The sequence below is a fragment of the Neolamprologus brichardi genome, chromosome 3, assembly GCF_056152115.1.
Source record: "Neolamprologus brichardi isolate AB-2024 chromosome 3, ASM5615211v1, whole genome shotgun sequence".
NCBI classification, from domain to species: Eukaryota; Metazoa; Chordata; class Actinopteri; order Cichliformes; family Cichlidae; genus Neolamprologus; species Neolamprologus brichardi.
This window is the reverse complement of record NC_142106.1, coordinates 18,343,665-18,415,753: the sequence shown is the minus strand read 5'-3', so window position 1 is coordinate 18,415,753 and position 72,089 is coordinate 18,343,665. Positions and strand designations below refer to the sequence as shown.

Below are 72,089 nucleotides of genomic sequence, written 5' to 3'. Positions count from 1 at the left end.
AGAGAAAGAAGAGGAACGAGTGTGTTTCCCTTTTCCCGGATTCCTGGAGGCCCCGTCTCCTCACATCTTGTATATGGCACTATCCCAGCTCTACCTGTAAATACACCTGGCAAAATACTGTGAATAAATTCTGTTGTGTGAATTCAAGCTTTGTAGTCCTGTGTGTTGGTCCTCAGGAGCAAAACCGTAACAAGAACACTCCAAGCTATGTGAGACAAAAGGGGAGATGGCTACACAAGATAAGACACAAATAATGAGCTGTTTGGCCATCAGACTAGACACTTTGTTTGGGGAACACCAGACATTGAAAATCACCACAAACACACAGTATCTACCATGAAGCATGGTGGCAGCAGTGCATGCTCTGGCGATGCTTCTTAAGAGCCAGCTCTTGAAAGCTTGCAAAGGGTAGAGGGTAACGGGAATGCAGATAACATCGCTAAAGGATAATCTGCAGTCACAAGGATGGCTGAACAGGTGCACAAGACCGTATACCATGCATATAGTTTCTAATGTTGCCTGTGCAGCGACACTTGGACCGTGACAGGCATTTACTCTAAGAGAGCTGGACAGGGCCGTAGAAGGTCCTAACCCAATCAGAAGGGCCAGTATCCGCTCCTTTGTGCAAGACTATAAATAGATCATTGTAAGCAACTACTCCCATATTATTCGTTCAAGAAGCACAACACGTTTAGTGCTTCAATGCTTAAGTGAACTGTCACAATAGACCTTCTTGTGTCAGTTTATGTGTTGTTAACCTTGAGCTGAAATTAATTTGAATGTTATGTTTAGGTTTCAGAAAGGCCCAAGGCTGCATTAACATTGGTGTATTTTCAGTGTTTGTTAGTGGTTTAATGTGCTAATGGAAGTGCAGTGTGTAAAAGCAGAGTGTTATCATTTTGGCAGCTACCAACACTAAATTTATTTGAGAAGCGGACCCAGCTGTTTTCTGTCTTCTGATGTGCGGCGGTTGTGGTTGACCTACATTTATTTTCCATAAATGCAGGTCAGCTGCCAGTAACTCCCACTTTGAATCTGCACAGAAACAATACCCAACCCTACAAGTTTACAGATATCTAAAAAAATTGAATGTAAGCTTTTTTAGTGTATAGTGGTAGTGTAAAGTTGAATTATTGGTTTAAGAATAGTTCCTCTCTGACACTGAAGTTTTTGTCATGGCTCCTTTAGACACAAATTGTGATTGTTTGGGCATGAGGAACCAAAACTAAAACTTGGGTCTTTTTTGTTTGTGTTTTAAGAATGGAAATTTTTTTGACTCTCTAAGTGGTTTCTGTCCTGTATGCACTTCCTGAAAACCTGGTTTTCTGTGAATGGTTTTTATATAGCACTTCTAATCCTCCGGAGAACTCAAAGCTCTCTATACAACATACCACATTCACCCATTCACACAAGCACTGTCTTCAATGCTTTGAAGTGCTTTCTAACTATACATTCACACACATTCATACTCCGATGGATGCATTGGAGAGCAACTTGGGGTTAGTATCTTGCCCAAGGATATTTGGCATGCAGACTAGCGGAAGCCAGGGATCAAACCTTCCGATGACCCGCTCTACCTCCTGAGCTACAGCCACCCCAACGTGCTGTCATTGTCCTCGCAAAACAATACTGGAAATATGCCTTTTGACCTGATGTTATGACACTTTAATGTGATCCTTTAAGCATGCATGTAATGTGCATCATGATTACAATAAAATGATTGCATTTAGAGATGTAATTAACTCTATTATCAAGATCACCTTATTGATTCTCTTATTCTCCATGGGTTCACATCTCTAAGTAGCATATCAAGACATTGTATTCATGCAAATTAGTTGAATGCTGTATGGTCAACTGTCCGTGCATATTGGAGGCATTTCCCTTGAACACAAAGCCACCAGTACAAAGCAAAAAGGAAAACCAGCAGAAAGAAAGTTAAAAGCAATCACCACAGTGATTCTACTTTAGAAATATGAACAGGTAGAAATGGAGACTGCAGCCTGACTGCTCATCACTGCTTGCGGAAGTTCAGAGTCGGGTTGGTGGGTTGGGATGGTTATGCAATTATTTAAATCACCCTGGGGTATTGTCTAGCTTACCATTAGCTTTCTGTCTGTGCAGGTACTTGCAAAGTTTAGTTAGTAGTTATCCAGTTGTTTTTGTCCTTGGTGCATTTTGCATTTTACCATTGTGCTCTTGTCCTTTTGTGCAATAATATTAAAAGTAATGCCCATATCTACGCTATAGACTGTGCTGCTATTTTTCTTCTCCAGCTAGCAGTCTGAAATCAGCTGATTGTAGCTCAAGTGCAAGTGGAACCAATAAGTGGGATTGATAGGCAATCAACTAACAAGTTCAAGGAATTGAACTAGTGGAAACTGGTTCTCAATTTGTGTCCCATGCTATATTAGACATCTTCTGTATTTACTACTATGTTGGATCTCTGGTTATGTGAAAGCTTAGTTATAACCAGTGCTATCTGGTTAATCTGTTGTGCTTTAATTTACTAAACTATAATGACTGACATTGATTTAAATGATTACAATATAAGATAAGACAAGATAAGATAAGATAAGATAAGATAAGATAAGATAAGATAAGATAAGATAAGATAAGATAAGACTTTATTGAGCCCATGACGAAAATTCTTTGCGTTACCTCAGCTCAGGTACAGATATCAGAAGAAAAAAATACAAATAAGTACAAACAAATAAAAATAAGTAAGATAATACACTATATACAACGGTAGCATACACAGTATGTGATTATGGATATGGTTGTGGAAATATGCAAGACATAAACTATATAGCTTAGCATATTCTACCACTACTATTCCTATATATAGACATGTACACACACACATGTACACACTAAATACACATATGTATACATATACATACATATATACCTGCACACGTCCATACACATAGAAGGTTCATTACGCATGAAGTGGTGACCGTGGATGTTCACAGTGTCCAGTGACTTATGACATCGTGATTGAGGAGTTATAGAGTCTAACTGCTATTGGGATATATGATCTGTTAAAGCGCTCCTTCTTGCAGCAAGGGTGTTTCAGTCTCTGGCTAAAGGAGTTGCTCAGCACACTCATATGGGAATAGTTTAAATCCTGCTGTTTACCTAATGTCAGCATTTGTTAAAAAAGGAAAGTATTTGGTTAACTTCTTTATAACTGTGTATATTCTAAGTGAAGGAGACTTGAAAATGACTAGCATGGCTCTAGTATCAAGGGTGCTCATTATACTTCAGATGTTACAAGGACTTAAAAAATGCAAAAAGGACTCAAAGAGCCAAATTTTGACACCATTTTGAAACTGTGTACCTTGAGGACGTACGACTTTAAGGTGGTTCATAGCATGAAAAATTAATTGTGGTTTCATCATGTTTGCTAAAGTTGCAAAATTCACTCGTCCTGCAACAATAGCAATAATGGAAAATAAGCAATTTCTAGAAGAATCTAAACTTTTATTTCCCCAAGAAGATTTCACAAAATAAGTGATTAAAATGAAGTGTTAGGGACTTTATTAGTGGTACACATGTAATAGTTTTTTAACATTTTAGGTGGTATATTAGAATTCCCAAATGAAGATTAGGATCTCGGATCTGCTTTTCGTGCCCTGTACTAGTTGTCAACTTTCAATGGCTAGCCTCTGGTGCACTTGGCTGCCCATTGCCTCAAGCTCTTTGGGGCTCTTACTCTCTGGCTGGATGACCTAAAAAAAGAAAAAGAAAAACTCCCTGAAAACCCTTTAGTTGAACCAAAATTTTGCATTGTAGTGACAGGGACTAGAAAGAGCGCACCTCTTTTAACTCTCTGTGATTATACACACACTCTACATTCAATCATTAGTTATTATTAATCTTTGTCAGTGTGTCTTTTCCTTCCCCTCTCTCCCCTCAACCCTAATCTGTATACCTCGGTCATGGGAGATGATTATTCCTTCACCCTGTTTGCAAGTTCTCGACTATTCTACAGTCTTTATTCTAAAATATAAAGCCTTTATTTATCTACAGATATATAGAGACATATAGATCATTCTGGCTAATGTTATAGCAGCCTTCATTTCAAAATGTGTGTTAACAATATGCGTTGCTTAGAAACATATGCGTCAAATGTCCTTTTACACCAATTTTGGTGTTTCACTGCATAGGTATATATTTTTTATTTTCATTTCACACAAGCCAAACATATGACCAAAAAATGACATGGGGTAATAAATCCATTATAGTACACTATAGTTTTGATTGGGGCCCAATGAATGTAAAAACAAACAATTACCAGATTTTTTTTTACCTTATTTTTGTTTTTAAGAAAAATAAGATCCACATATGAGGATATTCGTTTAAAATTTTGATAGAACAGTAGCAATATAATGTCCTTGTAAGTGGATATCAGGCCCTTGTAGAGCAAAATTGAGTATTTTGGTCTAAATAACCCAAAGTGTGATGTCCACATATGTGGACGCTAAGTCCTAGGAGGTTAAATGTGGATGTTGGCAAACCATTAATATTTACAATTTATACTAGGAGGCAGAGCCTTCGGCTTTCAGGCCAGTTACGTCTGGATCAGGTGACCCTGAATTCCCCCTTAGTTATGCTGCCATAGGCTTGGGCTGTTGGGAGATTCCAGTATTCCAATATAAGTGCGAGAAGCGTTTCATCACTCATCCAAGTGACTTCTTCAGTCTAAGCTGACTGCAGGTGTGTGTGTGTGGAACCAGTAAAGCTGGAATATATACATACCTTTGTTCTCCTTTATTTTTACAACCTCATAAACCAAATCTGGCCATGAAGAGAAAAAACATAACAATCTGTTAGCATTGTGATTGTTTTCTTTTGCATTTGCATCTGGATAATGTTTTGTGATCAATATTAATTAAAACACTGCAGAAGTAATTTTTTTGTGTGCTTTTTACCTTCCTCCTTCCTTTGCTTTTTGACTTTAGTACAAGTTACATTCTGTGGCTCAGCTATACTTCCTGTGACTAAAAGAGAAAAACAATTTAAGATGTAAAAATGAAAATGTTAAACTGAGCAGAAATTGTTTTGTGTGTGTGTGTGTGTCTGTGTCTGTGTTTATGCTGTTGTTTTGTCTTGCCATACCTTTCTTCTTTTCTTGAGTATTGACAACAGCATATGTTGCTATTTGTGGATCAAGTGAACAGTTATGTCCTGAAAGTATATCACATAGAATGAAATGCAACTATCCTCTCGTATTTAATCAGATGTGGCACATGCAATTTTGTTTTATATTTGACAGAGGCAACTATCAAACTACAAGAGGTGGTAGATTTTATAGGCTTCCAGTCAATTTATGTAATTTTTCCCTCAAGTTGATTTTCACTCATTAGCTATATTCTAATGTAAAATGTATTATCGAAACCCTGATTAATTTGACATTTATAAATTTTTCTTTGTAAGATGATACATTGATAAAGTTATCTGAACCCTAGAACAGCTGCTATACTGAACTCTGGGGTATTCTCAGTTAAAAACAAAGGCTTGACAGATTTGTTTTCATAGATTTTTTTGATAAATCTTTACCTCTGCTAGTGGTTACTTCAGTTTGGATGTCTGCACTTGTGTGTTTTCTATAGTATATTACTCCCAGTGCCAACAGCAGCAGGGACACAAGGGAAAAGGTGATGACTCTCCACAGCAAGGTTTGAGGATTCGAATGGTGATTCAGGGACTGATGACCAGATTCATAAGGTTCTGAAAAAAGTGGAGAAATACTTTCTCTACTATACATAAAACATTCACTTAATCTTTAGCACAAGTCAGTGGTTTGGGGTAACATTATTAATAGATGTCTCACCCATGACAGTCAGCCAGCTCTCAGATGATTCTCCAACTCCAGAGATGTGACATTTGTAAAGACCTTCATCAGATGTGGAAACATTCTTGATGGTAATAAATCCTTTATAGCCAGTCTTAAATAAAAGTCCATTTTTATAGAACTCGGCCACAAGGCCAGTTGTATTTTTCTTTTTACAATACAGTGTCACATTTTCTCCCTTATTAGTAGGCGGGACAGGACTCTCCAAGATCACCATACCAGCTAAAAAAAATATGTAATTTAAATGAATGCTTTGTGTTACTGTGAGAAATATGGGAGCAAAAGTGATAACCAAACTGTACATTTAGCTTAAATGTTTTATTTAATTTAATTATCATGAAAATAACACATCTGTTCTGCATCATGGATTAAATATCAGGAAAACTATAATACTGCTGTGACTGTATAATGGAAATGAGTTTAGTTACAGGCATCACTTTAACTGTTTTATATCTGATGATTATCAAGCGTGTGATACAGATTCCATCCTTGCCTGTGTAATGTGGGTTTGTTGGCTGATCTTAAAAAGGAACAATGTAGGAGGTTGGTTTAGCTCCTAAACAAAATTGGCCATGACTTGGCATTCTAAGGCATTCCAACCTTATAGTTGCATGAGTTGTGCCATGCAGGCTTAAACCATCTTGCTAGATTCTAAGATTTCTAAATTTCCCATTAGAACATGTCTAAAATTGCCATTTCAAACCCACAAAGGTAATTAAATTATTTGTTTGACAGTGGCTCTAAAATATTCATTCTTTTTTGTTTGTCTGTTTTGCTCAGTTCTACTTTGTAGAAGTAGTAAAGAGTGCTTTGCCAAAGCAATTTTTTTAATTACACTAAAGCATACTAGCATACTTGATCAAAAATATTAATTACATTTTCTGTTTTCAACAGACCTGTCACAGAGATGTTAATCATGTTGCTTTTGTGTCCCTCTTTATCTTCACACCAGTATGCTCCACTGTCTGCAGCAAATGCAGGATTAACAGTGCCAGAGCCTCTTGATGTCATCCAGTTGGGTGCGTTTCTTGAAATGTCAATTTCCTTCACAGTCCTCAACACGGTGATATCAGTTGAGATGTCAGTTTTGCAACTTAAATGAATGGACTCATATTCAAAAAATTGAAGTCTTTTTGGAACAATATGAGGAAAAGCTGCATCTGACACAGAAAAGCAACATATTAAGTCCAATGTTAGATAAAAAAGGACAAACCTACATTTTGACATTATTGGAAGGTCCATTACTTTTATTTTTTACTTTCGAAATGAGGTGATCTAAAAAAAAATTGCAAATAAAATATATTTTGTATATTTGTGCACATGTGAGCAATACTTCAACAATGAGAGCATTTGAAGAATATTACCCTGAGCTATACACACAACCAGATAAAGCAGATGAGCATAAGATTCAGAATTTATTATCCAGCTTAGATCTACCATTTATAGGTAAGCAGCAGAATAAAAAACTCGTCAGAGAAATATCAGCAGAAGAAATTAACATTGGAATCTCAAAACTTTAAAAGACTTTTAAAGCCCCAGGATGTGATGGATTCCCACCAGAGTGGTATAGGCAGATGAGGGAACCATTGGTGGGGGGGCGCTCCCACCATCGTGGCGGGAGGCGTATATCTCTGTCATTCCAAAAACAAGGAAGGATAACACTGACCCCAAAGGTTATAGATCTATTAGCGTTTATGGAAATCCTTGTCATTTAGATTACCTTGAAAATTACAGCCAGAATAGCTTTTGTTAACCCAACTTGATCTCGAATGATCTCAAATTAAATGTTTTGTGAAGACGGCATGCTTGTAAAGAATGGACATTTCATTGAGGAACAAAGACATTTAGTAAATGACTGTGGCTTACCTTCCTTTTCAGAACAATAGCTATGCTGAGCTATAGCAGTCAACACCACCTGCACATCAATTACTGGGGAGACAAAGAAAGACTGGTTTCAGATACTCTGCTTCATAAATTATGCTTTTTTTTTTAGCAACACTGCTCCAATATTTGTTTTCTTAACTTATTATCTAACTCATCCCAGATGATTCTGTATTTTATTAAATAGTATCATTCAGTAGAAGTACGTAGTAGTAGTACGTAAGGTTTCCAAGTTAAAAAAAATAATGTTATGGCAATTACTTTGTTCTTTTTTTTCCTCTTGAATATACTGTAAATATGTGTGCGTGGACGTGTATTTCATATACCAAATGAACTACTCACTTAGTCTGATGCAGAAAGCCATGACCTCCATGTTGTGTTGCTGCGGTTTGTCTTTGTCAGTGTGTCAAAGCAGTCAGATATCACTGAGAACTTCCTCTTCCTGTCAGCCTATTTTAGTGATGCAATACCAAGTTTTAATTGGTCCAAAAAATGTCTGTCTAAAACACAGTCATACTATATGTCTTCAGCAAAATGGTTACAATCCCAAATGTTAAAGTAGTAAAAGTTCAAAAGTAAGTTTTACTATCTGCATACTTGTAAATATGCCAGTTAGTGGATCACCTGCACTACCTCATGAGCTATGGGAAGTGCAGTCATTCAAGAAACCAGTTTGGGATGATTTGAGCTTTGTGACATGATTTGCTACCATGGTGGAAGCAGTCATCAGAAGATGGGTACATGGTGGCCATAAAGGGACAGTAACAATGTAGCTTTGATGTCTAGGTTTAGGTTTGTCTATGTTTGATGTTTTGTCTTATGTTTTCAGAGTGGTTTTTTTGCATACCTTTATGGTAACAAGTTGTTAAATTACTTTTATCTTCCTATTATTTTGAAGTTATCTGACTATTCTCTGGCAACCAACAAAGGCCATTTTCAGCCACAAAACTGCCTCAGACAGACTACCCTGTCTGGGTCCAAAAACCCATTCTAATGCTTAATTCACTTCAGCAGGGGTCCTAATCATGTCTAGCTGTCTAAATGTATTTTATTGTTGGCATGTGATTTGTTTTTATTAAATATTTCTGTTGAAAAGGTGACCCTTACTTATCTGTACTGTAGATGTATAACGGGCTGATCAAGTCTGATCAAGTTTTTTTTTTTGTATTTTTCTTACAGAGTTTAGAAGAGGCTGTGATGACCCACTCCATCCTGCCTTCCTTTTAAGGTGTTTGTGTGGCATGTCTTGTTTAAAGGTATTGAAGGGGTGGAGTGGCTGATTCCTAATTAGTGACAATTGCAACACCATGGCCCAGTGTTGCTACAGTTACAGTTAAAGTACACTATAAAAGCCTTCAGAGCTCGGTCGCTGGGTGGCACTTTCCCCTTTTGGATTTTGGTTTTCTTTGGTTTGGCTTTGTGGCACAGTATGTGGTATGTAGAAGTGTGGTATAATATTTTTGTGGAGTCTCCCTCAGTAAGGATAGCAGCATTGTCTGTTTGGACTCGTAGGTTTGTCTTTTTAGTTTTTTGATTTTGTGTAGTGTGGGGTAAGAGCATTTTGCTCGTGGACAAGTCTAGAGCTATTAGATGAGTAACTAGCTTGCTGGGGGCCTAATCGGGTTACTGGGTTGAGGGATTAAAGAGCCCATTGCTAATCTGCATGAAGACTAAGTCTGTGAAGGTTCTCAGTCATCCAAGTCATCATAGTCTAAGGAGCTTGGAAAGAAAAAAGCGTCTGGACTTCTTTAAGTTGCTTGAAGATGTTTCAACTCTCTTCTCTTCACCTCGTCCTCAAGCAACTTAAAGAAGTCCAGATGCTTTTTTCTTTCCAAGCTCCTTAGACCATGAAGACTAAGGTTTATGGCATTGGCAAGGTGGCATAGACAGGTAAGTACAGGGTGGATTTCCAGTTATTGAGGGATATTTTTCTTTTTATTGACGTGGGACAATGCTGTTTTTTGACTTTGTGTTTTTTCCTCCTGTACCTTAAAGAGTTAGGGTGGGAATAGAGGAATTTGTTCCTGTGTCATGTGACAATTTCCTGGATCATTGCAATAAAAACAGCTTTTGAGAGTTGCAGACAAGTATCAACTTGTTTTGAGTGGTCTTGGTGATTCATGAAGTATTATTAAATAAAAACAGAAAAACTGTCAATAAGTTACACGTGGTTGAAAAAGGAGTGTTAGTGGCTGGGCAAAAGGGAGTGATTAATACTGCCACCTGGTGTTTAACCTAGAACCTTTACTTCTAAACAGCAGAAAGAGCTAATTTTTTTGCAACTATCACATGAAAAGGAAAAACAAAAGTTGCAGCTAGAGAGACAGAAGATGGAAGTGGATAACACAACATGGAGTCTGATAAGTGGGTGGAATATGAGAGGTTGCACAGGGTGCAGGCAAAAAATAGATTTGCAGAAAACTTGTTTAACTTTGTTTAGAGATGGTAAGCCTTAAGGGGATGTCTTGCTTGAGGAACGAGGTTCATGTTTGTCATCAAAGATTCCTGACATTGTGAGTAATTTGATAAATGAGAAGGACCCAGGTGTCTTTTTCTCCTTATTTGAATGGCAAAAGCACATCTTTTGCAGTATGTCTTATGTGGGAACGTGCAGGAGGCATATGCATCATTAGGAAGTTAAGGTTTAAGTTATAAGTCTGTTAAGGAGGCTGTGTTAAAGGTATATGTGTTTGTCCTCTAAGCACATCATTTCAGGTTATTTTAGGAGAAAAGACAATAGAAACTCAATGTACATTGTCTTAAATCTTTTAAGCAGTGAAAGGTTCAAGTTAAAAATTGCTGCCATGTCTCTTTCTTCACTCAGGAGACCCCAAATTCTCAAAGAGCCCCACATTCAGGCAACAAATTATTTTTATTGAGTGCAATAGAAAACAGAATTTTAACATGTTGGTCAGAAAGTTGGAGGAAAGCCACGGCTTGCCTGATTTGGCTTGTGTCCATCCTGCAGTTCATATTACACCCTGTATGGTGCAAACTTCTCACTGTAATATGAAGACAACTCTTCCCACTTCACTATGGCAACCAACTCTTGTCATCTGGTCAGGTCTGTAGAATTAGAGAAGGTGGCGAGAGCTCTCCCTAACATTTTTTTCCCCTTAAAGTATCTGTACATTCTTGTGCCATCACCAGTCCAGGGAATCTCCAGGCTTCTTCGAACATCTAAAATCAGTGTGTATCAATACTTTATTCTATACAGTTCTACACAATACATATGTGTGCAATTAACCCGTTAAAACCGGTAGGAGCGGCTCTGTTTTGCGTAACTATTTTTAAATCCCGGTAGCTCTGCAACCACGTGAGCTAGCGCAATATTTTTTTTTGCATATGAAACCTGAGGAGTTGTACTTACATCTTATGCCATCAGCTTGTCCTAAGTCACAGTTTCCTTCCACATATAGCTTTGCAAAAACTGCATAAAAAGCGCTTGCAGCAACAAAAACATAATATTCCAGAAACAGGCTTTGCCGATCCGATCAGCTGTTTGTAACACTTCCTACATTGGATTAGACGGCAGCGCAAACTATCGCATGTCCGCCATGACCTTCCCGAAACCGGAAGTGACGTCATTTTCGCGGAAATGTAGTTTTTTACGGCCTCAATGAGCCTATACTGGTGTTTTTAAGTTATGTTTGACTTTATGACTTTCTGTATCGTTTCTGGGATGCTTAGGACTCATATTGCACTGCTGGAAATAGTTTATTTTGATGCATATGCTGCTTTTTTGCAAATTTGCACTATAATATTTATTTTCGTTTTTCCTGCAGTGTATAAAAATTGGTGTATTTCAAAAATAAAACTATGAAGGCACTCAAAATAAATTTCCTGTGGTGGGAAACTATTTTGTGCAACTTTTTTGTATTTACAGTTTTGAGGGATAAGCCTCTTAAATTTCTCTAACTAGAAATATATGTTAAAAAAACAAAAACGATTTTCAATTTTTTTGTAGTTTATTGCACTTTTTTGCAATTTATGTAATCACTATGCACTTAATTCCTACATATTATTAAAATGTAGGCTGTAATGGTTGTATTGATGTATAGCAACTTGAAATGCTCCCAAAAATGGCTCTACAGCATGTAAAAATATAATATAAGCTCTGGCGGACTTGGTTCTATGGTAGGTCTTAAAGGGTTAAAGATAAGATATTAATCTGTGATATTAGATAAAACATGAATGTGTGATTAAAAGAATGAGGCTTTTAGTTAAGTAATATACCTACATTTTAAGTTATTTAGTTATTTTAGAAGTTTAACCCTTTTACGCCTAACATAGAAGAAATTTTTCCAATGCTTATTTTTTACATTTTTACATGCTATAGTGCCATTTTTAAAGTAGTTCAACTTGCTATACATTAATAGAACCATTATATCCCAAATTTGAACGTGTATTGAGTCCATTGTAACTGTAGAAATTGCTAAAAAAGTGCAGTAAACCGCAAAAAAATGTTTTTGCTATTCACATATTTTTCTTGATACAGAAATGTCAAATCTACATCCCTCAAAATTTTAGGGATGTCCTGGTTGCAAACCACAGAAAGTTTTGAGTGTTTTCATGACTTGACTTCAGAGATACACTCTTTTTTTGTATCAAAAACAAAAGTAAATAAAACGCATATTGGTCACAATTTGATAATATGAAAACAAAAAGACATTATCGAAATACATTTTTTATGATGACGGTGCAATAAAACTTGGACACAGTTATATATAAAGTTAAATATTACTGTTCAGTAGCCATGGTGAGTGTAATAGGCCCCTGTGACAGTTCCTGTTCACAATACCACACAGAGGCACTTGCCTTACATACCTCACACATAAAGGCTGTGTCCTAGTTCAGGGTCTGCAGCCTTTAAGGCCACATTTTAAGGCCAATTACATCACAGCGATGCGATGAAGGCTGTCCCAATTCGAAGGCTGCTCCAAATGGTCGCGTCCTCGAAGATCGGAAGTGTGAAGCTTGTGAAATGGAATGTTCTAGCTTCCATCGCGTTGCCCAGGTTGCCTAGCAACCATGATACTAACTGCTGGAAATGTTTCATACAGTAAATGTGGCCAACAAATGCATCCTTCATTTCCCTGAAGTTGAAGAATGGGTCCAGTGTATCCTTCGTGGCCCAACATATCCCAGAATTCAGAGCGCAGCGGTGGGTGTGGATAATTTTGCCAAAACAAACGGCGGATACCTGAAGCGGGGCGGCCGAAGAGTAAACTTATAAAAGTAAGTACTGAATATTATGTCACTTATTTATGTGCAAATGTTTAATAACGAAGAACATTAAAACATTACTGTTGGCCACATGTCGTCAAAGTTATGTGACATTAGTGATGCTTGTACTTCCCACATAGCAAAATTGGTATGGCCTGGATCTTGCCCACACAATGTGCTTACACATGGCCCACATACCGCAAAGAATGACGGCCCTTTGGTGGCCCAGACCTGGTTTGCCAGAGGTGGCCCACACATGGGCCAGCACAAGGCCAGTTGTATACACATTGGTGGTCCTGTGCTGGCCCATGTGTGGATTACCTGTGGCAAACCTGATCTGGGCCACGAAAGGGCCGTCATTCTTTGCGGTATGTGGGCCATCTGTAAGTGGTATGGAGCCATGGGCCAGTTTTAGACACACTGCAGGCCCTGTGCTGGCCCAGTACAGTTTCAGCGCTGGCCCCAGATATCAGCCTAATGTGTACCTTAATCAAGCCATGTAATAACAACATGTGCCACAACATGCAAAACAGTGCAAAAGTAACATGACAAAACTCTGTTCAGACAGTGAATGGACTGATTTTTATATAGTGCTTTCCTAGTCTCCCGGATTACTCAAAATGCTCTATGCAACACGCCACATTCACCAAACCACACACTTTCTCTTAACTGAGTGCTTCCTAACTACATTAATACATATTTACACTCGCAACATGCAAACTGGAGGAACCAGGGATTGAACCACTAACCTTCCGATCAGTAGGTGACCTGCTCTACTGCCAAAGATGACTAAACTGTTACTAGGTTTTGGATAAAGTGTACACTCACAAACCTGTCAAACCTGCATTTGAAATGTCATAGCAGTATAGTATTGCAACATAACATTTGGGTCTTCTAACTAAAATAGGAAAATAGGAACATATATAGTGCCATCATTGCCAGACCTGGCCCACATCTGGTTAACATACACCAGTCAATCAGAAGTGCCAGCTTGATGCCGGATCGGGGCCAGACCTGTTTTCTATGGGCCTGGGCCACATAAACCAAACCACAATCGAGCCAGATATGGCATGCCATCACATAGAAAGTGCCATCTATGCCAGGCCTGGCCCATATCTGGATGACATATGTCTTATCATGCCAGACGTCCGCCAGCAGTGCCGGCTTGATACCAGATCCGGGCCAGACCAGCTTGCTATGTGGGTATATGCTCTCAATCTGAGCTATTGCAAGGAACTGAAATATACTTTTGAAGTTTTTCAGAAGCTATTCCTTGACCTCGATGGACTGAGAGCCAGTGCAAAAGTAGTAGTGCAAAAGTCTCAAGAACCGTATTTTCTAAAGCTGTCACTTGATTGTGTTGGTTTGTATTTGGAAGTCCACTGGAAGAAAAATTATAGTTTTTACAAAAAATAGAAGACAGTAAATATTTTTTTTCTATCTAGTTGTTTTTAATATTACATTCAACAAATTATGTCTTGACAGTTGTACTACCCTTACAACTGTCCTTAACGCCTATCCAGTATTTAATCCTCAAAGAGATGTACTGATAAATGAACCAGCATACTGACTCTGTTTCAAAAAATGTTAACTGTTTTGAATCCTATATGTGTAACACTGATCTTAAAGGTGTTTACAGAATTGTGTAAAAAAAAATATGCAAGACCTTGGGAAGTTTGGTGGGCATTGAAAGTTAACATTTACTGAACACTTGCTTGGAAGTAGTACTTTAACAAAATGTTTTCTAAATGAATTTAACATTTTGCCATTTGGACACATTTTTTCTGTGTTTTTAAATACATAAAGGCCAATTGTGTAACTTTGCTGTGTGGTATAAATGATTTATCAAAGGCCAATTTGTTTATTTGTTTGTTTGTTTATTTGTTTGTTTGTTTGTTTGTTTGTTTGTTTGGGGGGCAATCTAAATTTCTGTTTATTTTCACTGCTTAAATATAAAGTGTTGAAATGCCTACAGTTTAAAAAAAAAGTTCATTTTTAAAAGCTATTGCAATAACAACAACAACAAAAAAGCTAAAATGATGATAATAATGAAGACACAAGTCATATTAAGACATAAGACTTAATAAGTTACCAACTTTGTGTTAATTATTTTTGTTGAGCTTAAACAGTTGTTTTCAGAGTGTAGACATTATAGTTCTTAATGTTTCCCAACACCGAATTTATAAGTTCTGTCTTCATCTTCATGTCTGTATTCATGTCTACCTTGTGGAAAACCTTCCCTGAAGAGCTGAAGAGAGTCATGTTGGAGGAAGATGTCGGCAGAAGTTTATGGTGCCTCAGTAAAGTCTTCATTTATGTTTGGAGAGGAAGCACCTGATTCTGAATTTTTGGACATTGTTTCCCTAATAGATTATTATTTTTAATTATAGGCTTGAAGAAATTACACTCTAAAAAGTAATTCATCAGGCCTTTTCCCACCACTTGATCAAATCCATTGTTGCAAGATAAAAATTCAAATTTACAAACTTTATTTTTTGGGTTGTGTTGAATTAATAATTTTGGTAATTACATCAAATTAATTTTGTATGTAATATGAAATTTAATCCCAAAATAATGTGTTAAAAAAATTCAAGTTGCAATTACTTAAAGAAATTGAATAGATAACTTATTTTTTCTCTATTGTAACTTCTGATTTTAAGTTCCCTCCCCTACCCACTTAACGTGCCTGGGCAAATTCACATATTAAGACTGTGCTTGCATGGCAGACTTGCAAGGTTATGTAAAAGAACTTTCAAGGTAAGTAACATTTAATTTACAAATAACAGTTCTACTAAAGCAAAGCATTTGTGCTAGTCACATTGGTGGATTTGTGTATTTGTGTATTTTGTACTGCCACATGTAGCTAATGCTAGCCATTCTAAACTTTAGCATTCTGGCATAGGCTATGTGAATCTACTTGACATTAAGACTTTACGTAAGCAGTTTGTACATAGTATGATTATCTAGGCTCATTAGTAGTTTGTTAAGTAAGTACACATTTTTACAAAATGGGCTGGGTGTGCAAAGTGTGTAAATTTGAAACCACTACAAAAACAGGGCTGCTAAAACATTATAGATTACTCCATGGTTATGGTGGGGGATGTCTCCCATGTCTTCACCAAGATTGTTTTTGTTCCTTCAAAACTTGGGGTAGCCTCAGACCACATCTATCAAGAAATCACTCTCAGGAAACTCAGGAACGAATCAGATCTGCAGAAACTCTGTCTTTCACTTGCCAGTGTTGTAGCACCAGTGCAATCTCCACAGAAAACAATTTTTCGAACACCTTGGTCGACATTTGAAAAAACACTAAACTGTCATTTGTGTATTTAAAAACTGTAAATTCAGCACTAATGTTTATGGAACATTTGCCTCCCACAGAAGCCGAAGTCATACTCCTCATTCACTGCAAGACTTCAAGGAAAACCTGTTAAAAAGGTATGTGTGTTCTTCAAACACAGAAAATTGTAGTAATATGGATGTTCAGGATGGGGAATTATCAATTACCAATGATGGTCAAGGTAACGATGATGATGTGAGAGATCTGCCAAATATCATTGAAAAAAACATCTCGTTGTTGTTTCTAAAACTGGAGAGCGAATTTAATGTATCTGACAAGTGTATTGATGAGATTATTGAGGAGTTACACTTTATCACCGAAACAGCATCAGGCCCCCTCATAAAATAGATTTTACAGCCCTGTCTGAGGAAGAACAATTGTGAGATAGATGAAGCAGTCGTGTCAGATATGGTTACAGAGCTTTGTGAGGCCAATCCCTTTACCTTTTGTAGATTTTGTCTGGCTGATCTGTCAGTTTCAGGTGGAAGAAGTAAGAATAGGCGCATTTCAACCCAGAAAAACAGAACAGCATCAAATGCACATCCAGAATGTGCAGGAGAACCCTGCTTTGACACATGTCTGTGGAGTCAAGAGACAGTGTGCACTTACAGAGAATCTGAAGTACTTCAATGTTTTGACAGGGTACCCACCTGATTTGTTGCACGATCTGTTTGAAGGTATAGTCCCTCATGAACTGGCTCTGTCTTCAAGTGTTCATTAAGAGTAAATACTTCACTTTTGATGAACTCAACAAAAACATCAAAAATTTCCATACAAATGGTCATACAAGACTGTTGCTCCACAACAGGTCCCTCTGAATTTTGCAGCAAGGAAAAGTGTTGGAGGGAATGCCCATGAAAATTGGTCATTACTGCGGTTCCTACCCCTCATAATTGGATCAAAAATCCCTGAGGGTTAACCAGCTTGGGAAGTGCTTCTAGTACTGAAGGACATAGCTGATCTTGTTGTAAGTCATTTTCACACAGAGGAGAGTATTTGTTACCTAGACAACAAGATCTCTGAAGACAGACACAGGTTTCTCCAGGTTTTCCCACAGGAAAAATTAATCCCCAAACATCACTACCTGGAGCATTATCCACAGCTGAAGAGGGCCTATGGTCCACTTGTGTTGCTTTGGATCATGCGGTTTGAGGCCAAGCGTGTTGTTAGGCACAATCACAGCTTTCGAAATATTCTACTGTCACTGTCCATGAAACATCCGTTGATGATGGCATACAACCAGCATGATCCCAGTGCTGTGAAACCTGTCTTGCAGGCCACACAACTGTCTACTGTAGATGTTACTGTGCTAAGAGAAGACTGTGCTGCTGTGTTTCCTTCGGATTACTCCTCACCCGATACCCAACCCTGTGGCTTGTCACGTGCTCCAATGTTGTAATGTGGACATTTATGTGCTTTTTTTGTGCAGAGGAGTTTTTTTGTTTCCTGTTCTCATGCTGTCCTCCCATATGTGCCCAGAATGAGTAGAGGTCTCTTTTTTTCCTCATGTACTTTTCCCATTGTTGTGCACTTTTTTCAGTGTTTTCTCTGTAACGCTGCCGATCTCCGACTGTATTCCCATGTGATGTCTTTGTTGTGTGTGTGTGTGGGGGGGGGGGGGGGGGGGGGGGGTGTTCTATTCCTCTGCGGGGCAACCTGCATATGGCCAATAAAGCATTCATTCATCAAGGAAGCAGTGCATGCAAAATTTGCTGGTGAAACCAGGGTTTTAATAGTTTTGCAATTTTCATTCGTTTTTATTTTTATTTAGTTTTGACTTCAGATTTTCAATTTTATATCTGTTTTAATTAGTTTTTACCATTTGTTTGCTAGTTTAGTTTAGTTTTTATTTTTTAAAAAGCCTTAGTTTCAGTTTAGTTTTGATTAGTTTCAGTTATAGTTTTAGTTGTTTTTGCAATAATTAAGTGTAACAAAATCCCACTTTCATCATATCAGTCATGCTCTACTGCTTATCCTTGGGTATGTTGCTATTCCAGCTACCATACCCTGCACCCTGGACAGGTCGCTAGTCTGTCCCAGGGCTAACACGCAGAGACAGACAACTCACATTCCCATCTATGGGTTCTTTAAAAAAAAAAAGAAGAAAATTAGGGCAGAGGAACAACCATGGATACCAGGCAACTATAAAAGAGTTTTTTGTGGAGTTGTCTTGGGATGCATCACACTGCCTTGTCTGGGGTTAGCTTCTGTTTCTGGGGATGAGGGTTGGGCGTGCTCCCTTACCTTCTCAAGGTAAGCTAGGTTAGCCTTCTTGTGCGAGCTTTTCAAGTGCACTTTAAGGTTTGTGGGATTTTTTCCCCTTTAGAAATGTCCCGCATAATTTGTCTCTTTCCACTACAAGACACTTAGTTTATCTAAAATAATATTATTAATTATTAATAATAATAATATTCAAAGTAATCCGAAACTGGACTCTGGCGATTTCTCCCGACTTTTGCTGATGTGATTCTGCGTGGACGGAGCAGCAACACAGACGACTCGACTAACGTACTTGCCACCTGCTGGCATAATGAGACACAGCAAGAAAAAAAACCCTGGAAACTACACTTCATTTTCACCCTTGACTATTGTATGACACGCACACATCAATGAAAACTAAACACATTTTTGCTATAAATTCAGTTAATTTTAGTTAGTTTTGTGAACACTCATTATAGTTTTAGTTAGTTTTCCTTTTTTTGCAAAGTCTTGTTTTCATTTTTATTTCCGTTGACGAAAATGTTTTTTTTCTTCTAGTTTTCGGTATTTTGTTAGTTTTCGTTAACGATAATAAACTTGGGTGAAACACACATTCAGATAGCCAACAATTTATGTTACAGTGGCACAAAGTATGCAGTTGCCATGATTTTGGCTAATGGCTCGACATGTGGTGTGACAGATTTTGGACATCCATCCATCCATCTTCATCCGCTTTATCCGGGGCCGGGTCGCGGGGGCAGCAGCCTAAGCAAAGAGGCCCAGACCTCCCTCTCCCCAGCCACCTCCTCCAGCTCATCCGGGGGGACACCAAGGCGTTCCCAGGCCAGCCGAGAGATATAATCTCTCCAGCGTGTCCTGGGTCTGCCCCGGGGCCTCCTCCCGGTGGGACATGCCTGGAACACCTCACCCAGGAGGCGCCCAGGGGGCATCCTTGTCAGATGCCCAAACCACCTCAGCTGGCTCCTTTCGATGTGGAGCAGCAGCGGTTCTACTCTGAGCCCCTCCCGGATGGCCGAACTTCTCACCCTATCTCTAAGGGAGATGCCAGCCACCCTTCGGAGGAAGCTCATTTCCGCCGCTTGTATCCGCGATCTCGTCCTTTCGGTCACTACCCACAGCTCGTGGCCATAGGTGAGGGTAGGGACGTAGATCGACCGGTAAATTGAGAGCTTCGCTTTTACACTCAGCTCCCTCTTCACCACGACGGACCGGTGCAGCGTCTGCATTACTGCAGCTGCAGCTCCAATCCGTCTGTCGATCTCCGGCTCCCTTCTCCCATCACTCGCGAACAAGACCCCGAGATACTTGAACTCCTCCACTTGGGGCAGGACCTCATCCCCGACCCGGAGTGGGCACTCCACTCTTTTCCGGCTGAGAACCAAGGCCTCAGATTTGGAGGTGCTGATCCTCATTCCTGCTGCTTCACATTCGGCTGCGAACCGCTCCAGTGCGAGCTGGAGGCCCTCACCCGATGAAGCCAACAGAACCACATCATCCGCAAAGATCAGAGATGAGATCCTGAGGCCACCAAAGCGAAAGCCCTCTGCCACTTGGCTGCGCCTAGAAATCCTGTCCATAAAAATTATGAACAGAACCGGTGACAAAGGGCAGCCCTGGCGGAGTCCATCACCCACCGGGAACGAGTCCGACTTATTGCAATTTAGGCAATGCAAACCAAGCTCTTGCAACGGTTGTATAGGGATCGAATGGCCCGTAGCAATGGGCCAGACACCCCATACTCCCGCAACCCCTCCCACAGGACACCCCGAGGGACACGGTCGAATGCCTTCTCCAAGTCCACAAAACACATGTAGACTGGTTGGGCAAACTTCCATGCACCCTCAAGTATCCTCGAGAGGATGAAGAGCTGGTCCAGTGTTCCGCGACCAGGACGAAAACCGCATTGTTCCTCCTGCATCAGAGGTTCGACTAGCGGACGAACTCTCCTTTCCAGCACCCTGGCATAGACTTTCCCGGGGAGGCTGAGGAGTGTGATCCCCCTGTAGTTGGAACACACCCTCCGGTCCCCCTTCTTAAAGATGGGACCACCACCCCGGTCTGCCAATCCACGGGTACTGATTTTGGACAGTTGATCCAAATAGTTGTTGTGAAGTGCATGCTTGTATTCATTGTTAAATGCTTAAGTGTTTGGTCAATTGAGCATCTCAAGAGCTATGTTCTTGAGAAAACACACAATGTGAAAGTGCTAGAGCCAGCAGAGCTGTCTGACATGTTCCCCTTAACACCTGTACCTCTCAAGGAGCACTGTTCAATCCATCGAAATCCATAAATGTAAAAAGTATGCTGCAACTGCAAACCCTACCTAAACTGACAGACTGAACAAAAAGAGCACTGGTCAGAGAAGCTTTCCAGAGGCCCATGGTCACTCTGGAGGAGCTGCAGATTTCCATAGCTCAGGTGGGAGAATCTGTACACAGGACAACTGCAAGTCGTGTATTCCACAAATCTGGCCTATATGGAAAAGTGTCAAGAAGTCATGGCTGACAGAAAGACATAAGAAGTCATGTTTGGAGTTTGCCAGGAGCCTTGTAGGGGCAAATATGTGGAAGAAGGTGCTCTGCTCAGACGATGTCATAGTCCTGAGTCTGGTGACTCAGTGTTTTTGTTTTTGATTATTTATGTTCTTTGTCTCTGTTAGTTTCTTGTTACACTTTAGTGATTTTTAGATCTTAGGTTTTGTACTCTTCCTCCTGCATATTTCATGTGTCATGTTGAGTCAGTTATGTTTTCTTCTCTATGTTCGTGTGTCTCCAAAGTCAGTCATGTCTCCATGTCACAGTTTGTTACTCTTTTCTCTGTGCTCCATGTTCACTCTGTCTTCCCTGTGTGCTGTATCTCTTAATTCCACGTCTCCGTGCCCGTCTTGTGTTTCCTGTTTTACTTTGACAGATTTGTATCCTTCGTTAATGTTTTCAGTTTTGCTTTGTCCCCATTTCATTTTGTTTGATTACTCTCTGCTGTGTTTCATTTCCTTGTTACTCATTTGTGTATTTAAACACTGTGTTTTCCACTGCCCTTCATCACATCCTACCCTCACAGTGCTGTGTGTTTCCTCTGTGTTTCTGGTAATGTTCTGGTTCCCAGTTTTTGTCTTCTAGTTTCCTAGTTTTCTAGGTGGAGTTTCATGTTTGAGTTTCTAGTTTAGTTTCCTTATATCTCATCATAGAGGTTTTGTACAGGCTAAATAAAGCTGCCTCCCTGAGTTATTCCTTGGATTCCTGTGAGTCTTGCGTTTGGGTCCTTCATCCTGCCTGCTGCACAGCATAACATGACAGACCAGATTGAAGGTAAAGTTATGGGACTAAAGGCAAAGCGCTAAGTGTGGTGGAAAAATAACACTGCTCATCTCCCTGAGCACAACATCCCCACTGTGAAACATGGTGGTGGCAGCATCATGCTGTGGGGATGCTTTTCTTCAGCAGGGACAGGGAAGCTAGTTAGAGTTGATGGGAAGATGGATGGAGCTAAATACAGGACAATCCTGTTGGAGTTGGCTGCGAATGACTTGAGACTGGAAAGGAGATTCACCTTCCAACAGACAGTGACACTAAACATACAGCAAAAGCTACAATGGAATAGTTTAGATCAAAGAATATATTCATGTGTTAGAATGGTCCAAAGTCTGTGACAAGACTTGAAAATAGTTGTTCACAGACACACTCCATCCAATCTGGCTGAGCTTGAACTATTTTGAAATGAAGAATGGGCAAAAATGTTAATCTCTAGATGTGAAAGTTATGTTGAATTTACTAAATCCGTGTATATGTATATGTGTGTCTGTGTGCGTAAGTATACATAAAACAACAAAATTAATTAAAAAAATAATTAATTAATCTGTAACAAAATTACATATGTTATATGTGTGTGTGTATAAGGACATATGTCTACAACTTACTGATTTTAAAATGTCAAATAATAATCTTGTTATGCAGTCATTATGTAGTGGATATTTTAACATGGCAGAGAAAAATGGAATGGCGATTAATCTTTTTCAGATACTATATTGAAGGCAACTACATATTGAATACTTGTGGTCAAAATTAGAAAACCAGATATGGAGAGTGTTAGAATGTCCTAAGATAATGCTATGAAAATGCTACTTTAGTTACTTTAGTCTTAAAAATGGTATACATGGATTTATTATTCACTTTACCAACAATTACCCCAAAAGTGATGTCATCTTTAGCGTAATCAAGAGGGTTTATTAGTACATGCTTCCAACTGCAGTTGTAGACAGGTGTAGTTTTCTGTATGGTAAATATAGTTCTAGTTCCTGTTGTCTTTGTGTGATACTTCTTTAGTATAATGCCTTTCGTGAGTTTTCTTTCCCTGAGTTTGGAAAAAAAAAAACTGAATTATACCTTCATGTAAACATGTTCTTCAAAATTATGTGATCTGTGTGTGTTACACTTGAAAAAAAGTTGTTTTTTTAACATGTTTCTGTGTTGGATTGATGATAGGTTTGGAAAAGAAAAATGCAGTGATTAATACCCTGACGGAACTAAAGAAGGAGCTTGAGAAACACAGAGATCAACTTACACAGCAGCGTGAAAGAATAGAGACCAGGAGAAATGAGAACAAGATGAAGCTTCGACAAGTAGAGGACACACCTGACTTTTTGAAAGAAAAAGATGACCTATTAAATGTCAAATCGAAACTAGATGACGAGCAGAGAACATATGGAACTTTTGTGCTCGATGTGGACCAGATGCTACAGACAACAGATACTCTACTTGTAATAGTGACTGAGTAGTTGATAATGTACAACACACTGATCAAACTGACTTTGTGTTTGAAAAATGTTTTTAAATATGAAATTCTCATTTCTCAGTTATTGAAGCTCCACTGAGCTTTCTTCGTAACAAAATGGAATAATATAATTAATAATTAACTGTAACATAAGGGAGGTCAATCATCTACAATTTCTGTGCATGAAGAAAGAGTACATTTATTTTGAGGTTGTCTGAGAGTCACATATTTGTATTTTATGTCTGGGTATTGTAAAAAAAAAAAACTCCAATAAAAACTCCAAGCTGTTAATGGTTTACCAGCCTAGTTCTGCACATAGTGCACAGGTGTCGATTGCCTTTCTTATAAAAACAAATTTCTACTCATCAGCTGTTTTGGTTTGTATGATCAGTATACATTACAACTGGGTTTCAGTTTTGTTTTTGTTTTTGGCTTGTTTTTTTTCTAACTGACAAACAGACAACACTGTATGTTTCAAAGGTAAAGACATTTGTGCAGGCGCTCCCACTTGGTGTTAAATCTCATTGCTGTACTTTATTAATTCCAGTTCCTGTTGAAATGCACATCGGCACTTTTTCTGTAGCTTAATTTGTGTAGGTCAATTAATAAATTACTAACTTTTACTTTTGTGTAGAGTTTGCATGTTCTCGCCATGTTTATCTGTGTTCTGTCCCAGTACTTCAGCTACTTCCTTTTTTCCAAAGACATGCAGTTAAGGCAGTAGGGTTGCCCATATGTGTGACTGTCTGTGCAAATGGTTGTCTGTCTCTTTGTGTTAGGTCTGCAATAGACTGGCGATCTTTCCAGGATGTAACCCTTTACCCCCTGAAAAGTTACAACAGCAATGTACTATTGGTTCTGAACTACTCATACTCACATCTTACACACTTCTATTGCTTTGTCTTTAATTATGCTCAGCAGGCAAAGTATTGCAAGTCAATAATTACCAGAGACAGAGATAACCAGAGTGTACCTTGATCTTATAAATCCTAGATCAACGTACATTATTATAGTACTTTCACTTACTGACTACACTGAAGTAAATGTTGAGAGCAACAACAGGTATGAAATCTTGTTTTGACATTACTTGGTGATAATTAGTTGTCATGTAGATATAGGTGGGGGGCACACTGTCTTCGTGTTTAAATAGTGGTTTTAAAAATCGACAGCTTGATATTCAGCATTTTATGATTGAGTTACTCAGGAAATTTGAATATTACTATTAATTTTTCTGCATAAGACAGTGGTTAATTCATTTTGAGGTTGAGTATGACAGTTATTGAAACAGAAGTCATACATTTGTATTCTATGACCGAGTACTGTAAACAACTCAATAAAAACTGTCATTACCAGGTTCAACCATATTTAAACAAACTAGTAGGCTAATGGTAGTCATATGATTGGTTGTGTGGCTAGAATTTAGCTGTTAATTTGTAAGTTCTTCATCTTTAACTTAAGCTGGTTTTGTTTTGATAAGGTCAGCTCCTGATATTAATAAGTCCTAAGTCCTGATTTTTGAGATGAATGGGTGTGTTGAAATATTTGGCTGGTAATACAAATTGTCAGCTTGTGTTTGGTTCTATACCACTATCCAATGCTGTTGTATGTATAAATGCATAAACCATATGAATGTTCATGCTGCTGAATATATATTACAATGATTTCAATAACGGGGACCTTTATAGATATAGTAATTTCTGCTGTTGACCACATGTGGGAAGTATCATCTCTCAAAATATTTGTACCCATAACATTTCGTTCAGAATGTACTCAGTTTATGTAACTGACCTCCAACTTGCAATCTGCAAAATGCAATGCAGTAAGCAATGGCAGAAAGAGATAAATAAAACAGCTGCAGGCCAAACAGATTACAAATACGCCTGATATTATTACAGCAAGAGGGCAGCATGTGACCCCTAGCACCAATCTTATGCAGCACACTTGAAAGAGTTTAGATCAGAAGACTATAAAGGAGCCCTGGCAGGTTGTTTCACTCGCCTCTTCCCCTGAATCCCAGAGCTATTGTATTATTTTTTTACATGCATGCAGTAGTACACATCTGTTTTATCTTTTATGCATTAAAGAGGTTAAATATTGGATTGCAGCAAATTAATCAATCTAGCAGTAGTTCTTATATATTCACAATACAGCACAGTCTGAACATAAGTTTTTTTTTTTTTTTTTTTATTTATTATTTATTCATTCTTTCACAGAACATCATGGTGCTAAAGCGAAGTAAGAGGCAGCCTACATCAAGTCTAACATGTTTCATTTTTCATCAGGCCCCTGTTCTGCTTCTCCTAACATGCTGCTGTGAAGGTAACTTTGGGAAAACAAAACAAAATAAACAGACTTGATTAAAGACTGCATCTTTTTTTAGAGTGTTGTAGATTTGGATTTTTAGTAATGGGTGATTTTAACTGTCACTGATAGCATAACATGTTATGCTGATTGGCATTGGGTTTGAAAAAAAAAAACATACAATTGTTGTGTTCAGCTGTTACATATAAATAACAATTTTATAAAATAAGTTTGGATAAGTAAGGGTCTCATTGCAGGAATCATCTTTGCAGGTCAGATTCAGGTCATTGGTCCATCGCAGGCAGTAACTGTGATGGTGGGTGATGACATTATTTTGCCATGCCATCTGAAACCGGCTTCAGATGCTTCTGCTATGACCTTTGAGTGGGCAAGACCTGACCTTAAACCCAGATTTGTCCATGTGTGGCATGAAGGTCAAGACCTTCATGTTAATCAGCATTCATCTTTCAAAGGACGAACATCAGTAGACATCACTAAACTGAAGCATGGAGATATTTCACTGAAACTCTCCAAAGTAAAACACTCAGACAGAGGAATATACAGATGTTACTTTCCAGATTTGGATAAAGAGACTACTGTCCAGCTTGTTGTTGGTAAGCAGAAGTTATTTTTGTGCCTTTTTTATGTGTTTATTCAGAAGTGTTTTAATAGCCATTAGTACTGCATGCTTGGGGTGATAATTATTACTCTGTCCTTCAATTGATGCTCATTTTGCTCATCAGGGAGTGTTTCCCAGGCAGTTGTAAGGTTAACTGGGATTGAACAATCCATAAGTGGAGTGGTGTTACAGTGTGAGTCTGCAGGCTGGTATCCAGAGCCTGAGCTGCTGTGGTTGGACGGTGAGGGAAACCTCCTCTCTGCTGGACCTACAGAGACCCTCAGAGGTCCTGATGACCTCTATACTGTCAGCAGCAGAGTGACTGTGGAGAAGAGACACAGCAACAACATCACCTGCAGAGTCCAACAGAAGAAAATAAGCCAGAGCAGAGAGACACACATACATGTTCCAGGTATAAAATAACTTTATTTGGGTATGCTTCTATATTTGTATATATTCATAAGTCTAACTTTTTCTCATATTTCAGATGATTTTTTTGGGACTCCATGTAGCTCTGCAGCTTGCATTGCCATCAGCATGACTGCTTGTGTCATGAGTGTCCTTGTACTCATCTTTGCTTTGTGGAAAAACAAAAACAGTAAGTTAAGTCAACAGTGTATTAGTTTTAACCTTCTTGGATTTGTGAAATTCACAGTATAACTCTTCATATGTCTGTTTATAGGTTTTGTTAAAGTAGCAATAAAAAATACAGATGGGTTTTTACCATTTTTTTGAAAATATTTTTGTCACTGAAACACATTGGAATTAAAATGTATTATTTAAATGCCCTACTGAGATTCTAATATTAAGTCACATTTAAGTTGTTCTTTTCTGTCCTGTTAAACTTTCAAGCATCCGTGCACACATTAGCTGTGAAACTTCCTGTTTGTCTGTTTGATAACAGAAACCACTATGACCCGACAACAAGAGAACTTGGATCACACAGAGAATCAAAAAATGAAGGATGACATGACCAAACTTACAAAAGAATTACAGAAGAAGGAGGAAGAACACAAAAACATGGTGGGGAAACTGATGTCACACAAGAAAGAATTGAAAGAAGAGAAAGATAAATTTAAACTGCAATTAATGAAAATGGAGGAAGTGGTGGAGGCCAGTGAAATGGAGCTCCACTCAAAGGAGCAAGAAAAAGGTTCCTCTAGTGCGCCATCTTTAGATCTTAAAAAAAAAGTCTCAGAATGCAAATGGAGTGTGAATGACACAGTGACAGCATCTGAAAAACTACTACTAAGCATAGAGAAACTGTTACAATATATAGAAACTGTGGCAAGCCCTGGTTTACAGAGTACGGACTCAGGACACAGTATTTGTGAAGACAGTACACTGATATCAGAGGAAGAAAAAAAAAGAGTACAGCGATCACAATAATAGTGTGATCATTTTTTCGCAGGAAGAAGAAATGCTCATGCACTAGTAGGTTGGTCTTAAATTTGCTTCTGGTTAAAGCCAATGTCTATCCATAACACTCAGCAAATGCTGTAATGTTACAGTTCCTCTGTTTATTTGCAAATTACCACATTTAGAATTTGTTTGGTGAAGTAGTGTAAAGTGATGCATTTCAATATATGTCAACATAAATTTTGATGCTGTGGAAATTTAGTGCCTAAATAAAGGAAATCTGCTGGAGCTGTCCTTTGAAAGTTTTATTTGTACAAGAAGGAATTCAGTCCACACAGAGCACACAGAGGTGCAGTAAGGAATTCACTGGAACAGAAGAAACAGACCCTACTTATACAGGGTCCCACCGTAGTTGAGTACCATAAGAAATAAAAAAGGACACTCAATTAGGGAGTTTCTGCACAACTCCAGTTCTACATGCAGGGGTCAAGGGGTTAAGCATAACACAGGCATAAGAAAAAGACAGCTGTATCTTTAATATATAACAAAATGATCTACAAAAATCTAAAATGAATCATGGCCATAAAAAACAAGAAATAACATGCAAGCAACACTTATGATGTCATGGTGGCTGAGATGGACTCTGAAGTCAGATACTAGTAGCGAGAGGCAGAAATGTTTTATTTAAACCAGGAGCTTTGCAAATGGAAGGATGTTAACTGAGTTTGAGGTGAACTGCTGAATTGACATTTGTGAAATTGGAAGATGGAAAAGTCTTGCGTGGAAATTATACATTTTAGGCCCAAGGTTTCCTCTGAGTGAGAGGAAGGTTGAAAGTAAAACTAGTGGAGAGCTGGCAGGCAGGTGAGTTTTCCATGCGAGTCCTTCCACACTGTTTTCTGACAACATCAAATTTCTTGTAAAAGCTTGAGGCAGTGCTGAAGTCCGATGTGGTGAATGAATCACAGGAAACAATGAGCCACTCAGGAAATGAAAAACCTAAAGCAGATGGAATATTTGCATTAATTGAAGAAAGTCATTAAATGCATCACCCATATTGCACCTTGATCATATGAATAAAATGGTGACCTAACTAGAGAAAAACCATTACTCCATAAAATTATCTAACACTAATGACATACTGTCCAATAGCACCAGAGTGGAAAAAAAAACACACAGCAGTACAATAAATACAATTTTAACTGTGCAAGTGCTCAAATAATGTTATTCCCCTTAGTAACACACTGCTGAACATACTACTACTAAAATAGACCTAAACTGTGTTTGTTCTGTTTTGTTTTTGTTTTTTTTTCAACATAACTTTATTTATATCATGGGGGCAATTCAGAGTATATAGATGTATCAAACACTAGGGGGCAACAAAGAGTCATAAGTAGTCATTGGTCCTGGGTCATTTGATCCAGCGTTTCTATGTTTCTGAACTTACTAGTGATTATTTGAATACTCTATGTTGATTCATGGTTTAATATGTACTTCATGTATTCTGACATGTATTTGGTCTAGGTTTCAGTTCTTAGTTTGTTTGTATATTTGTTTGTCTTAGTCTCCCTTTGTCCATTTACAGACTGTCTGTTTCCTTTTGTATTCTTTTCTTTTTGTTATGTTGTACTTTCATCAGCTATTTAATCAACTAAACATTTAGTTTTTGTTCCCTGCAGTCTACCTGTGCCTGTCTGCATTTGGGTCCAGTTTACAATGTATGATCTGCATTTCCTGCTGATTCCAACAACTTGGAGCTTGAAAATTTGAAAAAAAAATATATTTTTGGAAATGGCTTATTATCCAATGATCAAACTCAAATGTAGATGCAGGTGTTTGTAAGTTGTGGTCACCATACTTCAACATCAAGCTACTGCTACGGCAGAGGGTTGAGCATTAAGGGAGTAATGTTTTTTCAACTGGCAGGTAAAAATATTGTCAAATACATAAGAACACAAAACCAGTGATGCAGTGGAAAACAAAGAAACTAAAACTCAAAAGCAGTCTAAGGGAGTCATCTTTGCACTGTACCTGACTCCAACAATGGGTTTTATAACAAAAAGAAAAGAAAAAAGAAAACAAGGGCGTACTCTGTTGTGTGACTTTATCAGTAAGTAGTTTCTCATTACTGGCTAGCTGCAGTGAAATGGGGAAATCTAGCCATGAGCTATCATGCTAGAATTAGTTGAGCATTTCATAAATGACCGTGTGAGTCAGGTGCACCAGTGGTTCATCTGACTGAAAAGCTGGAGTTAGACATTCCTCCTGATGTTTCCTCATAGTTGGGTGTACTGAGCACTGTTGGGTGTACTTGAGACCACAAGTTTGCAAGGTCCAGTCAGTACTGTATTATGTATTTTTCACAAGCACATCCAAACAGTTTACAACATAACAGGTTACTAACTGAGCATCACACTGGAAACATAACAATGTTTCTTACTGAAGCACAATTGAAGCACACCTACTAGTACTACGAGTAAATCTGAAATTGTCATGTTCAGTTAAGAAAGAAACTCACACAAGCTCATGTGCTGCATCTCTGGAAGGGGAAGGAGAGGAAGAACACTGTGTTTCATTTTCATTCTAAATGGTAAAAATATAAATGCTTAATAAATACTTAACTGAACTATCATAACAGCGATGGAAATTTTTAGTGTCAGTTCATGTTCCGGTTAACTTGAGTTGAACTTACTTTGAGCATGTGGTTTTCAGAAATACACAGTGCTTCATTAGTGACGGTGTGTTTTTAATAGATGTCAGTGGTTTAATATGTTAATAGGAACATAAAGCAGCAGTGTGCTGTCATGTTGGTTGCTAACCACAGTGAATGTTTTTAAAAAGAAGCAGCATCTGTGTTTATTTGAACAACATCTTCAGACGTGGTAACAAACTGAGCAGGTAACACAAGGTGGTTCAACTGACACCAACAATGTGACTAAGACAGAGACCAATATAGAGACAGTGGGTGGGGGATGTGATGAATCTATGTTTGCATATGTAATAATAGGCACAATCTGCTCTTTGCCACTGAAACATACATTCATTATGGTAGTTTTAGATAGAAGAACTAATTAGAAGAGCCTGAGAAAATGAGAGTACAACTTTATTTGTGTTAGAACTTGAATATCCTTGGCTCTCCAACTGGTTTCTGTACTTTCTGTATTTCCTGACATTAGGGTACACAGGAGTTAAAAACAGTTTCCATATTTTTTTCGGGCTATAACGCGCACTTAAAATCCTTTAATTTTCTCAAAATCGTCAGTACACCTTATAATCCAGTGCACCTTATGTATGAATTCTAGTTGTGCTTACTGACCTTGAACCAATTTTATGTGGCACACTCAAAAATCTGCCAAAAAATGATTTAGTCTGACTTTGGTAAGCTACGAAGCCGTACTGCTTTATGCAGTGTCGGAGCATTATGGCTACTCTAGTCAGGAGCCTCGCGGAGTAATCTGGGTCCAAACTACTAAATTAAAACATACAGCTCTTCTATGACTTCCAACAGAAATGAAGACAGAAAACTAAAGAGCAGTGACTTTTATAGGATTACTGAAGTTGGGCTACCTGGTATATAATGATGTGCTACATGATCGCTAGAGTCACAGCTAAGTTATCATAACATAAACATAGTGAAGCTGGAGAATGAATGCTTTTTCCACTTGATAAAAGTTAACATGAGGTTTCCTGATGGTTGGGGACAAATGAAATCGCATGGAAAGATGCTGTAAACGGACCAAACTTCATTCAGGAGAACAACTGAGATAATCCATCCACGTCGTGTGGTTGCAGTTTATTAATGGCTAACCTCATGTTAGTCAGAACCCGTTCATCGACATTACGCCTTATAATCCGGTGCGCTTTATGGTCTGAAAAATACGGTATTTTGTTATTTTTTGTTCCTTTATTGTTTTGGTTTTACAAATTACACTGACTGCAGAAAAACAAAAAAAGATAAAAGTTTAAAAAAAAAAATACAAAAGCAGACAATACAAAATAAACAAAATTTAAAATACACACAGAAGAATGTAGATGTGCCATTTCAGAGAGAGAAAAAAAGAAATCTGTGTTAATAGCATAATAACTTTTAATGTTTAATAGTCTAGCAAAAGAAAATCCAGCAAATAAAAAATGTATGGGCCTCAGTCAGTAAGTCAGTTAGTAGGGTTAGGTTAATTGATGTCAGAAGGGCCGATGGTGCGATATGGCAGCCTCGCTTCTGTCAGTGCGCCCCAGGGCAGCTGTGGCTACAACTGTAGCTTGCCTCCACCAGTGTGTGAATGTGTGTGTGAATGGGTGGATGACTGGGTGTGTAAAGTGCTTTGGAGTCCCTACTAGGGGGGACTAGTAATGATGACATCATTTAGTGACTTCTAGCAACTTTTAGGACAGCCAATAGCGATTTTCCTTACTGAAGAGTTGGCAACAGTGGATAAGCAGGATAGGATGGGTGGATGCATGAGCCTCAATTCACTGAAGAATAGATGACAGTCTCGACGTCTTCCCTGGATACTTCCAGTTCTGTTTTGGAAACATGTATCAAATTCAAAATCTATTTTCTCTCTATAAATTTTCTCTGTATATTTCTCACCTGTGTTAAATAATCATTTTATATAAAGCTCGATAGATGCATACAAAGCAGTAGTTGTGGTTGCGATCAATGGCAATTCAATTGTTTCCATCTAACAAGATAATACAAAACTTTGAAAGAGTTTTCTCACATGCTATCATTTATGTACATTAATTCTTAAAAACCCTAACAAAATATCAGTGACTCATAAAGGTTACCTTTCTCTACCACGCCATATGACACTTGTGTGTACTCCTCTTGCAAGACTGAAATGTTAAAAAAAAAAAGAGGGTGGGGTTGTTATGAGGATGTAATGTGAAGTTTTTAACATCCATTTCATGGACACAGTATGTATTGTATTATTATTATGCATTATAGTGCTTCCGGTGCATCTAATCATTGAACTACAATTAAAAGATATTTGTCATTACTAAATTGTTAAATGGTTATGATATAGAAATACTTTAAATAATAATGTTCACTTAATGTCAACATTTCTAAAAATTGTATGCGTTTGTTTCATTTTTCTGTTACCATGTATTTTCTGTGTCAGGGACACTTGACAAATGAAAAATCTAAAAAAAAATTACATAAGCAGGATGTGAGCTTAGGGGTGTGAGTTAAAGGGGCTCAAAATAACTGAATAAATGTGAATTAAATGTGATTCAAAAAGTGCCAGATTTGACCCACCACGATGTACTTGATATTGAAAGCAGGAAAAATAAAATGTTTATGGCTTCATTATATACAGTGTCTGGGAAGTATTCACAGCACTTCACTTGTACCACATTTTGTCATGTTACAACCTTAGAGAATCTGATATTCGAAAGAAGGGACTGCTCTCACAGCTAGAGACTGACGAGGTACAACACAAATGCTACGGCAAAGGAGAGCCAGGACGCCAGGTCAGGGGGATGACCCGAGATTCGCTACCAAGCCCCAAGTGCGATAGAAGAAGGATCGTTGATTGCGAGAGGAACTGACCTGAAAGAGGATCATGGCCAAGCTTGAAATCTAGACCCCCGGTTACCAAGACTACATGAAGTACCCTCAAAAGGTCTGCTAGATGATGTTAATGCAGCACTACGGATGATACCTACAGCCACCATTACCAAGACTAACAAGCTGATCTACACTACAGCAGCAGTGATCAGTGAGATGCTGGGCTACAAATTGAACAGCCACAAGGGGCAGTACCCTCCATGGAGAAGGAGGCTAGAGGACAAGATCAAAGTAGCACGGAGGGAGGTTAGCCAACTAACGGAGTTGCAGAAAGGTACAACAAAGAAGATGCCTAAGAAGTACAGCAAGATATCCATACCTGGCTTTGGAAACTGCCAAGCAACGACTCACAGCCTTGGCCAGCCGCTTGAAGAGGTAGACTAGAGAGATCGAAGGTAGGAGAATAAACCAGCTGTTATGATACTGTAGCTCCAGTGAAAACTAAGGCCTCAAATCAGAAGTACCTGACTCCGTGGTATAATTCTCAAACACGTATCCTAAAGCAGATGACTCGTAAGCTGGGGAGGAAATGGCGTGTCACAAATTTAGAGGATCATCATTTAGCCTGGAGAAATAGTTTGCTGCTTTATAGGAAAGCCCCCCGCAAAGCCAGAACATCTTACTATTTGTCACTGATTGAAGAAAATAAGAACAACCCCAGGTTTCTAAAATAAAAGATAACATTTTTTTATCATTAGAGAAAAAATTACCAACAATCATCCCACAGATGTAATATTATCTACAGCTACTTTTAGTACCATTGATGTTAAGTTTCTCCAATTGATCTGTCATGGTCTGCAGTGGGTGGCTGGAATTTCCATAAGGCTCCTGAACCTACCTGGGATCCGCCCCTGGGCAGGGCCAACTCCTGCACACCTGGAGCCTATTGCAGGCAATCAAGCCAGAGGGATTTAAGCCACACATTGATGTTCATTCACTGCCAGTTCGTCATCAACACATGTTGATAACAGGCCTTATGCTTCAAGCTCTTGCTGTGATTTATCTTGTTAACCAGACTCTCTTGTGCTGCAATTGCTGTTTTCACCTTGGCTCACGCTCCACCTCCAGACTCAGGATACCAAGCAATCATTTTGAAAATCCCTCTGTGCCTCACCTGCCTGCCCTCCTGCCATCACACTCCATCTGAAGCCCCGGATCTCAGGTCAGCCTTTCTACGCCACTCAGCCCTCCCTGGATTCTCTTACCCCCCTCTCAACACTCCATGTTCCCTACTGCAAGTAAGAATTGCTACCCTTACAACTTGCCACTTCAGAGCTGCCTCCACTACCTCCCTAACTCCACTGTCTTCTCTCTTCAGTGTGACTGTTCCCTGCTCAGCTCCACTCTGCATCCCGTTCCCTCGCCCACGTTTCCCAGGCCACGCCACCTCAAACTCCACGTCTTATTGTTTTTTGTCTTTGCTACGTTTTTTGCACTACGCCTAATAAATTGTCACATCATCTGCTGTCTCTGCTCTGGGTTTCTGCACCTGAGTCCTGCTCAGTACAGGCCACTCGGCCTCGTGACATGATCTTTCTGAGTTAACTTCAATAATTACTTCCTCCAAACCATCAACGTGTCTTTTAGACCCCATTCCTACAAAACTGCTCAAAGAAGTCCTGCCATTAATTAATTCTTCGATCTTAAATATGATCAACCTTTCTCTAATAATCGGCTATGTACTACAGGCCTTCAAGCTGGCTGTAGTTAAACCTTTACTCAAAAAGCATCTCTAGACCCAGCAGTCTTAGCTAATTATAGGCCAATCTCCAACCTTCCTTTCATATCAAAAATCATTGAAAGAGTAGTTGTCAAACAGCTAACAGATCATCTGCAGACGAATGGTTTATTTGAAGAGTTTCAGTCAGGTTTCAGAGCTCATCACAGCACAGAAACAGCTTTAGTGAAGGTTACAAATGATCTTCTTATGGCCTCTGACAGTGGACTCATCTCTGTGCTTGTCCTGCTAGACCTTAGTGCAGCATTCGATACTGTGGACCATAATATCCTATTAGAGCGATTAGAACATGCTGTAGGTATTACAGGTACTGTGCTGCAGTGGTCTGTATCATATCTATCTAATAGACTCCAATTTGTGCATGTAAATGGAGAGTCCTCTTCACACACTGAGGTTAATTATGGAGTTCCACAGGGTTCAGTGCTAGGACCAATTCTGTTTACATTATACATGCTTCCCCTAGGCAGCATCATTAGAAGACATAGCATACATTTTCACTGCTATGCAGATGACACCCAGCTCTATTTGTTCATGAAGCCAAATAACACACACCAATTAGTTAAACTGCAGGAATCTCTTAAAGACATAAAGACCTGGATGCCCGCTAACTTTCTGCTTCTTGATTCAGATAAAACTGAGATTATTGTACTCGGCCCTGAAAATCTTACTCTGGATGGCATTACCTTGGCCTCCAGTAACACTGTGAGGAACCTTGAAGTCATTTTTGACCAGGATATGCCCTTCAACGCACATATTAAACAAATATGTAAGACTGCCTTCTTCTATTTGCACAACATCTCTAAAGAAAGAAATATCCTGTCTCAGAGTGACGCTGAAAAACTAGTTTATGCATTTATTACTTCCCGGCTGAACTACTGCAATTCATTATTATCAGGATGTCCAAAAAACTCGCTGAAAAGCCTTCAGTTGATCCAAAATGCTGCAGCAAGAGTCCTGACAGGGACTAGAAAGAGAGAGCATATTTCTCCTGTTTTGATTTCCTGTTAAATCCAGAATTGAATTCAAAATCCTGCTCCTCACATACAAGGTCTTAAATAATCAGACCCCATCTTATCTTAATGACCTTGTAATAATAATAATGGATTGGATTTATATAGCGCTTTTCAAGGCACCCTTTACAATGCCACTATTCATTCACTCTCGCATTCACACACTGGTGGAGGCAAGCTATGGTTGTAGCCACAGCTGCCCTGGGACAGACTGACAGAAGCGAGGCTGCCATATCAAGGAGGGGGGACGAGTCTGGGTACAGGTCTCTAGTAAAACAACGTTCTTGTCTATGGTGAGGGAAAAAAAACTACCTCATCCTCAACACGGACAAGACCAAGGAATTAATACTGGACTTCAGGAAGAACCTCCCTCCCCTGCAGCCTCTTATCATCAAAGTGACAGAGGTGGAGAGGGCCAACGGCCACAGATTCCTGGGACTGCAGGTTGCATCACACCTGAGCTGGACTCTCAACACCCCAACAACAGTGAAAAAAGCCCAGCAAAGGCTTTATTTCATTTGGGTGCTCAGGAAAGCCAGCATGAACCACCGCCCTTTCACCCAGGCCTACAGAGGACTGATAGAGAGCATCCTCACCGCAGGTATCACTGTCTGGTATGGAAACACCACACAGACAGAGAGGAAGGCTCTGCAAAGAGTCATAAAGCCTGTGGAGAGGATTATAGGAACAAAACTTCCTTCCATGGACCTTCTGTACGCACAACACTGCCAAAAATGAGCAGAGAGAATTATCAGGGACTCACACCATCCAGCACCATCTCTGCTCAGACACAAAAACTGCATATACAATCTGAGCCACAACAGAGCGGACAGCATCATCACACACAGAACAAGGTTTTTCAACAGCTTCTTCCCCGCAATTGTCAGATTGATGGCAAAACACAAACACTGAAATATAAACACAACACTGAATACGCCACAGTCAGACTGATGGCAAACAAAAAACACAGAACACTTAAAATAAAACAGCACTACTTTACCTCATTTTGAATGTTCACAAACTAATGTGCAATATACTCACAACAGACTTGCGTAACAGATCTGTGAAAAATTTGCAATATTATGAGTGCAATACTAGAAGTGTATTACAACACTCTCTGTACAGTTTTTTTTTAATGTATATAGCAAATAATATGATTGCGCCACTTCTTACTTTATTTCTATCTTTCTTTTTTAGCTGCTCTGTCTTTATACTGTAAAAAGTGTGACGTGACCTGGAAAGCTCTGCACAAGAATTCCAATGTGCATGGACTGTCAGTTCTGTGTGCAAATGGCAAATAAAAATCTTGAATCTTGAATCTATTGGAAGATAAACCTTTCCCCTAGTCTTTGGTCTGGAGCGCTCTGGTGCAGGTTATCACCAAGGACATCTCTGTACATTGCTGCATTCATTTTTTCCTCAATTACTTAAGTAAAGTAAGTAAAATTTTATTTATATAGCATATATATATATATATATATATATATATATATATATATATATATATATATATATATAGCACCTTTCTAGATAAAAATCACAAAGTGCTTCACAGAAGCTAAAACCTAAAATTAAAAATCAACCAAAAGCAAGTTTAAAAAGATGAGTTTTTAGCTGTTTTTTGAAAGCGACCATGTAGTCCACAGATCTCAGGCTCAAAGGGAGAGAGTTCCACGATCTGGCGGCCACAGTTACAAAAGCTTTGTCGCCTTTTGTTTTCAGCCTCGTGTGTTGGAAAACCAGCAAACCCTGGTCACATGACCTCAGGGACCTGCTGGGAATGTATGGATGTAAAAGTTCACTTATATATGTTGGTGCTTGTCTATGCAGAGCCCTGAAAGTCAAGGTCAAAACCTTAAAGTGGATTCTGAATTTAATGGGGAGCCAGTGCAGCTGAATCAGCAGGGGTGTGACATGGGAGTACTTGGAGGACTTGGTCAGAAGCTTTGCAGCAGCATTCTGAACAAATTGCAGATGCTCCAAAGAGGCTTTACATAAACAAGTAAACAAAGAATTACAACAAGATGAAACAAATGCATGAATGACAATTTCAGCGCGATACAATAGGACTCAGCTTAGCAATGTTTCTCAAGTGATAAAAACAGGAGCGAACCAGAGATTTTACATGAGCATCCAAAGTCAGGGCTGAGTCAGTAGTAACACCAAGGTTCCTGATAGACGGTTTGGCAAATGTAGCAAGTGGACCCAAGTTTTCCATAACACTTGGTACAAAATTTTTACGAGCATAAACAAGGACTTCAGTCTTCTCCCCATTTAGTTGAAGAAAGTTTCCAGCCATCCAACCTCTAATGGAGTCTATGCACTTGTGCAAAATCTGTAGCTTGGAAACATCATGGGGCTTAACCCTTTAAGACCTACCATAGAACCAAGTCCGCCAGAGCTTATATTATATTTTTACATGCTGTAGTGCCATTTTTGGGTGCATTTCAAGTTGCTATACATCAATACAACCATTATAGCCCAAATTTTAATAATGTGTACGCATTAAGTGCATAGTAATTACATAAAGTGCAAAAAAGTGTAATAAACTACAAAAAAATTTTTAACATATATTTCTAGTTAGAGAAATTTAAGAGGCTTATCCCTCAAAACTGTAAATACAAAAAAGTTGCACAAAATAGTTTCCCACCACAGGAAATTTATTTTGAGTGTCTTCATAGTTTTATTTTTGAAATACACCAATTTTTATATACTCCAGGAAAAACAAAAGTAAATATTATAGTGCAAATTTGCAAAAAAGCAGCATATGCATCAAAAGAAACTATTTTCAGCAGTTCAATTTGACTTCTAAGCATCCCAGAAACGACACAGGAAGTCATGAAGTCAAACATAACTTTTTAAACTTTTTAAAAACACCACTATAGGCTTACAAGGCACTGATGGTGAAAAACTACATTTCCGCGAAAATGATGTCACTTCCGGTTTCGGGCAGGTCATGGCGGACATGCAATAGTTTGCGCTGACGTCTATTCCAACGTAGGAAGTGTTACGAACAGCTGATCGGTTTGGCAAAGCGTGTTTCTGGAATATTATGTTTTTGTTGCTGCAAGTGCTTTTTATGCAGTTTTTGCAAAGCTATGTGTGGAAGGAAACTGTGACCTAGGACAAGCTGATGGCATAGCATGCAAGTACAACTCCTCCGGTTTCATATGCAAAAAAAAAATATTGCGCTAGCTTACGCAGTTGCAGTGCTACCGGGATTTAAAAATAGTTAGGGAAAACGGAGTGTGCCCGCTCCGACCGGCTTTAAAGGGTTAAAGGAGATATATAACTGAATATTATCTACATAGCAGTGATACGAAATGTCCTTAAAAGTGCTCAACAAGTGTTGAAGAGGAAGTAAATACAGCAAGAACAATAAAGACCCCAAAACTGAACCTTGTGGCACACCATAGGCAAGAAAAGTAGAAGAGGAAGAGGTACTTAGAGGTAGCCACAGAAAAGAATCCTTCATGCAAATAGGATTCAAACCAGTCCAAAGCAGCCCCTGATATACCCACCCAGTGTCTCAGCCTATCTAGCAGAATATGATGGTCCACAGTATCAAAGGCGGAGGTCAGGTCCAACATCAACAGAATGGAGCATTCTCCTGCATCACATCTCATCAAAATGTCGTTGGAGACTCTAAGAAGTGTAGTTTCAGTAGAGTGAGCTCTACGAAAGCCAGACTGGAATTTATCCAGAATGCTGTATTCATCTAGAACAGCTATAAGCTGCTTAGCCACAACCTTTACTAAAATCTTAGCAATGAACGGTAATTTTGAAATCGGTCTGTAGCTACTAAGAAGAGAAGCATCAAGCTTAGGGTTTTTTTTAACAGTGGGTGAATGACAGCATTCTTACAATAAACAGGGACCTGACCAGAAACCAGTGAGGTATTGATAATTGTGAGCACACAGGGACCAATAGACTGAAAGACATTTTTAAACAAAGATCCAAGTAAAATATCAAGAGAGAAGGAGGACGCTTTCATCGAATTAACTAACTTGACCAGCTCTGGTAAGGACACAGGTAAAAATCTTTCTAAAATAACAGGCCTAGCTTGAGTTGGAGCAGACAAGAGAGACACAGAAGGAGAGATATTGTTCCTCACGTTACTGACTTTTTCAACGAAGAAAGAAAGAAATTTTTCACAATCTTCATTTGATGAAATTGGGACAGCAGGTGGAGCAGGAGCAACAACATCACTAATGGTGTTGAATAGTACCTTGGGGTTACTTCTGCTCTTAGACACTAAGTCTGAGAAATAGGCCGCCCTTGTATCTCGAACTGAAGGGTTAAAAGAGACTAAAAGGTCCTTTAAATGAAGGAGATGGACATGCAAACGCGTTTTCCTCCATAAACGCTCAACCTTACGGCAGCAATGCTTTAAGAAGCGAATGCTGTCATTTATCCAGGGAGACGAATTTGAAACCGGAGCTAGTCTAGTTTTGACAGGACAAACATTGTCTAAAATAGAAAGACAATGATTATTAAAAAGATTTGTTAAAAAAAGAACATCGTTATAAGGAGATAAAACTAAATTAAAGGCATCGGAAAATTTAACAGCAGTAGAGGAATTTAAGATGTGAGCGCTAACCACGTGTCGAATAGGAGAGAGGGACAGATGAAAGGACAGGTTAAAAAGAATACAATGATGGTCCGAAATAAATATGTCCGTCCTCAGTACAAATAAAATCAATGTGTAAACCTAAAGTAAAAACAAGGTCCAGTGTGTGTCCTTTGATGAGTGTGGGACCAGACACATGCTGAGTAAAATGAAAAGAATCCATGACGCTAAGGAAACCTCTACCAAAGAGGTCAGAGTCATCATCAACGTGTATATTAAAATCCCCGACTATAACCAGTCTGGACAGCTTCAAAGTGGAGGATAAAAAGTCACTGAACTCCTTTAAAAACATACTGTTTAGGCCAGGTGGACGATACACTACAGCACAGTAAAATGGATCTTTATTTCCAATTCTAACCAGCTGTAGTTCAAAGGATGAAAAATGTCCGACCAACACTGCGCGACAGTAAAACCGGCTTCCAAACACCGCAGCGACACCTCCTCTTGGACCCGACGTCCGAGGCTGGCTGATGAATGAGTACCCACTCGGACAGAGTTCGATGAAGGATGAAAAGTCAACATCGCGCTGCCAGGTTTCAGTTAGAAATAAGAAGTCCAGTTTCTTGGAAAGAATAAAATCGCAGGAGGATGAGGCATCTGGACTTATCATAAAGGATCGGATGGATAATAGGGTCAGGCGATCATAGACAAGGGCAGCCAACACATTAGTGACAAAAAGCGAAAGCAAAAAGGCCGAGAAAAACATCACAGAGAAACCACGGCCGGCAGCGGCAAAGCCAAACAAAGGCGCCATCATACCGGACTAGATCCAGTTTCTGATGAAAAAAACATCATCACATCATGATGAAGTGACTCCCTTGCTTCAATGAAGGCATGGCAGTGGCCAGGTAATGAGCAGTACCTGGTTCAGATCAAACCAAATCATTTTGATTCTCATGGTCTGAGAGTCCCTCCTCTTTGGCAAACTCTAGACGGGCATTCGTGTCCCTTTTACTGAGCAGTAAAAGCCCTGATTAAAGCCCTTCTACCCTGATTGCTCAGACTGGCCAGGACTAGGACGAGCCCTTGTAATACCAAACCTTTTCTATTTTACGAGTGATGGGGGCCACTGTGCTCACTGGCACCCTAGGTGCTGGAGAATTTTTTTTCTGTCCCCTTCTGTACATCTGTGCTTGGATACAAACTTGTCTTTAAATCTACAAACAAGACCTGTCTACAGACCTGTTATATTTTTGTTTTTTATTACACTTTGTCTCTTTGTCATTATGGAGTATTGGGTGTAGAATTTTGAGGTGAAAATTAATTTAATCAATTTTGAAATAAGGGTGTAACATGACAAAATGTGGAGCAAGTGAAGCACTGTGAATGCTTTCAGGATGCACTGTACATGTTAAACTTACTCTGGAAGGAAATCAGCTCATTCTGAGGTAGTAAGGTGGGAACTTTGTTCAGATTTGTCTGATGTTTCAGAGAATGACCCTGTGGGTCATTCAACTGTTTGCATGATTTTAACCACAAACTGAACATCCACTGACTGAGACTTTATTTTATTTTTATTTTGTTTTTTTATTTTGTTTTATTTTGTGTCCAGTGAACAAGTATGCAGTTTCTCACCTGTGTTGTCTTCACATGAGCGTGAACCTTGTACTGATGAAAAACAGGCTGATACTGAAAAAAACCAAGAAAAAAATACATTAGTAGGAAAGAGAGCAAGGGAAATGTTAGGGAATGTTAATGCAATGATGTCTAATAATCAACATGTCAGAAGCTAAAACATTTTAAAAAAAACTACAACAAAAGCAAAACATAATCCTCTGTTGCATTCTTTTAATAGTACAATTTACTTATCTGGTAAATAAGTCTGATAATAATTATTATACCTAATACCTGACATATTAGGAAATTAAATTGAATGAAAAGTCTATTTATATCTGTCTACTTTCTGGGAGACATGGTTTCTGTACCTTTGCATTTGTTTTGAAGAAGCAGGCCCACCAAGAACAACAACAGATCGACCAGTAAAACACAGATAACAGTCCAGAGCATTTTAGGGAAGGGACTATATGGAAGATCAGTCTCTTTGTGAGGCACTGGAAAGTCTACATTGAAGATATTAACAATTCAGGAAAAATAAAAACAAAAACAAATAAAACATATATATATATATATATATATATATATATATATATATATATATATATATATATATATGATCTAAATCACCTTTGCTTTGTTTTATAACAGTTAACCAGCTCTCTGGTGATTCTCCAGCTCCAGATATGCTGCACTTGTAGAGTCCTTCATCAGACTTGGAGACATTTTTGATGGTCATGCTGCTTTGATACCAGGTCCCAAGAGATAAACCATCTTTGTAGAAGTCAGTTATGTGTTCTGACTGAGTTTTCTTGTTTGTACAATTTAGGGTCACCTCATTTCCCTCCTTCACAGGGCAGGTTGGACTTTCCAGGATTACAAAACCAGCTGGGAAGTAATTAGAATATATTTTATCAGTTAATTTTTAACATGTTTTAGTAAAGATCTCACTAAGGAAAATTAGATTTTTATGAAAAGTGCTAAAAAAAAACTAAAGTAGGACCTGACTTGTATTATAGACTGCTGGTTATTAGGTTTTACTCTGTACCCTTAACTACTTTTGTATCTCTTGTTAACAGATATTATTGAGTATTAGTGCACTGATGAGTATAAAAAATGTTCTTCATATTCATCTTGATTGTCCCCTTATAGGGGGATATTTTAAAGAAATGTTGCCATATATTATCAGTGGACATTAGTAAGGTTAGTAACATATAAACAGTGTTGGGGAGTAACGGAATACATGTACCGCCGTTACGTATTTAAAATACAAAATATGAGTAATTGTATTCCGTTACAGTTACCGTTTAAAAAGGTGGTATTTAGAATACAGTTACTTTGTTGAAATAAATGGATTACACGGCGGTACTTCCCTGTTTCATATTGTGGCGGGTCAGGCCTGTTTGGGTTTTGTTTGACAGCTATGTTCTGTTGTTCCAGGCGGCAGCGTTACGGTTGCCATGGTTACAGGGTAACACGCTCTCTCTCTGCGTGTTTCCTGGGTGAGAGAGCGCCTGTTGTTGTTGTGCTAAGCTAATAGGCAGAATGCTACAGGTATAGCTCTAAAGAATATAGCATCATAGGCAGTGTAGTCCGTGCTGAATGGAGAATGGACTGCCATACACGTTATGTGTCTGTGAGCGAGGGAGGGAGAAAAAGGAAAAGTACGAGCTGTCATCGAGCAAAAACGGGAGCAGGAAGCATGTAAATATAATAATAACCACTGCAGCCAAGAAGAGTGCCTGACGAGCCCAGTTGTAAGTAAGCTATTAAGACTCGACAGTACACCGTGTTCGTGTTTTCCTCCAAAAACAATAAGTTCCGTTGGAGCAGCCTTTCAACGCCTCTCTCTGTCTCTCGCTAGCAAAGTTGACCCAGACAACAAAGTAAAGCTATTTTTCGGCTACGAGCCCGACACAGAACCCACCGTATTAGCCAGAGGTCCCTTTACTACGGTTCGGAGCCGCGGACCTTCAGTAACAGTAATAAATCACAGCAATAGTACATTCATGTAGTTGTAAACAGCATGATAATATATTAAGTAATCCAAAGTATTCAGAATATGTTACTCTCATTGAGAATACATTTTGGGGCATGTATTCTGTATTCTGTAATGGAATACATTTTAAAAGTAACCTTCCCAACACTGCATATAAATATAAATAAAGCATATAGTCACCCAACATACCAGTGACAGAAATGTTCACAACCTCACTTCGTTCTCCCTTTTCATTTTCACACCAGTATTCTCCACTGTGTCTTTCAAAGATGGGATAAATTGTGCAGGGTGATGCTGATATGCTCAATGTGAGGGAAGAGTTTGTTATTTTATGGGATTTCCACCTCACGATCCATTCACCGATGCTCTTATCTTCCTCACAATGTACAGAGACATTATCGTATTCAAAGAACTGATGCTTGTCTGGAACAACGCGAGCAAAAACTGCACCTGAGACAGAGATATGAAGAAAGAAAGCAATCAAATGAATTATCTGTTCTTAAAATAAGAAAAAAATATTTCAAAATGTGTTAGTATTACAAAATAAAAAAAATAAAACTCCAAAGGCAGTGACGTTACTTTCTAGGCAGGATCTGCTTGTGTTAAAAAATGCAGACCATTAAAGACTACAGTTTCAGAGCTTCAAACAGTTTTGAAGGTAGTTGAAATCTAAAATTACACTTTATATCAGGAAGAAACTGCTTCTTACTCACCAGCAAAGTTACTGTGGTCAGCTTGTACGGCCATCGTCACTAAAACAGCAGTTACTGAAGAGACAAATGGAATTTTGTGCATCAGACATATGTGATTGCTACTGAATGATTAATTGGTAGAATTAATTGGTATTAATTAATATATTAATTAATTAATTGGTAGAATCAGTACTTACAAAGTCGGATACTTAGAGCTGCATAATCCATAATCTCTTACTGTTGACTGTGAGAACACTGGACTGAAATACAGCAAAGATAGAATGTAGGTTGGGACTTCCTCTTCCTGTTTAATGTATTGCTGGTGTTGATGGTGTAAGTAGAAATATATATTACTGCTATACACTAATAATGTTAAATGTCACAGATGTGACCCATTCTCTGGCTATTTGTTACTTTTTGGGTGAGTAAAATTATTTATTTAATTAAATAATTCATTCATTATTGTCATTTTTGTTTGTTTGTTTGTTTGTTTTTAGAGTTCCAACTTAAGCATTTCAAAACAAAGATACTTGGACTAATGGGGGATGTAACTGATTACATAGCAGATTAAATCCAATATTTAAAAAAACTATCCATAACTAATCTTCATTCCTCTGAATTATAACATTCAGTAATGGCTGTTTTCGTCTCTCGCTTTTTGTTAGTTCCACTCTGCCCTCTGCTGTTAGCCATTTTACACTCCTCAGTACATATATTATTTACAGATCAAATGAACATTGAACCTTATAAAGTACAAGGGGTGTAACAATAGTCTGATAAGGCAGAATTTATTTTCTCTATCATGCCACAGAGTTTGTGATAAGTGCACCAAGGTCAACTTAAATCTTCAAACACTAAGATTACCTAAGATTAGACATCACAAATATGGAAGTAAAAATGATTTTACTGGAGAACTTTGGCCTTAAATTTAACTGAGTCCGACACAAGCAGAGGTTGGCTTACTTGTTCATGTATACTGAGATATTTATAATTAGAGCTATTTGCATTAAATATTAATTGGGCTGTCTTCTATACATGATTTCATTGATGCCAGATATCTTATTTCTTTTCAGTGTACACTTCCAAGGTGGTGGGTTTTACAATTGCTGGACTGATTGCAGGTGGTTTGATAGTTGGTATCATAAGGAAATGCGCTCTGCTGAGAAGGTGATTGGCTGCAGACTCCCATCTCTGCAGGACCTGTACACCTCCAGGACACTGGGGCGTGCAGCTCGGATCTCAGCTGACCCTTCTCACCCTGGACACAGTCTGTTTGACCTGCTCCCCTCAGGCAGGAGGCTCCGGTCCAGTCGCACCAGAACCTCTCGCCATAAAAACAGTTTCTTCCCCTCTGCTGTTGGACTCATGAACAATAACCGTATGACTGTTCCCACCACTAACACATGACCCTACGCTGTGTTCACTGCATCATGCCATGTTTGGCACTGATCACCACCTGCACTCATGTATATATCTATCTACTTAGCACTTTTGATTCTTATTTTTATTTTTTTATGTCTATATAAGCGTTATACGACAGTATGTTTGCTCTAAGTACCGCAGCAATTTCCTAATGTTGTAAACTTGCTCAACATTTGGCAATAAAACTCTTTCTGATTCTGATTCTGAAATCGACATGTGGTTTATTGTTTTACAGTGGAATAAAATACTACGAGAGAAAATTTACTATACTGCAATATCATTTACTCCTTGCATATTTGCAGAGAGTAAATAATATTTGCATATTTGTGCATTTCATCTTTTGATTGACATGTCTTGTTGTTGTTTCTGTTGTTGCTGTAGTGAAAAAAAAAATAAGGAGAAATTGGAAAATCAGAAAAAACAACTCAACGGGGAACTTCAGGAGATGAGGAAGAACCAGTAGGAAAAAAAAGACAAGTTTCAGTTTGCGGAGACAAATTAGTAATGGAAAAACAAAACCTGTTACAGGCTCAAGGGACACTGGATGAGAAAAAGAAGAATTGTGACAGAGAAATACTGAACAGAGACAAGTTGGTGGATCTGACAAAAGGGCTATTTTGTTAGATTAGTCAGAAGCAAAAGGAATCAGAGCCACAAAAGGTCTTTGCTCTGATGACTATTAGTGGAAGTGAATAGTCTAATTGGTTTCACTACGCAAACATTCAGATATTAATTATTATTTTATTATTATTTTAGCCATAACCAAACTTGGTAATATCGTGATAATGGAACCAAGTTCAGTTATCAATATATTACCCAATTTGAGTGTAAAGCAAAAAAAAAATAAATAAATAAATTAAAAAAAAAAAAAAATATATATATATATATATATATATATATATATATATATATGGTAATGGTAAATGGCCTGCATTTGTATAGCGCTTTTCTAGTCCTTAAGGATCCCAAAGCGCTTTACACTACATTCAGTCATTCACCCATTCACACACGCATTCACACACTGGCGATGGCAAGCTACATTGTAGCCACAGCTGCCCTGGGGCGCACTGACAGAGGTGAGGCTATATATATATAGATATGTAAATATATATATATATAAATATATATATATCTATATATATCTATATATATATATCTATATATATATCTATATATATATATATATATATATATATAGATATATATATATAGATATGTAAATATATTTATATATATATATATATATATATATATATATATATATATATATGTATATGTATGTGTGTGTGTGTATATATATATAAAACATATCATTTTCTTAAGAAAACGAAGCAAAGAGAACATATTATGATTGTCATATTTAAAAAAAAATTCTAACACTGGAATATTTCTAACATTTTGAGTTATTTTTCAGGGTTAGAAAATCAGCACTGCTCAGTGTTAGTCATTGTAAATGTTATGTTACTGCTTAGTTAATTTCATGTTTTGAATGTTAGTAAAATGTGCCACCCTGTGGCCCCTTTAAGTCGATGTTTTATGACAGTAGAAGAAGAGTTAAACAGGAAGTGGATGTTTTCTTGCTATGCTGTTTCAAGATGGCCGCGCCACATTCATGTTCTTCTTTTGGGTGTTTGTTAAAGCATTGTCTGTAAGTATTTAATGGTGAAAAGCAATGAGACACTCCAAGGACTGTCTTTATGTGTGATGGACCACAGTTAACAAGTTTTCTATGTGCTATTCATATGTAAATGAGATCGCCAATTCATATGCTAATTAGCGGTGCTAATCGTCATGCTAGCTTCTCAAATGCATTGTTAGGTAATTGGTTTAAGGCACATGTTGTTGTTAACAGTACAGATGAGTAATGTACAATTCCACATATGCTTTATTGTTACAGTTTCAAAAAATGAAAGAACCAGTAAACTTCATAAGCTCTCATTTATTGTCTGGAGTTCCTGGGTTCATGTTTAGCTGTTTGGATAGCTAGTCAGACTTCTAGCGAGACCATTTACAGTAAATCTTCAAACCTAACTAGGTTACTTTTAAAAATATAACACTGTCAAAAGTGTTCATTTAACACTAAGAGGAGTGGACACATATAGACACTCTCTAGTAGTGATGGGCAGATGAGGCTTTGTGAAGCGTTTCAGCACATTCCCAAAACTGTATCGATACTGAGTCGACAGTGTTGCTGTTTTGCTCCATACTGACACCTGCTGGACATTAAATATCATTGCAGGCATTTTACTCGAGACTCAAAACAGACACTGATTCAATGACCTAGTCATACGTGTATACACTGTAAGGTATTGTATTTTCCATAGAATCATTTTATATCTTTTATGTTTCAAATATTGTAGACTTCTGGGGTGGCTGTAGCTCAGGTGGTAGAGCAGGTCATCTACTGATCGGAAGGTTGGTGGTTCAATTCCTGCTTCCACTAGTCTGCATGCCAAATATCCTTGGGCAAGATACTAACCCCAAATTGCTCTCCGATGCATCCATCGGAGTATGAATGTGTGTGATGAAGCACTTAGAAAAATGTGCTTGTGCGAATGGGTGAATGCACAAGTTGTGTGAAGCGCTTTGAGTGCTCAGATGAGTAGAAAAGCGCTATATAAGAACCAGTCCACTTACCATCTTTAAAATATATTGTGAATGACATTAAGTAAAAATTAAAATGAAAGCATTGTGAATATAATATTACCCATTTAAATGTAATTGACTCAGAGTTTATTATAAATTTTTATCCAGAAAAATAAGTTCATCCATTGTTTTTGCATTCAGTCTATTGCGGGGTTTTTTTTGGGTTTTTTTGACACCATTTCCCCAGCTTTGGAAAACTCACAGGCACAGATGAAGCTGGGGTACACAGAAGCTGTAAAGCCAGGTGGAAAAGGTTCTGATAAGATGTCTTCCTATTCCCCCAGTATGTTAAAGGATCCTCTGATCTTGGAATGTTTTTCTCCGACACTCTCCACAATACTAAGGGGTTGGCAGTCCTTTATAATAAAATTCAGGATTGCCTGGTCCAGAACATTCTTCCTAGATGCTTGATTTCAAAATAGTAAAACACATTAATTAAAAAAAAAAAATGACAGTGAAGCTGTTCAGCGTCAATATAGGCCTACCTGTGTTCATTGTCAGTGTTTGTCTCCTCATTGTCATGTTTGGCTCTGTAATGCCTAAACACTGAGAAGGTGTTCTGATAGATTACACTGAAACAAAGACAGACAAACTATTACCTTATTTCCAGATAAAAGATCAAAATGATCCCACACAGCAGAAACATTTATTTTTCTTTCGGGCTCCATTTTGTTATAGAGAGATGTGTATTTTATTTATTTTTTTAATCTTTGCAGTAATTTGGTGGTTTTTTTGGTGGCGACTCATTCCGTTGGCAGATGCGGATGCGGAACCTTTTAAACACAGCTTGGCGCTTTGGCAATGAGCGATACAGCGGCTGTATCGATCACGTGACTTTTTCTTAAAGCGACGCACGCACCGATACAGGCATCGCTAGGTGAGCTTGATACAAGCGTCGGTGCATCAGTGTTGCTGGACCCATCACTAATAAACATATGTAGCCTTGCGGGGCCGGCCAGTCAGACACGGGGGCCATGGCAAGGTTACTAACTGAGCATCACATTGCAAACATCACAATGTTTCTAAATGAAGTATAATTGAAGCACACCCACTACATTAACCACACTAAGTAAATCTGAAATTCGTGTTACTAAGGCTACGTTCACACTGCAGGTCTTAATGCTCAATTCCAATTTTTTGATCAAATCCGAAGTTTTTGTCTGCGTGTTCACACTACAACAAAAATGCGACAGCAAACGCGCTCCAGTGTGAACGCTCAAAGCAGCCCGCATGCGCAAAAGAAGATGTTACACACAACGAGCTCTGTTTAGACCCAGAGCAAACAGTAATGTTTGGCTGATGGCCCTTAATATAAAGACTTCGGACTTTACGTTTCCCAATTTTTGCTTTAAGTTATTTTGTTATTTACATAATAATGCAGATAACCTAATAATTACCCTTATTGCTGTTTTAGAGGAGCGGTGCTTCAAAGGATAGTTGAAGATTTCTGTCAGAATCTGCAGATTATACAGTACAAATAAAATGTTCTCGTTTCTCCAACATTGTCTTCCCAACAGTTTCACTGACATCTACACTGGATGGCCAGGAAGCATTCGCGATGTCTTCTCTGGTGCTGATAATTGGCGTCTGTCTTGTGTCAGTGACGTAAAAGACAGAGACGTACTGTTTAATGTGTATGTAAATGTTCAAGACTTCAAATATATTTTTTAAGAAAATAAAGCAAACCACAAATGATCCTAATCATGTTTAAATATTTTGGGTTAAGTCCACATAGTTCATGTCCTTCTCCATGTGTGTCCTTTTCCATTTATGCAAAAATTGCATAAATTAAAAATGGAGAAAAAAGAGAGAAATAAAAGAAATCTTTAACAGCTACCAAACTGCAAATAAAGCAGTGTCAAAACACAATTGATTTGAACTAGAAGCAGCTTAATAAAACGAGAAAAAAATCTGCAGTGCGATGAACCTTATATCTGATTGAGTGCACATTCATGCAAATGTAAACTTATCATAAAAATCAAATACATTTCTTTTGTTTTTACAATTATCCTTGGTAATAAATTACTTTACTTTACTTTACTTTATTGATTTATATTGCTTCACCATAATATAAAATAGATCAACATAAAACAGCATAATCAAACATACAGCACCAATCTAATTAAAAGCTAGTCTAAATAAATGAGTCTTAAGATGATGTTTAAAAGAATAAATACAATCCAGGCAACGTAGAGATGGAGGGAGTGAATTCCACAATCTGGGGGTTTTATGCTGTGTAGGCCAGTTTATTTCTTGCATTTTTGTGCCACGTTATTGTGCCACATTTGTAAGGGAAATGCATTTGTGGGTTGAGCAGGAGAGTTGAGTATGTGGATTGTGTTGACAAAATACTTGCAAAAAAACGTACTTGTTTTTCCTAGAGTATTTAAAAGTAGAATACCCCTACCGGTCGCAGCAGATGTACCCCCCTCCCTGAGCCGGAGGTTTATTCCTGTTAAAAGGGAGTTTTTCCTTCCCACTGTCACCAAAGTGCTTGCTCATAGGGGATTATATGATTGTTGGGTTTTTCTCTGTATCTATTGTTGTAGGTTCTACTGTACAATTTGAAGCGCCTTGAGGCGACTGTTGTTGTGATTTGGGGCTATATAAATAAAATTGAATTGAATTGAGAGTCTTTGGTTTTCAGCCCCCTCTCCAGAGGAACCAGCTTCCAGTTTGGATTCGGGAGACAGACACTATCTCTACTTTCTATAGAGCAATAATAGCTTTTTTAGGGCTTTTCACGTTGTCTGCCTCTGAGCAGCTGGTTCAGTGTTTAGTTAGAGGTAATTTCATAAACGGTCACAGCAGGGTATCAAGTGGCTGGAATAAAAAGAAAGAAAAAGGGAAAAAAACTTTTTCATTAAATCCATCCAAAATCTGAAAGCTTAAGTTCCCAATTACCGGGATAAACCGTGGACAGGTCGCCAGTCTGTCGCAGGGCCAACACACAGGGACAGACAACCATTTGCGCTCACATTCACTCGCACATTCACACCTAGTGGCAATTTGGATTTTCCAATTAACCTATCCCCACAAGCTGCATGTCTTTGGACGGTGGGAGGAAGCCGGAGTACCCGGAGAGAACCCACACAAACACGGGGAGAACATGCAAACTCCACACAGAAAGACCCCGGCCTGATGGTGGAATTGAACTCAGGACCTTCTTGCTGTGCGGCAACAGTGCTAACCGCCGTGCTGCCTATTGTGCTGCTATTTAATGTATAATTAAATAATAATTTTAAAAAAATGCTCAATGAGTAATCCTTTGAACAACACATCACTATTTAAATGCTGTTCACTAAATTTTGCCCTTTAACCAGCTAAATGAACACATGCTGAAAACATAGCAGGTTTAAATATATGAGTGGTAGTAATTTTAACATAAGGCTAACAAGCTGTCTGTAAATCCGGGTATGTTTTTCCCATATTCAAAAAGACATTAATTATCTACAGGATTCTGGTCCAGATACTTATTTTTGAATAAAAGTGTTCCATTGAATGATAATAATAAAAACCCAATGTGTTTGTTGAGTGGTCAACAGAGCTTAAGTCTGTTTATCATTAAAATCAATTAAAACTTAAAGATTGTAATTGCACTTTGTAAAGACTGGGACCAGACACACTGTTCTTGTGTATAATTTTGGAAGTGTTTATTGATGCTGCACACATGTAGTTTTCATGGTTCGGCACCCCGTCCATCAACTTTCCAGCTGGCTGCACGCACACACTCCTCCCTCTCCAGTTTCACTATAAAAAGGGAAACCTCTTTAAGATAATCAGCATCACCTGTCCCTCTAACCTCACTGGCACTGCCACTTTTGAGCTCACTCCACCACCCCTCCCGGGCAACTGAGCCAGGGACCACACCTCCACTACACAGTTGAACAAGAAAGGCCTCAATACACACCATATACAAGCCTTTATGTACATTGTACATGTACTTTATGTACAAGTGTTCAAAGTACAAATCTGTTTATATTACCTATCTAGCAGTATCTTAGATTAAATATTAGCCAGTCTGTTTTTTGCTGAAACAATAAAACAATAAATAAATTAGAAGTCGGTAAAACCTATAACACACCACATGATCTTTTTGAATGTATATAATTGTCTAAAGCTTTCTTTCTTTAGCAACTTGTAAAAATGAATTAGAGATCACGTGTCTTTAGTATCCACGCAGCCATGCTGAATTGCATATCTTAAACTCAACCTCTTTTTCATCCACACACACACGCACACACACCACCACCTTTTTTTATGTTGTCCTGATCAAAGTACAAACCAGTCTGAGGTTTTTGAACACAGCTTAAGGAGGGGAGAAGGGTTGTTTTGACGAGTGTACAGGTATTTAAGTTTTAGTTTTTTAATTTTTTTTTTTTGTTGTTGTTTTTATTGAAGATGTTAAATTGTTGGTGCTATATTTGATTATATTTCAAGACTTTTTACAAACCACTAATAACAAAGGAAAAAATCTTTAGGAGGTCAGGAAGACGACAACTCTTATCCTTGGTACTGCAATTATATTTGCTAAGTTACCAAATTATTATTTTTTTAAATAACCAATCTCATCCCAATCAAACTTTTTTCATTGTCAAAACAGTGTTGTCTTCTTTTATGAATAACAACAATAAAAACATATTTGCTAACATTTGACTTTTAGCACTCCAGTATTGCTCTTCATCGATGGAATTTTTCTTAAGCCTCTGCTCAGAAGAGTCACTGCTTTGGTTTTCCAGCACATTGTGGTCGTACTTCTACTGACACTAGTTTGCAAAGGTAACTGTTAAATAAGTATATACAAATGTCCAGTTTAACTATTGTTTGATTCTTGGAAACAGAAAGAGAGAAAACTGCCACTGAACAATTGGTGACTCCACCCATGTTATCGGTTCTCAAAGTAATGTTTTTTTTTCCTCCTTTACTATTTTTTTCATTAACAAAGTAACTTATTTGAACAGGGCAAAGCAAACATGACAACGATAATTGAATTTGAATTTAAAAAAGACTTACTTTTTCCTAGGGAATTCACAGAAGATCGGTCCATCTCCGCCATTGATAGCAGTGGCTGGTGACGACATTGTTTTGCCATGCCAGCTGGAACCTCCTGTGGATGCTGTTCAGATGACAATTGAGTGGGGAAAACCTGATTTGAACCCCAGATTTGTGTTTGTGCGGCATAATGGACAGGAGCTTCAGACTGATCAAAACACAGCCTACAAGGGAAGAGTGTCACTGTCCATCGATAAGCTAAAGCACGGAGATGTTTCACTGAAGCTGTCCAAAGTGAAAGTCTCTGATAGTGGAAGATACAGATGCTACATTCCACAACAGAGTAAAGAATATTTTGTTGAGCTTCTAGTTGGTAAGTAAATAAACTCTGCTATATCTTCTTAATGAGCTATGAGCAGGTTTTAAAAACTGCTGCTTTGTCAAATTACTGCTGTCTCAGTTATATGCATGATGTTCTTTTGCATTATTGAAAATAGCGTGCAATAGACATGCAAATCCACCAGGTCCATTCCACGCTTTGCCTCTCCAAAGTTTGAAATGTATACTTATGCAGAAGCTGCAATAAGCTAGAGTAACGGCAGATGGAGATATTTTATTTCAAGCCAACATAAAAATAATCACGAGAAAGCATTTAAATAGACAAAACCTTTGACAATAAATGGTGAGGATCCTACAGTTTTTCTCAGTTGCTTAAATACATTACTTGAAACTATGCCTCGAATTCTCAAAACAGTAAACTGAAAGATTAATAGGCTGTGTTTTGAGTCTGTTCAAAAAAGAATGACTTCATATAGGAACAAAATATATATCACATATGCAGGACACCTTAAAGTAGTTTTTTAATTAAGCAGCAAGGCAGAACAAAATCAGGGCTGTATCAAGACACGCGGACTAAACCCCAATTCAACCAGACCCAGAACTGATCCGGAATTAAAACAGGACTACAACAGTTCAAAATCAGGACTACATAGGACTTAACCAAGACAGAACCAGAATCAGAACTAGATGATAGTAGCACTAAAAATCATCATAGACCTGCACTACACTTATTTTTTAATTCTACCAAAGTACACTATTTAGGTTCAGAAAAGTTTATATAATTATTTAGCCTTGTTGTGCAAACAAGCCTGCATAACTTAATAAATATAGAATTTGAAAAGTAACAAATGGTATCTAAAAAGATACACTAGGTATGAGATACATGTTCTGATGAGTTTTGGTAAACAACCATTTGACTAACATGTCTTTCTCACCTGGCTCTTGTTCCATCTCTGTTCTGTCTTCATTCTCCTCTCCATCTCCCTCTTTGTGTGACAATCAAGCCAAACACCAACATCATCAAATATACAGTTTAAACTGTATTGTATTCAAAATTGAGCCACACTTATGGAGCTCCACAGTTCTTTTCCTGGTGTTTTGGTTGATATCTCTTGATTTTCCCATTTCAAAGAAACAGGCTCTGTGTTTTGCCTTATATCCACAGGTGTGCCACCAATTTACTCACATGGACTCTACTAACCAATCAGAAGCTTGATAAAAATAGACAGCTCTGTCTCTCTTTATTCTGACATTTAACTAATTCAAAAGTTATTTCAATATTTATTTATCTAAAACAAAACAAGTTTACTCTAAATTGATGTTGTACAGTAAAAAAATGTTCTTGTGTTTTCCATAAAGTGTATGTAAATATCTGGTTTCAATACACACAGCAATATATACTGCTGTGTGTTGAAATTCCTCTTGTTTTGCATAGAAATATACTGAACAACATACAAAACACAATATATAAAATAACATCTACCTGAGTTTTTCTGGTGAAATAAGCCCCTTATGTCCATTGTTACGTTCATCAGTACATAAGTGAAACTGAGTGCTTTATTAAGCCGTGGAGGGTAACAACTGAAAATATGAAATAAACACACATATAAGCTAAGACTCTCTAAAAAACAGCATTGTTGTTGTTCGGCTTTTCATTTCGCCATTTGTTGATTCACTCGAAGAGCAAGTAACGTAATATGGGTCACGTGATCAGTTTGATATCAATCTTTTGTGATTCACCGTCATATTTACATTATTTGTACAGTACGAATGATTTGCTTTGGTATTTGGTCAAACTTAAGCTCTCCTCTGTCTGCCTGGCTGCACTTCTACAGCAAAAACAGGCAGCAGCTTCTCCCCCCCTCGCTCACATGCGTAAGTGCTGTGCCTAGTGCCTGAGCTCGGATCATACCAAAATTAGGGGGAATTTACAACTGTGCGCTATGTGCTTCGAATATTGTGCGTAGGTTTTGTTTTATACAGTTGTCAGTCAGGCATCTAACTATGAAAGAAATTACACTCCAAAAAACCCCAGGCTTCTGAAAAAATGCAAATCCCCCCCCCCGCCCGATGATTTACAATATATCAATGGCCAATTATGTTCCTCCTCCTCAACCTCTTCTTTTGCATGTCTTTGGATCCATTGTTTAAAACCTGAATGAGCTGACTTTGGCCCTTTTATATATATCCATTAAAGTTTGGCGTGTGATACATTTTGACTCCTAGTGTTTCCACTTGGTTAATTGTGTGCTAATTGAGCTCAAGCTGTGCTGACTTAAGTTAACTTCATTGAATGGTAGTGCTTTCTAAATGACCACATGGTGTAAGCACTAAAAAATTTGGGGATTTGTGTGTAGTTTTGCAGTAACAGTTCACCACACCACATCTGACTCATGTGTTAAAGCAGGGGGATAGTGTTTAAAGTTCAGGGAAATGGGTGTGCTTTTTGAAAAATAGCATTATGGTTTTGAAATTTTAGTTCAAAAGATTGGTTATAGTATTTAAGCAATCGAGAAAAACTATAATTGTCTTGAGGTAAAGTTACACAAAGGTTTAAATATGTACTTTTAAATGCTACCAGCATATGCCACTTTTAAATTATTATTTCTGTAAATAATCATTTATGAAAAAAAGGATCATTTATTTAGTTTAAATATTGGACCAGTCATTGATTAAATATGTCGTTTTTCTTTTTTTCATCAGGTGCTTCCTCACAACCTGGTGTCAACTTAGCAGGACTCGATGAAGCGAGCAGTGGAGTTATGTTGGATTGTAAGTCTGCAGGATGGTATCCAGAGCCTGAAGTAATATGGATGGACGGTGAGGGAAACCTCCTCTCTGCTGGACCTACAGAGACCCTCAGAGGTCCCGATGACCTCTATACTGTCAGCAGCAGAGTGACTGTGGAGAAGAGACATAACAACAACATCACCTGCAGAGTCCAACAGAGGAACACCAACCAGACCAGAGAAACACACATATATGTTCCAGGTAGAAGAAAAACATTTAACTTAATAAATAAAATTCCTTTAAGGCAAATGAAGGTGTTGTGCTTTTAAAATATACTTGTTTCTATTGTTTCAGACGATTTCTTCGTGGTTCCAGTAAGCTGTGTTGTTGCTGTCACCTTTAATGTGATTTTCTGCCTCATATTTGTTCTTGCAGTCGCTATTTTTATGTGGAAAAACAGTGAGTTAATAATGTATTTGATTTATTTATACATTCATTTCATGTCAAAGTCTGTAAAACTGTGCTATTTTGAACTAAATGCATGTTAAAAAAAAGTGTATATATTTAATGTTTATTTGTTTTCCCACAGAGATGAAAATTCAAGATACTCCTATCACAGAATGTCAGTCTTTCCTGGAAGATTTAGGCAACATAAATGGAAAACTTGATGAAGAGTTAAAAGTGTGTGAAGAAAAACAAAAGAATGCAGTACAGAGGATGGATGATGTTCTAAAGGAGATTTTGACTCAAATACAGAAGCAGAAAGAACAATTTATCAGCCAAACAAAGGAGGCAGAAAAACTGGCTACGGAGAATGAGGAGAAGATTAAATCAGTTGAAAATGATCCTGTAGCAAAGGGAGATAAAGCAAAGGGATACTTCAAACTAAAAGATATCATGATCGATGTCAAAGGGGAAATAGATAAGATAAAACGAAATAATCAACAGTTTGGATTGAATACAGACACGCTAATAAATACTATAAATGATGAGGTTGCTAGAATGACACAACAGAAAGAAGAATTGAAGAAACACTTAGTGCAAATGAAAAGACAAATGGAGGAGATAGAGAGTAAGAGAAATAAGATCCAATCTAAGTGTAAGAATCTGCCAAAAAATAATAGAAATTTCAAAATTATTAGGCGGGGCAAAAAAAATTGTTTAAATGACACAGTAGTGTAAGTGATACTGAAAATTAAAAGTAACAAGAAATTTAAAAGCACAGTAAGAAGATATATTTTTTTTAATTGGGATTTGAATACTGTTAGTGGAAATAGAGGCTTTTGAAGCTTCATCTGAGAAAGCCTGGTTGGCTAAAAGAGCCAGTTAGCATTTTGAAATAACTAAAAATGACTGCTCTTGATCAGCAGACCTAAAAGTGAGATGGGACATATAATTTTAAATGTTCTTATAGATAACCGAAGAAAGTGCATGCAAGCATTAACCTCCTAGGACCTGGTGTTCACATATGTGGACATCACATTTTGGGTTATTAAGACTAAAATACTCAATTTTGCTCTACATGGGCCTGATATCCACTTATGAGGACATTATACTGCTACTGTTCTATCAAAATCTTAAACTAATATCCTCATATGTGGCTCTTATTTTTCTTAAAAACAAAAATAAGGTTGAAAAATAAAATCTGGTAATTCTTTGTTTTTACATTCATCGGGCCCCAATCAGCCCAAATATCAAAGAGAAATTAAAAATGCATGTCGTGGAAGAGTTCGGGTCTTAGGAGGTTAAAGAAATTAAAGTGGATCTTAATTTGGTATTTTAGTCAATCTAGAATATGACAAATTCCATAAATACAGTTTGTATTTATTAAAAGCAAGCATTTAATTTAATTTTAATTAAATATTTAAATTGTGATGCTAAGGTCCTGAGATATGAATATATGAGTATTTGTAAGTATTATTACTGATCAGTGGGATTAATTCCAAAAGTGGTGAAAGTCAATTTTTAACATCAGTTAAACCAGTCGTTATGCATTTGACAGAAAAGATGATGTGGTAAGTAGTAAGTAAGTACTGCTGTGTCCTGTCAGTAAACAAGTGCTGAGCAATGTTTTGTTGTATTCATTTATTTTTAAATCTTCTACTTACTGTTAGGAGTTAATTTGAGATATCAGGGTATGTTCTTGGTCTTCCAGATTGTGGCAGTCTTAAACATTAGGTTGAAGTCAACTGGAGTTCTTTTTAGGTTTATGAAAATATTTCACCTCTTATCTGTGAGATCTCAGGATGACATTAACCAAGGTGTAAATCAGTGATGGAAGTGTGATCTGTGCACTGGAACTTGATAACAAAGCTTCTTACTACAACTAACACAGAAGAATAGATAGAAGTGGGATAAATTAAATTGTAAGGTATGCTAATATGAAAAGGCAGTTAAAATATTGTTTTTATGAATGTGTGTACAAATAGTTTACATGTTGATGACTTTAAGTCTTTTAATGCTTTTTCTTGGTTTTTCCATGTTGATTTTATAAATGTTATGTTGTACATTTCAGTGTGACATTGGTTACTTATTGTTGTGTATGTGAGCATTTTACAAATTCAAATTAATGGTTCTTTGATATGTATAAACAACATATGTACTCATTTTTTAAATTTGTTATATCTTGATTATTCAAATGTGTCCTGATGACTTTAGCTTGAAAAAATAAATTAATATAACTTATTGAGGAAAGGGTTCCATTTTAAGTGATTATCAAAAGAAGAAGTTATGCAACTTCTTGTTATTTCAACCTCAGATTCCTTGAATGTACGATAGCACCTTATCACAATGTACCAATTACGTACACAAACGAGTCACAAAAGTGTGGAGATGCTGTGTCCCTTCACTGTGTCTTTCTACTGCATTGCCTGATGTTAGAATATTTTTTCAGAAAGCAAGGTCTTTTGCTTTTATTGGAAAGGACAGTGCAGACAGTAGGCAGTAGGGTGGGGGAGAGCGTGAGGGGGGATAACACACAGGAAATGATCTGTGGATCGACTTGAACTCATGGTCACAGCAGTGACTGTTAGTTTAGTTGACCAATCATTTCATAGTTTTTGTCAAGACCTTTTTTTTTTGTTACGTAACCCCTATGCTGCCTGTTTCTCATAAAAAAACCCAACAAAATGTCAACGCTTGGGAGGAAGAGAAGAGCAAACATATGGATTTCACATTTCAAGGGAAAAAGGACACTTTTTAAATTGTGTGGAGCAACGCCCACTGGTAAAAACACAACAAACTTTTACACTTTAGAGTTTAGTCAGCTGGATCAAATTTAGATTTATTCTATTATAATTCTATATTATTAGTGAAATAAAAGTAGAATAAAATTAAAAGATGTTTTAGTCAAAAGATTATGGCTAAAATTAAATCAAAATATGCTGTCAAAATTAATAGTGTGAGGCAAAATAGGTGGAACTGTGGAAGAAGCGAGGCACACCTTATGGTTGTCAATGTGGTACAATCAGGGCCAACACAAATAGTGGTTACTCATGTACAGGACATCATATCTTATTTTGCACTGTTCATTCTTGATGTCACCTACAAATTCATCCATATCAGGAAATCAGTTCAATCTGTTCTAGATCTAGTGGCAACAGAAATAAGAGCTGTGATGAATGTATACTCGAGATAAGATAAGATAGATAAGATAAGATAAGATAAGACTTTATTGATCCCACAACAGGTAAATTTTTGCGTCACCTCAGCTCAAGTACAGATATCAGAAGGAAATACAAAAATACAAATAAGTACAATCAATGAAAAAAAGTAAGATAATACACTATATACAATGGTCGCATACACAGTATGTGATTATGGATATAGTTGGAAATATGGAAGACATAAACTATATAGCTTGATATAGCTATTGTACCACTACTATTCCTATTTATAGACATGTACACACACACATGTACACACTAAATATACATATGTATACATATACAGACATATAAACCTGCACATGTCCATACACATGGAAGGTCCATTATGCATGAAGTGGTGACCGTGGATGTTCACAGTGTCCAGTGACTTATGACATTATGATTGAGGAGTTATAGAGTCTAACTGCTGATGGGATGAATGATCTGCGAAAGCGCTCCTACCTGCAGCGAGGGTGTTTCAGTCTCTGACTAAAGGAGCTGCTCAGCCCACTCACAAACTCATGCAGTGGGTGATGTGGGTTGTTCATGATGGATGTCAGCTTTACTAGCATCCTCCCCTCACCAACCACCTCCACAGACTCCAGGGGACATCCCAGCACGGAGCTAGACCTCCGCACCAGTTTGTCAATCCTGCTCCTGTCCCTGTCCGTGCATCCACTCCCCCAGCAGGCCACTGCATAGAAAAGGGCAGATGCTACCACAGAGTCATAGAATGTCCTTAACAGAGTCCTGCAGACTCCGAAGGACCTCAGTCTCCTCAGCAGGTGGAGTCGACTCTGGCCCTTCTTATACAGGATGTCTGTATTTGTAGTCCAGTCCAGTTTATTGTTGAGGTGAACACCCAGGTACTTATAAGAGTCCACTATCTCAATGTCTTTCCCTTGGATGTTCACCGGTGTTGTAGGGGATGACTTCCTCCCGAAGTCTATGATCATCTCCTTTGTCTTGCCGGCCTTTGGAATACGTTGGTCTCACACCAGCCAACAAAGTCACTGATGACCCCCCCTGTATTCCTGATCATTCCCGTCTGATACGCATCCAATGATGGCTGTATCATCTGAGAACTTCTGTAGATGGCAATCGTCCGAATTATAACAGAAGTCTGAAGTGTAAAGGCTGAACAGGAAAGGTGAGAGAACCGTGCCCCGTGGTGCCCCCGTGCTGCAGATTACCACCTCGGACACACAGTCATGGAGGCTCACATACTGTGGTCTGTTGGTAAGGTAGTCGATGGTCCATGCAGTCAGTTGTTTGCCTACTCCGGCTCTCTCCAGCTTCCCTCTCAGTAGTGCAGGTTGGATGGTGTTGAAAGCACTGGAGAAGTCAAAAAACATGATCCTCACAGTGCTCCCCGCCTGCTCTAAGTGAGAGAGGGATCGGTGTACCAGGTAGATGACAGCGTCATCCACCCCAATTCCAGAACGGTAGGCGAACTGCAGGGGGTCCAACACTGAGCCCACCAGTGGCCGAAGGTGGTGCAGGATGAGCCTTTCCATGGTCTTCATCAGATGAGAAGTCAAGGCAACAGGCCTGAAGTGGTTGGGCTCCCTGGGGTGTGCGATTTTTGGCACCGGAACCACACAGGAAGTCTTTCACAGTTCAGGAACCCTCTCCAGCCTCAGGCTCAGGTTGAAGATGTACAGGGCCACCTGACAGAGCTGGTCTGCACAGTCCCTGAGCAGTCTGGAGCAGATTCCATCCGGACCTGCTGCCTTCCTTGCCTTCGTCCTCTTGAGCTGATTTCTCACCTGATCAGCTGTAAAGTAGATGGAGATGGACAGGAAGACACAATGGCAGTATCCCAATTCAGGGTCTGCAGCCTTAAAGGCCGCATTTTAAGGCCGATTACATCACAGCGACGCAACAAAGGCTGTCCCAGTTCAAAGGCTGCTCGAAATGCAGCCCTCAAATGCGTCCTTCTTTTCCTTGAATTTTAAGGATGTGGCAGTGTAGACTTTGTGGCCCAACATATCCCAGACTTCATAGCACGGTGGTGGGTGTGGATAATTATGCCGAAAAAAAAACAGCGGAAGAGGGGCGCCCGAAGAGTAAACTTTTAAAAGTAAGTACTGAATATTATGTCACTTATGTCATAGTTTATGTGCAAATGTTTAATAAGGAAGAACATTAAAACATTACTGTTGGCCACATGTCGGCAAAGTTATGTGACATTAGCGATATTTGTACTAACTTGGTTTTAAAGCCTTTACTTTAAAATATACGCCGTTCAATAGTTGACGTTAATCTTACAGAGAATGTGATGATTTTATGGATAATTAAAGTAAGCACTGAGAGAAATTTAGTAATGCCAACATATTGAAAGAACAATATTTGTGTCTTACATATAATACATTTATATATACAGTGTAAAAGGAACCTGTCTTTGAGTGAAGATTTCAGGTGACAGGAAATATAAATAAATGCAGCTTGAATCTTTACTGAACCTCAATATTTGAAACTGAGTTCATTCACTGCTGTAATAACTAATAATGACTGAAATAATAACTTTAATATTGGCCATATTATATTTACATTACCAAAGTGAGATGACTGTAGTCTCATGAACAACATTAGCTAATTGTTATTTACTAGCTAATCTTAAAATGACTGTTCAGTACAGAAATGAAGCCCAATAATCATGATTTCACAGTCCCGCGGTCTCAGCCTCAGATACTTATCAAATCAAAGCTCATGTAGAAAAAAACAAACAGATGAACAATATATGTTCTCCTTCATTTCTGTCAACCACCCGTTTCCAGCTATCATGGCGACCTGGGCTAGACCGTCCCATTTCACAAGCCTCGCACTTCCGGGCTTAGCGGTCTTTGAGTGCGCAGCCTTTGTGGACCGTTAAGGTTGCGTACTTTAAGGCTGCAGACCCTGAATTGGGATACATCCAATATGTAGGCATCAAGTGCAAGAAATATATATGCAGCACACACAGTAAAACTGTCCCTCATGTGCTTTATAGACTGGCACAAATAAGCTGTACAATAGAGCTGAGTTATATAGACTGAAATGAATCTGGTCCATTTCTAATTAAGTTCAAAGATATAGAAGAGTAGAAGAAGAATATTCAAATAGCAGTGTTCAGTAACCTTGTTTCATTTATATATTGTTTAAGATAAATACGTCTTTTCTACTCACATCTTAGTTATTATTATTATTTTTAATTAGTTCTTGTCACAAAAAATAAGGAGCACTTTTGCTCATAAATGTGCCCTAGAGGTAAATTCTAAACTGAAACATGTATGTCTGTATTAGTTAGAACTGAGATAAACTAAACCTCTTTTTTTTCTTTTTTTACATAAATTGAAATGGAATTATTGGTTTAATAACACAATAATATAGCAGGTCCATTGAGCCAACGTTAGATGAGCAACCAAAATATGAACACAATGTAGCCCACAGTGTTTTGACCTGTCCTCAAACCATGAAGTCACCTGCTATTTGTTATTTTAAAAGGCAAACAGGTGACTGACAATGTCCAAAAGATCAGAAGGTGGTGCCTGTTTTAAAATAAAAATACCAAATGGGCATTTCAAAAGAGAAATGTTATATTAAAATTAAAAAACAAAAAAATGTTGATTTTAGTATTCATAACGTTTTCACTTTTATTTAGAAAGTAAGTATTCAACGGTTTAGAAAGCATTACAGTGGGTTGTGGACCAGTTTTTGGCGCAGCGTGTTTTGGGGTTTAAAAGCCACAGAGACCCGGGGTTTAGAAAAAATGCGTTCTGATACTCCTGACACATATGGGATCACTACAGGTTTTCGCTTGGGCAGCGGTTGTTCTTCTCTCCTGGATCGGCTGGAGCTTTCTTTAGGTGCCTTCCCAGCTTTGACAAAAGTCCAGCTGGAATAACCACATTTACTCAGGGCCTTCTTGATGTGCCTTGATGTGGTACATCTTTCGCCATCTTACAATACTGTGATTGCCATTCCCCAACTCTCTGTGAATGGTACTCATGTCCATTGATCAGTGGGTTTTGGTCAGTGGTTGTTGATCAATGGTCATGAGAATTTGCCTAATTAAGATTAATCGTTCCTTCAGTGGGCTGGTTTCAATCATTATGCAAATGTACTGTTTATAAGATTGGGGAAACCTGCAGTCAGCTGAGACTGAAGAAGTCACTTGGATGAGTGACGAAACGTTTCTCCCACAAAACGCTACGTACAGATGAACAGAATCAACTTTTTGGAGATTTACTTTCCTGGATGAGTGAGAATGCATCAAGACAATAGAAAAATACAACTAAAAGCTCATTTATAGAAGCCACCAGAAACACACAAAAAGCTTTTTTGTTGATCATAGATTACACTGAAAATAATATATACAGACTAATAAAATTCTCGCCATAAAAATTTTCATCCTTACATATCATGTTTTTTGTGTTTTTTTTTCTATTTTTTAGAATATTTTTACTTTGTATTGGTGTAACTTTCTGTGATATACAAATAATACATTTACAAGATTTTTTTCATAAAGATTTCTCAGCTTTTGCAGTATAAAATGTCTTTCTCACTAAGCTGGTCTATATTTTTTTAACCAAGTGTGCTATAACTTATATTATAACAAAATTAAAATCAATTATGGTTAAAACAGGAAGTCTAACAGATGACTTCAGCTTGTATGTCCACATTAAACAAAGAAAATTGTGACCCTCATGGTTCTAGAGTGTCTTTGTTTCGGCCTCCCTTTTTAGCTCCATTGTTTCTCTCTCTCTATCTCATACACACACACACACACACACGGTTCGCAGCAGCTGTGCTGACAATATTGCTCGCCCGAGCCTGTCTGTTTCAGGGCGGTGCTACGAGGGAGGCCATGTTCAGGTGTGGAGTGTGGCTGGACTGTGCGGTGATGCGGCGTCAGGAGGAGACAGGTCTGCTATTGTATTTAGGGTATTTTAAAATTGTATTTGTAATTCTGGTTTTACCTTTTTCCATTGAAATAAATGGTGTGTTTAAGGCCGATTTAGTCTCTGCAGAGGTGGGTCGAGTATCCAAAAATTGTACTCAAGTAAGAGTAGCATTACTTTAAAATAGTATTACTCAAGTAAAAGTGAAAAGTAGTCATCAAAAAAGTTACTCAAGTAAGAGTAAAAAAAGTACTTGGCGAAAAGACTACTCAAGTAGCGAGTAACTGTTTGAAATGTCCGATTTATTTTATAAATAAATGCTATCAGACAAACAAAAATAAATAAATATACAAATTTTAGTATTTTCAAAAGGAATATATGTAAAAACTTCAACAAAATATGGCACAACAATTCTAATTTCCAGATTTCAGTTTTTCACAACATAAAGCTTTTTTCACCAATACCTACAGTAAATAATATAAATATATAAACAGTGCAAACAATTTCCAATGACAAGATATGCTGTAAACTTTATATTCATTTTTTGCTCCAAATGGCACAGCAGCTTCAGAGAAAACATTAGAACGAGGCATCTTCAACATATGTTCATACAAGGCAGCTCAGTTTACCATAAGTTGTATGGGTGTGTGTCTATTTCTGCATATTTAGCAAAAATGTGCCATTTCTTCACTCAGTGAGGTGATGGTTAAGCTTCAGCAGCAGTTTGCTCTCAAGGTTTTTTCTGTGAAGCTGTAACTGTTTAGCGAACAGGAGTCCTGCATGACTAAGAAGTCCTTCACAAGCTCCAGATGCAGGAAGAGCTGTATTGATTTTGATCAACAGCTTCTTGATGTGAGGAAAGCCATGCAATAGATCCACACCTCCAGTGAATGGACATGAAAGGTACCTCTCCAGCTCCCCTGCTTCTGGCTTTCCTGACCCCGTGGATCCATCATCTTCGTCGGTTAGGCTGCTGTTTGTGCTGGCATCATCCAGCTCTGAGTCTAGGTGATGTCTGATGAAGTGGAGACCTGTGGAAAGATGTAAGGTTTTCAAAAGGATTAGGTCTGGTCATTATAGTGCTGTATACACTGCCAAGCTGCGGATGTTTGTTTGGAGCTAGCCTCCAAAAGCTGGCCATACACTGTGCGATTTTTGGCCCATTTTGAGCCGATTTTTCAGTCGCGCAACCGTTTTGGGGATCGGCCCGAGTTTCGCCTTAATCGTGTGTGCATCGTGTAGTATACATGGGGTAACAAAAAGCAGTTAACACCTCACGACCAGCTCCCAATCATCAATCGTATGGTCGCAAGATAAACTTGTTTGAAATCCTGTTGCCCCTCAACGCAGCCTCTCACACTGCGCATGCACAAACACAAAAGTTTATTGTTCTAACAATATACCTTTCACGTTTGAACAATATAATATTTATATTGTGTCTGTGTGAGTGAGTGAAAGACAAGAGGGAGAGCGAAGGACAGATTTTGTATGATAAGCTTCATGTTATGGACGCACAGTTTGAGCACTCAGGTCGCATCAGAGCATCAGGCCGTATAGTGTGAGACACTGCATCGTGACCTCTGAACTTCTAACCCCTGAGATTCAATTGTACAGTTTGAGCAGGAGCTGAATAACGTGACTGAAAAAAATCGCAGTGTTTGCCCTTCTTAATGCAGACTGTTTAAACTAAACAAGCTGCTGTTTCACATAATAAACCCTGTCAGCCGCAGTATTGCCTTCTGTTTTAACAGTTAAAGCAGTAGAGACGAGCTGTTTACATCTGCGTGGAACTCTAGCGTCATTAACCAGGCAGCCGAAGCTGCACAAAAAAAACCCACAAACTTCTCTCACTACAACGTAGCACCGAAAATATGACTCGCAGCTCGAGCTCGACACAGCTGCTGTAACATAAGACTGACATCCAGCTAACCACAGCTAAAAAGATATTTACAGAAAACTTACCGTTTCCTCAGGTTACACGAGTTGAGTTGTTTCACGCTGAAAAGTTGGTTTGTTTTGGCTCTCACTGAAGACACCGATACTGAAGGCATAGCTGTTCTTTTGTACTGCTTTTAAGAGAAATGTATATGAGGCCAAGGGTGTTCATCCTCCTCAGCTCTAGCGTAGACAACTGGCTCTGCCATGTTTCTTCTTTCCGTGTGTCCGCTACTGTGAAATGCTTGGGCCGCTCTGCCCGCCACAGTTTCAAACTGGTCATGTGACTGCATGGCCACATCTGATTTGTAAAAAAGTTACCGGAAACTCCACTGGTGGCATGTTATCTAATATGTTAAACGAATCATTTTTTTAAAAAGTAACGAGTCGAATTTTGCAAATGTAGCGGAATAAAAGTACTGTTTCTTCTTCACAAATGTAGTCAAGTAAAAGTAAAAAGTATCGTGCAAAAAAGATACCTTAAAAGTAAATTTTTTTCAAAAACTTACTCAAGTAAATGTAACGGAGTAAATGTAACTTGTTACTACCTACCTCTGAGTCTCTGTGCCCTGAGCGTTAACAATTGGAGCGTTAATAACGCTTTTCCCAATGGACCCAAGGCATGAACCGGACATTCTAACTTGGACCAACCCACTAAAAAACGACAAAACGTCCAGGGGGGTACAAACCACACCTGCTCAAGGAGGGACCTAACCAGAAACCAGCTAACCCCAGCCACCAAGGTGCCACATCTTAACCTGCCCAGAAGAGGCCATCCAGCCCGCCAGGGAAAAGCATCTCTGTCCAAAAGATATGGATTTTCACTAAATTCATATGTTAGACAATTTAAAAGAATAGCAATGAAGTTATGCATTCTGTTTAGCAACTAATTTGTCATTTGCCATTTTAGTAGGAGCCCTGTACACAAATGAATCTAGTATGATTGTGTGTGCCGAACATGCCCTGTAGAGGTCACTGGCTCACTTTGTATATCTAAATATTTGTAACAGTGGCGGTCATTAGACTGCTTTGTTCTCATTGCTCCCCGTGTGTGTTGTTATTAAAATAAAATTCCTGACTTAACCATTTTTTTTTTTTAGATAAAATGTTCCTGACCAACAACCACGTGACATGAGATAATATGCAACAACAGGTTTAATTTTGCACTGGGGAGCTCCAGAATCATCATGCTTTAGTTGGTTTTTAGTACTTAATCTAGGAGGTTCCCATGAGGTATCTTGTAAAGGTATTTTTTGGGCAGATCAGTTGTCTGTATGGGGTCATAATACCAGACAAGACCTCATGCTACAGTAGAAAGTTGACACCTCTATACTTCAGCAGTAAGCCAAACAGGAAGAGGTTGTTAGTTATATTAAACTGCATATCGCTGTGATGATCTGTCAGCAAGACAACATGGAGGTTACGCTTTTCTGCATTAGATCGTGTGAGTACTGAGTTTGTTACACATCTGAGGTGTTGCTGCTGCTTTTTATCTAGCAGTTGTACTAATTTGTAGCTCAATACATTAGTATTAAACTTTCGTATCAGCACTATTGATTCTACAAATATCAGAATCTCCAACTGTGAGCGTAACTTTCATTTTTCTTTAAAACATATTCAGTATTTTGATGATTTTGGTGATGAGCCTTGTGCAATGCTGTTTTCTGGCCAAACACAAAGCATAGCAGGATTACATGCAAGTCTGATAAGAAGAAATACAAATTCATTCAATGACCACATTAGGCTGTGAAGTTTTACAGACATGAATGCTGCTCAAACCCTCATCCCATGAGGTGTCCTTTCATATGTCCTGATATGTTCAGCTTAATAAATATTGTTCTCTGTTAAATACCGTATAATTAAAGCAGAAATATATTTATTAAGTTGGAAGCTGATGGACAAGTCACAGTGATGCAGTCAAATCTGATATATTATTATAATATTATTTATTTTTTGGACCTTTTGGGATGGGTAGGTTTATAAACAAGTTCACTGACAACATATTACCATCAAGACTATAGCATATAATTCACATTATTTTGTCATAGCCTTTAATTTTGCATTCAGCAAAATTCCTTCCAAAGTCTAACAAAGCCATAAGATCACCTGTGGGTCAAGTTGAGTTATATTTAATTTAAATGTGTCTTTTATTCACTTATCTTTAAAACTTTCACATGTTATTTGTTTCTTCAGTGATAAATACCTGGCTGCTGCTGGTGATACAAATTTGGGATAGTTGTGATGCTCAAACAAGTAAGTGAAAGTTAATTTGATTCCTTTGCACAATTTAGTAACTTTCTGATTAATGTCAGTCAGGATTCTATGTTTGATTTGTTAATTGTCACTTGACATATTTTTAATGGTCCTGTCTTTCTCTTTGTCAATAGATTCAGCTTTTCCTCATGTTGTTCCAAACACTTCTCAGCATTATGAATACAGCACAGTGTCTTTTGACTGTAAGGAGTTTGATGTGTCTCTTGGATGGAAACTAATGAGGAAAGCAACAGATGTTGATACAGCGTGTGGGACTAGCGGGGGAGTTTTCAGTGGGTCCATTTGCATCTTCAGAAATGTTTATATTGAAGACAGTGGACAGTACTGGTGTGAGAGCGGAGATGGAAAGAAAAGCAGCCCCGTCAACATCACCATTTCACGTAAGTTTATTGTATCTGTGTTCACTGACATTTATGTTTATGTTGGTAAAGAAATCTGTGGTGAATTGCATATTAAAATGTGTTTTATGAGCTAAAGTACACCACCATACAGAGCTTGTTGAGAAATCAGCTAAATATTCTGATAATTATATATCTGCTAAGTGTTGGCCTGTGCAAGTGAAAAAAAGAAAGTTCAACAGGGGTGTCACAGAAAAAAATTGATAACATATACTGCACATGAAAGTGCTCAAATCCTATGAGAAACGGGTTTCAAACACATGATTTTCATTTGTGCTGAGCTATAAACGTCTAATTATACCACATATTATAATTATAACAGCTGGTCCTGTGATCCTGGAAAGCCCTTTAATTCCTGTGGTGGAGGGAAATACTGTGAGTCTGCGCTGTAAAAACAGCACAGATTTCACCAAAACCGCCACTTCCATATCCTTCTATAAAAATGGCCTCTTTATCAAGAGCATCTCCACCAGCACTTTGATCATCCGCAACATTAACAAGTCTCATGAAGGACTCTACAAGTGCAACATCTCAGGAGCTGGAGAATCACCGGAGAGCTGGCTGGCTGTCAGAAGCAGAGACAACACAGGTGAGAGTACACATTACTGTGGTGTTTGTGTGTGTGTGTGTGTGTGTGTGGTGTAATGTATTTTGAGATGTGTTTCAGGTCACATACTTTTCAGGCTGTTAGAGGCCTACACTTCATATAAAATATGGACATATATTAATCCCCCACTAAACGTTGGAACTCTGGTAGACAAAGAGACAAATAATCACTTCTTTAAAATGAGAGACAAAAGCTTCGAACCAACATTGGAGGGTTTGTTTCTGTAAAGACACTGCAAAACTGCAAAAACCAAGAAAAGGCATTTTGGAAAAAAAAATCTTAGTGCCTTACATTACATGACATACGCTAAAGCTTTAGTAAATCAAACTGTACCTAATATAACCACTAGAAAAGAGTAGACAATAGTTAGCATTTATTCTGCTAGCTTAATGCAGAATGAATGCATTAATAATAGATATTATTAGAAATTCACTAAGAACTCATTGCATGTGCTAATGTAATTAGCATTGGCAGTGTGATCATATGATAGCATCATAACTTACCCAGTATAAACTGAAATGTTTTCACTCGCCTGGAATATTTGACCCTTTTATTGGTTTAATAAAGAAACTCATTGTCAGTATAACTGGGCTCGTATCACCTGCCTGTACAATTGATGCATGTATTTGAAAGTATGACAGAGCATCATTTTGGGGCATCATTTGTCCTCTAGACGGAGAGTTTTATATTGTAAATTAAGTCATTTTTTTTTGACAAGAACAAATAATAATTGGTTATTTAAACCCAAATTTTACAAATTAAGGATGTTGTTTGTTGTGTTTTGTTTTTTTTACAGACAATGACATGGTGACTCTCCTTTGTTATGATCAACTTCCTGTTTTGCTCTACTTCCTGCTAAGAACTGTTGGCACCATTTTATGGGTCACTCTGCTGCTGGTGGTGTTAAGAAAACGTCAGCCTTGGAATGACCATGCTATATAGAAAATGTGCACAATTGTAAGCAACAAAATTGTAAAAAATACATTTTCTATATTATGATAGAATATATATATATATATATATATATATATATATATATATATATATATATATATATATATATATATATATATATATATATATTTAAATATATATATTATAATAGAAGCCTTTGAAAATTATTTCTATGGATAAATGCAATTTAGACAGACTGCTCTGTCTACCACTGGTAAACAGAGCAGTCACCCGAGACTGCAAGACCATACTGACCAGCCTGTGCACCGCCTGGATTGACTGCAAGAAAGCCTATGACTCGATGCCCCACACTTGGATCCTAGATCAACAGGACTAAGAGCCTTCATCAGGAACTCTGTGGGGATGTGGGGAACAACACTAGAGGCCATCTTCAAGCCAATAGCATGTTGCCATCAAGTGCAGGATCTACCAAGGAGACGCAAGGAGCAAGAGGAGCATTCATGGAAGGGTAAAGACCGTCTGCAGGGGCGAGA

The 72,089-nt window shown here is 38.1% G+C and overlaps 4 protein-coding genes across 4 annotated transcripts; 3 read left to right on the top strand and 1 right to left on the bottom strand.

The window, feature by feature from the left end:
* Positions 1-25,513: 25,513 nt before the first annotated feature.
* On the top strand, positions 25,514-27,649 carry LOC102783196 (butyrophilin subfamily 3 member A2-like). Its single transcript, XM_087838195.1, has 6 exons — positions 25,514-25,529; positions 25,853-26,219; positions 26,343-26,626; positions 26,702-26,812; positions 27,119-27,438; positions 27,626-27,649. The coding sequence occupies exons 1-6, from the start codon at positions 25,514-25,516 to the stop codon at positions 27,647-27,649; spliced, it is 1,122 nt and encodes a 373-aa protein (XP_087694321.1).
* Positions 27,650-41,317: 13,668 nt separating this feature from the next.
* LOC148103720 (low affinity immunoglobulin gamma Fc region receptor III-A-like) lies at positions 41,318-44,996 on the bottom strand. The gene is made up of 7 exons (XM_087838194.1): positions 44,966-44,996; positions 44,790-44,843; positions 44,266-44,526; positions 42,708-42,965; positions 42,449-42,583; positions 42,099-42,152; positions 41,318-41,385 (listed from the first exon to the last, which is right to left on the bottom strand). Exons 1-7 carry the CDS (start codon positions 44,994-44,996, stop codon positions 41,318-41,320), a joined length of 861 nt encoding a protein of 286 aa, XP_087694320.1.
* A 4,050-nt stretch (positions 44,997-49,046) lies between these two features.
* LOC148103719 (butyrophilin subfamily 2 member A2-like) lies at positions 49,047-58,101 on the top strand. The gene is made up of 6 exons (XM_087839519.1): positions 49,047-49,119; positions 53,508-53,615; positions 53,860-54,201; positions 56,871-57,158; positions 57,252-57,356; positions 57,487-58,101. Exons 1-6 carry the CDS (start codon positions 49,047-49,049, stop codon positions 58,077-58,079), a joined length of 1,509 nt encoding a protein of 502 aa, XP_087695645.1. The 3' UTR covers positions 58,080-58,101.
* An 11,752-nt stretch (positions 58,102-69,853) lies between these two features.
* Positions 69,854-71,583, top strand: LOC148103718 (putative high affinity immunoglobulin gamma Fc receptor IB). The gene is made up of 3 exons (XM_087833210.1): positions 69,854-70,016; positions 70,357-70,623; positions 71,438-71,583. The coding sequence occupies exons 1-3, from the start codon at positions 69,854-69,856 to the stop codon at positions 71,581-71,583; spliced, it is 576 nt and encodes a 191-aa protein (XP_087689336.1).
* The last annotated feature ends 506 nt before the right edge of the window (positions 71,584-72,089 follow it).

Bases quoted from the DNA above. Each gene is read 5' to 3' on its own strand.
- LOC148103720 (XM_087838194.1), bottom strand. From the start codon at position 44,996: ATGGATTATGCAGCTCTAAGTATCCGACTTT. The intron at 44,844-44,965 runs GTAAGTACTGAT...TTGTCTCTTCAG, and splicing joins AGCTCTAAGTATCCGACTTT to TAACTGCTGTTTTAGTGACG. The intron at 41,386-42,098 runs GTGAGAAACTGC...GATCTGAACCAG, and splicing joins CTCATGTGAAGACAACACAG to GTACTGCTCATTACCTGGCC.
- LOC148103718 (XM_087833210.1), top strand. From the start codon at position 69,854: ATGAGGAAAGCAACAGATGTTGATACAGCGTGTGGGACTAGCGGGGGA. The intron at 70,017-70,356 runs GTAAGTTTATTG...TAATTATAACAG, and splicing joins CGTCAACATCACCATTTCAC to CTGGTCCTGTGATCCTGGAA. The intron at 70,624-71,437 runs GTGAGAGTACAC...TTTTTTTTACAG, and splicing joins CAGAAGCAGAGACAACACAG to ACAATGACATGGTGACTCTC.
- LOC102783196 (XM_087838195.1), top strand. The intron at 26,220-26,342 runs GTTATTTTTGTG...CTCATCAGGGAG, and splicing joins CTTGTTGTTGGTAAGCAGAA to TGTTTCCCAGGCAGTTGTAA. The intron at 26,813-27,118 runs GTAAGTTAAGTC...GTTTGATAACAG, and splicing joins TTTGTGGAAAAACAAAAACA to AAACCACTATGACCCGACAA.
- LOC148103719 (XM_087839519.1), top strand. From the start codon at position 49,047: ATGAAGCTGGGGTACACAGAAGCTGTAAAGCCAGGTGGAAAAGGTTCT. The intron at 49,120-53,507 runs GTATGTTAAAGG...TTAGCACTCCAG, and splicing joins GATGTCTTCCTATTCCCCCA to TATTGCTCTTCATCGATGGA. The intron at 57,357-57,486 runs GTGAGTTAATAA...GTTTTCCCACAG, and splicing joins TATTTTTATGTGGAAAAACA to AGATGAAAATTCAAGATACT.